Source organism: Ranitomeya variabilis, chromosome 6 (assembly GCF_051348905.1).
Source record: "Ranitomeya variabilis isolate aRanVar5 chromosome 6, aRanVar5.hap1, whole genome shotgun sequence".
Classification (NCBI taxonomy): Eukaryota; Metazoa; Chordata; class Amphibia; order Anura; family Dendrobatidae; genus Ranitomeya; species Ranitomeya variabilis.
Window position 1 is genome coordinate 77,905,722 of NC_135237.1, and position 72,089 is coordinate 77,977,810.

The window sequence follows — 72,089 nt, forward strand, 5'->3', positions numbered from 1 at the left end:
GTTTGTGAATTTGGGAGATTTAGATGCAAACTTTGACACCGTGCTCAGTGTAGAGTATAGTACAGATGAGTTGTCCGGCCATCTTTACCTGATCGGTGTGGTATGGCACCCAGCACCCACACGGATCAGCAGTTATTACCTCTGGTGGTGGCCAGATGTAAACAATAATCTATTCAATGTGAGGTGGCCACTGCCAGGTACTCCAGATCAGATTCTGTTTAAGAGAATAGGAACTGATCTGCAGCACTCAGCAGCATCTGCTACATATTTAATAGAACTGTGCATTGTAGCTGTTCCTCTGTCCACCCAGGGGCAGACGTATCATTGGTGCACCCTGTGGGGTCCAATGCATAAGGGGGGCCATTTCCACCTCCAAAGCAGGAGTAATTATACATTATGATGAGTTATTGGGCTGTAAAGGGCCCATATATTGTTCTGGCACAGGAGCCCTCTTCTGTCTGTGTCGGCCAATGCATCCACCACCAAAGCTAATATTAGTAGACCATGGAAGCGCCAACTGGCTGATCACCTACCGATCTGATATTATTATTATAATTATTTATTTATATAGCCCCATTAATTCCATGGTGCTGTACATGTGAAAAGGGGTTACATACAAGGTTATAGATATAGTTAACAGTAAACAAATTTACAATGACAGACTGGTACAGAGGGGAGAGGACCCTGTCCTTGCGGACTTACATTCTTCGGGATAATGGGGAAGAGACAGGAGGTCGGTGTGCTGCAGCACTGGTGGTGGAGAGGCGGCAGCTCGGGTGGTTGGTGAGGCAGCAACTCAGGTGGATGATTGTACTGCAGCTCTGGCAGTGGCGACGTGGCAGCTTGGGTGGTTGGTGGTGACGCGGCAGCTCGGGTGGCTGGTGACGTGGCAGCAGCTTGGGTGGCTGGTGACATGGCGGCAGCTCAGGTGGTTGGTGACGTGGCGGCAGCTCGGGTGGTTGGTGATGTGGTGGCAGCTCGGGTGGTTGGTGGCGTGGCAGCAGCTTGGGTGGCTGGTGACATGGCGGCAGCTCGGGTCGTTGGTGACGTGGCGGCAGCTCGGGTGGTTGGTGATGTGGTGGCAGCTCGGGTGGTTGGTGTTGAAGCGGCAGCTCGGGTGGTTGGTGAGACAGCAGCTCGGGTGGTTGGTGAGGCGGCAGCTCGGGTGGTTGGTGAGGCAGCAGAATGGTTATTGCATGACCTATATTGATGACCTATCCTCAGGACAGTTCATTTAATAAGCAAAGATTGTGGAATCTTCTAAATTAACTATGTCATGTGTTGCAGAATTTCCACTATTTTTTGTCAGTCTCACATATATAAATGACTTCCAGTGTGAAAGATACTGACACGGCAAATGTTCTCTAAAGCTTGTGAGAAATGTGCTTCCACAACATAGAACAAAAAAGAGCACATTTACTTCCATGCACTCTACTGATCAGACTGGTAGAGATCAATGCAATAGGACGCTACTGTCACATAATGTTCATTCTATATGGTCATTCTTTTTTCAGTTAGACATCCACAGTTAGGTCCAGAAATATTGGGGCAAGGGCACAAGTTTTGGCATTTTAGCGCTTTACCAAAACATATTTAAGGTTCAGCTATATAATCAATATAGGCCTAACGTGCAGATTCACAGCTTTAAATTGAGGGTATTCACAATCTAATTAGAGTAAGAGTTTAAGAATTACAGCTCTTTAATATGTAGCTGACTGTTTTTCAAGGGACCAAAAGCAATTGGTCAATTATCTCAAAAGCTCTTTAATGGGCTGCATGGGCTATTCCCTCATTAACCCATCATCAGTTAAGCAGATAAAAAGTCTGGAGCTTATTCCAGGAGTGGCATTTGCATTTGCAAGCTGTTGGTGTGAACCCACAACATGCGGCTAAAGGAGTTCACAATAGAAGAGAAACATACTCTTATTAGGCTGAAAAAAAAGAAGTAATCAGAGATATCATAAGTGTTAGGAGTGGCCACATCAACAGTTTGGTATATTCTGCCAAAACAAAAGAGCGCATTGGTGAGCTTGGGAACTCAAAAAGGTCTGGAGGTCCACAAAAAAAAAACAACAGTAGTAGATGATCACAGAACCCTTTCTGCCCAAGTGAAGAACACTCTCCAGGAAGTAGGTGTTTCAATATCTAAGTCTACCATAAAGAGAAGACTTCACGAGAGCAAACACAGAGGGTTCACCACAAAAGGTGCAAACCATTAATCAGCCTAAAAAATAGGGCAGAATAGACTGTGCCAAAAAAACATCACAAGAAGCCATCACAGTTCTGGAAAACCATCCCTTGCACAGAAGAAACTAAGATCAGCCTGTACCAAAATCATGGGAAGAAGAAAGTCTGGAGAAGGCTTGGAACTGCTCATGATCCAAAGCACACCACACGCTCTGTAAAACATGGTGGAGGCAGTGTGATAACACGGGTATGCATGGCTTCCAACAGCACTGGGTCACTAGTGTTTATTGATGATGTGACTGAAGATAGAAGCAGCGGATGAATTCTGAAGTGTACAGGACAAAACTTCCTGCTAGGATTCAACCAAATGCAACAAGGATTATTGGATAGCGCCTCACAGTTCAGATTGACAATGACCAAAAACATACTGCAAAAGCAACCCAGAAGTTTTTTAAGGCAAAGAAGTGGAATATTATGCAATGACCGAGTCAGTCACCAGATCTCAACCCCATCGAGCAGCGTTTCACATGCGTAAGACAAAAAATAAGTCAGAAAAACCTACAAACAAGCAACAACTGAAGTCAGCTGCAATAAAGGCCAGCAAAGCATCACAAAGGAGGAAACCCAGCGTTTGGGTCCATGGCTTCCTGTCTTCAGGCCGTCATTGCCTTCAAAGAATTGTCTTCAAAGTATTAAAAATTAGCATTTTATTTATGGTAAACTTAAAGGGAACCTGTCACACCCCCCCTTCCCCAGTCGTTTCAAACTAAAAGAGCCACCTGCGCAGGCGCAGTCAGCTGGGCTGCATATGAGGAAAGACGGCCTAGGCAGGGGAAAAGAGCGCAGGCGCCGGCTACTTTTGAAAACAGCGGTGAGGAGGAGGCGGCGCCCGGCGCCAAGAAGATTTGAGTGACAGCTGTGTGCTGTCTGAAGCAGGGGGGAAACGCCGGCCCACTTGACTGAAGAGCAGGTATTTCAGACAAATTATAAAACTGATTATTTCTCAAGTTACAGCACCCAGAACTAAAAGAGCCACCTTGTCAGAATGCAGCATTACTGCTGCACAAGTTGGCTCTTTTAGTTTGAAACGACTGGGGGGGGGGGGGGGTGACAGGTTCCCTTTAACTTGTCCAATTACTTTTGAGCCCCAGAAATGAGGAGGCTTTGTAGAAAAATGGTTGCAATTCCTAAATGTTTCATGGGATATTTTTGTTCAACCCTTTTAATTAAACCTGAAAGTCTCCACTTCAATTGCATCTCAGGTGTTTCATTTTAAATAAAAAATAATGGCCTGCAGAGCTGAAATCATGAAGATTCAGCCACTGTCCAAATATCTCTGGACCTGACTTTATGTGGCTCTATTCTCTGACCTTTATTCTTAAAGTTAGCAGAGTTAACCCCTACTAATTCGCTATAACACATCCTAACACTCGTAATACCAGTCAGTGCCATGTGACAGGGACATGGAGGGATGCCAGTGCTACAGGCTTTTCTGTAGAAATACTCAGGAATTGAAGATGCTGAATAAGGATGTATGTCTACTGCAGTCCTCATATAATAATCATTTTACATCAGCAGAACACATGGGAGAGACCTGTCAATCAACTTGACCAGGGAATGGAGAATCCGGCCAGGACCTGCATCGGACTAGTCATGTCTCTTATTGCTTTACACACCATGTTTCCTCTGAAATGCAGCAACATTTCAGAGAAATTGTGCAGCCAGGCCGCAAGACTCATGGTTCGGGCAGCATGAACATAATGACAGATGGCCTTTAACAACAATAGGAAGCCCAGGACTAGCAGGAATCATATTTGACTGCTGATACAAGATCATTCTTATTCACTTTACTCCCAGCCTTGGTGTGAGAAAATGAACTTTGTTCTCTGCCGTCTTGCATACAATCAGAGCAGTCAAAGAGGTGGTGATTTATTATCTTTGGTCGCCATTTATACACACCATTCGCAAACAAGGGGAAAAAATGCCACAGGCCAATAGGCTGATCTCAGTCAAGATTGAGACTGTCGGCATCAGCAATCCGTCTCTTGAAAGGCTTGTTCATTAACATGCAATAGTGGATCATTCCTGTGTTTAGAGGGGATCTGGACCCGCCTGTTTAACATGTGGTGTATTTTTTGAGACACAACACTTGGCGCATCCTCAAATGTTATATCATCTCAGGTCATCAAATTATTTTCCTGTCTTGGGTACATAGTAATATATTCAAGGCATCTGAGTGCATAGCGCAAACAGAATTAATGCTCTCCCCTGTATATGATGCATTACATTGCCATATATCTTGTGATTGATGTTTGCTGTGAATACTTTGCGGCTAATGTACATGCCAATAATTGTTTAACATTAACGATGATGAATTGAAGGCAGTCATATACGCAAAGATGTGGTTATCATTAGGCGAAACCTCCAATATTAGAATCCTAAGGTTGTCTCCTAGCTAACAATATACAGAAATGGGTTTTATCTACTTGTGCACTGCCCATAGTGTGGCGCCCCAGGGTCCTGGTCGTCACAGTGGCATTGCTTTCCTCACAGGGAGAGTGATGTTATGCTTGAAAGCAAGAAGGGATAACTGTAACCAGGTACGACAAACATGCAACAAATTCACACTCCAGGCCACCAGGGGGAGCTTTTAATCCTATTTACTTGGTGACTCACCCACAAATATATGGTAGTCTGTAGGGAAAGTGAGTGAGTTCTTGCCAGGAAACAGACTGGAGCAGTCTGAGGCAGCAGAGGGTTTACGGAACTGTGTAGCTGCAGTGCAGCAGTTCCTGGAAAGAGACATTCAGAAAGCCAAATACATTGCAGTGAACATGCAGGAGAGCAAAGCACAGGAGAGGATACCAGAGGGAGACCAGCCCCGAGAAGCTGCCTCCTTCTGAGGTGCAGAGACCGGTAGCCGGAAAACCGAGAAGAGCTGAATTCCACGTTCCCTGTCCTGTTCTGAAATGACAACACATGGTAAGCTGCGTGCACAAGATTGTGCAGCTGCAGGAATGGAGAGCTATCTGTCAGACACAGCCAGGCTCCACAAAGAGAAGGCTGAAAGGTTTATTACCATCTCTGCCTTCCTGATTGCTATATACACTGCGCTGAACAGTGGCAGTGCTTTATGCCCCATGCCCAGCGATCACATGCTGAGTATAGAGAAGGAACAGGAGCTTTTGTTTTCTAGGAGACCCAGCGATCTTTGCCATGTAGCCTGGAGGATGAATTTTTCCCTTTAACTAGGCCTGAAATATCAGCCTCAGAAGGAAAATCAGCATAAAAAATGTATTAATATTTTAATGAACGATGACTGAAGCCATACTGGCCACACCTCTATGACTAGAGCTGCCGAGAAGAATACAGTTCATTTCCTCCTGGTAGCCAGGCTTTCAGTGAGGCAGCAGCATGGCGTCAGAACTCTATTAACCTACAGATTTACACCGTACATGCTGTTTAATAGCATTCATTCACATAAAAGGATCCATTTAGATGTAAAACCTGGGCAGTGCATGTCTCGAAGACCACCAAAAAGACAATCTCCTTCATGCACTTAGTAGTGCATCAGTTTGCCCTATTGACATATAGTCATACCATTCCATCCCTTTATACATACATTTTAAATTCTTTTTAGCTGTTCCAAAAATGAATGTGTAACTTTTTTTATCCAAAAAAGACTATAACTTATTGTTAAAGGGAATCTGTCAGCAGGTCTTTGCTTTGTAATCTGACCGTAGCATGATGTAGGGACAGAGACCCTGATTCCAGCAATGTATCACTTCATTAAGTGGTTTCCTCACTTATGATAGAGTCACAGTTTTCTCCGCTGTAAAGCTCAGAATGTTGAGCTATGTATAACACGGAATACACTGCTGATTCACAGCTTTCTGTGCACAATGTATATTGACAACAAACTGATATACAGTGGTGGGGGTGTGGTTAGACCAGCAGGCAAAAGGCAGCTTGTCCTGTAATGATAATCTCCTGCTGATAAAACAATGATTGAATTAAAACAGCAAAACACAGCCTAGTAAGGAACACATAGCTGGAATCAAGGTCTCTGCCCATACTTCATGCTACAATTAGATTACATAGCAAACAACTGCTGACAGATTCACTTTAACCACTTTACCCCCCAAGCCTGCTTTCACCTTCATGACCAGGCCAAATTGTGCAATTCTGACCACTGTCATTTTATGGGGTTATAATGATCACTGATGTGCATCAGTGATCAGAGGTCAATGGCTGTAGGACACATGCACCGATGTCGTGCTAAAAGGGGATACAAAAATAGACAGGGACAAAGAAAAGTCCTTGCCAAGAGCGAGCACAGACGCTGATCAGTGTTGTGTGTCTGATCAGCGGTTGTAGGACACGCACATGGAATGGTGCAACGGGGGAGTACAAAATAGGGACAAAAAAATGTTATGGAAAACAGCGAACTTGAGTAATGTGGATCAGTGATTTGTGCCACTGATCAGCACCAGGCGGCTGCAGGACACACAAAAAAGAAAAAAGCTTAAAAAAAGAGTGATTAAGTACTGATCAGCGCTCAGTGTCAGAAAGGGGGCTGGAGGTTAGAGGGGAGAAGAGGTGTAAAGGAGGGAGAGTTGAATTGGGGTGGATTAGGAAAGGTCAGGGATCAGGAACGGATCAGTAGAGTCTTCATCTTCTTCTGCAGTATCATCAGCACCAGTAGAAGTGATGGCACAGGCTTCAAATGTCTGTGGCACCTCAAGGCCCAGCACAGCACGACAGAATGACACAGTAACCTCCCGGTACATGTCCACAGCTAGAAAGAGGACGTACAGGGTGGTCCCTATGGGGTCAGATCATGTCTTTGCACTCTGACTAGAAAAAGATGTAGGAAGAAACCTCCAGCGATGAAATCAAGAAGGAAAATTATCTTTTTTGTAAAAAAAATAAAATAAAAGAACTTTTATGTAAGGAGGTTGCTTTCCCTGCTCCTTGCCTGGAACCACTTAGCCAGACAGCTGGGTTGTTGGGGGGAAGACTTTCTGCCCTTGACAGAGGGGACAGGTTGACTGCTGGGAAAAGAGAGGGGAGTGGTCAGAAAAGTGCGGGAGAGACAGCGTGCCAGAGAGAAAGCAGGCTGCAGCGCCGCGCTCCCCATGACAGAGTGCTCCCCGTGAGGGCACTGAGGCTGAGATACCCACCAGAGTGACGGCTGGATGTGAGGGTGTAGATTTGGAAGCCTCCAGAATCAGAGACAGTGACTGCGCAGCCCTGGTGACCGCAGTGACAAGCAAAGAATCCCTGGTGACCACAGTGACAAGCAAAGAATCCCTGAGTGTGATAAGTAACTACCCAGAGTGTGTGTGACAGTGTTAATACAGGGAGACTGTCAGCCTGGTGCATAGAGGCTCTTGCAGAAGCGACGAGACTGTGCTATTTCCTGGTTTCACTTTCACTTTGCGAAGAACAGATTGCAGAGAGACTTAACCCCGGACCTTCCAGGGGACACAGAAGAGACTTCAGGATCCCAAGCCCTGCTGGTGACTGTATCCACATTGGGAAAAGGACCCTCCAGTCAGGACCTCCCTGGGCTGATAAGTTACAAGAACACTCGTTAACCCTTTGATTCCGCTTAACTGTTTACTGTTTTACTTGACTATTAACCCCGTTTACTCCCTGCGAGGAGAATTTTACCCCTGTTAATAAATCCCCTTCAACAGTTGGTCTGTCTGTTCCGTGGTGACATACGCAACCCTGCACTCTATTACACTTGGCGTAGTCGGCAGGATGTCACACAGTAGCACGGAAGGGGCAGACCAAGCAGTTGAGGGAGGCCCCAGGTCTAGCATCTCCCTGGGAGCCATGTTAGCTAACCTACCAAAATTTTCAGGGAGTAATGTCATGTTGTGGGGTTGGACGGAGCGCATCCGAGGGATGATGCGGATACATCCTATGACACCGGCACTGCAGGCGGAAATAGCTGTGATGGCCCTAGAGGGGGATGCACGGGACTCTGTTATGCTAAGACCCCCCCAGGCGAGAGATACCCTGGACAAAGTATTACGTATACTTGAGGAGACGCATGGGGACCCCACTGACGTAGGGGAGCTGCGCATGCGACTGTTCCGCCGGGTACAAAGAGAGGGGGAGACCGTGACGCAATATATGAACGCACTGCAGGAGCTTCATACTGCCATTATACGGAAGGACGGCATAGGTGTGGGGTCAATTGACGTTGTACTGCGAGACCAACTGGTGACAGGCTTGCGAGATGTATTGATGAAACAGGCCCTGCGAGAGCGCATGCGTGTAAAGCTAGATATGACTTTCTCTGAGGTCGGGAGTGAGGCACGCACACGCGAGCAAGAGCAAGGGGTGGTAGTGCCAGTGGGAAAGGTATGGAGCAGGGAGGTAACAGCCCCTCAATGGGTAGAAGACTTGAAGAAGGAGCTTAAGCGAGTCCGTGAGGAGGTGGCTGAATATAAGAAGATCCCTGCTGCAGAAACCGCCCTCCAAAGTGAGATTAGTGCCGTTCGGCGAAGAAGACTGCCTAGATGCTACAACTGCGGAGCATCCAGTCAAAATGAAGAGGAGGCAATGTGGACCTGGGATTCCCAGCTGAAGATAAGAAGAATCTGGGAGGAGATTGAGAGTCTGGGGAAAGCCCTTACTGCTGTTTTGGGGACCAGCGGCATATCCCGAGGTAACGTGCGGAAGCCGCCAGAAAGAGATATAGGAGAGGTGCGCCACATAAAGAAGGCTTCAGTGGCGGCCCCAGAGTGTAACTCCGTATCCTGGGATGAAGAGCAACCGCAGATGAGAGATGTCCCCTGCCGAGGTCGACGATCCAAACTGAAGCGCCCTCCAGACAGACGCAGACGTGAGTGCTGGACGTGCAGAAAGGTGGGACACATGTCCAGAAATTGCCCTACCCGAGAAGAGCGGTGGCAGAGATCCGCTCACCCCTCTGAGGGTCCTGCTAACTGGAGGGAATGTCGCCCCTGGAGGGAATGGTACGGCAGGAAGAGAAGAGTTCCACTTAGGACAAGACAGTACCACAATGTCGGACGCCAAGGAGAGGTGGAGAAGGTGTCAAGCATCTCTGGTGAGACTCAGACCGGCAGGAAGAAAGTGACGTTCTCTCGAGAAGACCACCAAAGTGCTTTACTACCCTGTCCAGCACGAGTTCCTGAAGAAGGAGAGAAAGTGCCAAGTGTTCCTGCGACACTCGTTTTCAATGTCCGAGCCGATGAGGAGGAGGAACCACTGATGTCGTCCCCTGAGGTGAAGAATGTGCTGGCTGTCAGCTCACCAGTTCCTGATGGGACAAGGGAAATGGAGCAGCTGTGTGAGACAGGGCGTGTGGCTGAGAATACCTGGGAAGTGATGCCCGCAGAGCCCGGCGCAGATGACAAAGAGTCCGGCCTGCATGGTCTTAATTCATCTGACTCAAGGTTTGACAAGAATGCTCCTGTCAAAGAGAGGGGGAGCTATGAAGAAGAATTGCGTGTACTAAGCCCCCAAACTGAGGAGTCTGAACAAGAAGTCCCTAAAGTTTCCGATAACGACAAGGAGGAGGATGAATCATCTACGCAGACATCTGCTAGCGGCAAAGCTAAGAAGAAGAAGAAGAAAAAGAAGAAGACAGCAGTTGTTGATGACGCAGAGAAAGCATATCTCAACCTGACTGATGAGCAGCTCCTAAACCATTTAGTCTTGGAGTATCTACAAGAAGAAAGGCAGAAGGAGATGCGAGAATCGCAGGTATCTGACTCCCCTCCGAAGAACAAAGAGAAGCACGAAGAGTCCTCGCCCGTGGAATGGCGAGCTTTAAGAGAGGGGGAATGTAAGGAGGTTGATTTCCCTGCTCCTTGCCTGGAACCACTTAGCCAGACAGCTGGGTTGTTGGGGGGAAGACTTTCTGCCCTTGACAGAGGGGACAGGTTGACTGCTGGGAAAAGAGAGGGGAGTGGTCAGAAAAGTGCGGGAGAGAGAGCACGCCAGAGAGGAGACAGCGTGCCAGAGAGAAAGCAGGCTGCAGCGCCGCGCTCCCCATGACAGAGTGCTCCCCGTGAGGGCACTGAGGCTGAGATACCCACCAGAGTGACGGCTGGATGTGAGGGTGTAGATTTGGAAGCCTCCAGAATCAGAGACAGTGACTGCGCAGCCCTGGTGACCGCAGTGACAAGCAAAGAATCCCTGGTGACCGCAGTGACAAGCAAAGAATCCATGAGTGTGATAAGTAACTACCCAGAGTGTGTGTGACAGCGTTAATACAGGGAGACTGTCAGCCTGGTGCATAGAGGCTCTTGCAGAAGCGACGAGACTGTGCTATTTCCTGGTTTCACTTTCACTTTGCGAAGAACAGATTGCAGAGAGACTTAACCCCGGACCTTCCAGGAGACACAGAAGAGACTTCAGGATCCCAAGCCCTGCTGATGACTGTATCCACATTGGGAAAAGGACCCTCCAGTCAGGACCTCCCTGGGCTGATAAGTTACAAGAACACTCGTTAACCCTTTGATTCCGCTTAACTGTTTACTGTTTTACTTGACTATTAACCCCGTTTACTCCCTGCGAGGAGAATTTTACCCCTGTTAATAAATCCCCTTCAACAGTTGGTCTGTCTGTTCCGTGGTGACATACGCAACCCTGCACTCTATTACATTTATTCGTTACAGTTGTACATTGAAAAAGACAAGGTTCCTGGTCACCACAACCTGGGATGAGCAACAAACATATTTCAGCTAAGAGCCTTAATCACGGTATGTAACACCCTGGACTGAACCGGTTTCTAATATAGATCACAAGTTAGTGCTGCACAGGTGTGAGCTAATGGAGGTAACAAAACACCTGAAAAATTAACTCAATAAAGAGCCACAAAAATGTAAGACAAAGAGTTGGAAGAAAATAAACACATGCAGTATATCATACATAAATATACAAAGACGGTATGAAAAGAAAGAAAAAAATATATATTTTTTCGTTACTAAAATAATATGTTTAGTATACCAAGACAAATAGAAATATTCATTAGACCTAATTGTATTGTAAAATAAGATCTTGTTTCAGATTCATACCGTCGAGGACTCTGGTCTGTAACTTAAAAATCCAAAAAGATTCTCGGTTCAACAATTTTTGCCTTAAATCACCTCCTCTCCTAAGTCTGTACACTTTTTCTATACCATAGAATTTTAGGGAGCTGATATTACTCTGATTGGTGTGATCAACGTCTTCGTCCAATTGCACCAATCAGAGCTGACACCATGGTTGCTAGGCTACAGCCTGTGATGACATCAGTGTTTCAGGAAATTTCATTGCCTGAAACGCTGAAAACGCTGTGATTGGCTGTTCGTAGTTGTTGGGTGGCGTCACCACCCCCGCGGAACATCGACTTCAGGTGCCCTGCTGTGAGAATCTGTAGGCATCTTAATGCGATCACCAACTACCTACTGACCTGGACGTATGGCTAAGTCCAAGGTCGTAAAGGGGTTAATAATGAATATACATTGTTGTTAACGCGCTGAGCAAGTTTCAGTAGATCCAAGGTCCAACCGTTTTTCCTATGTGGGTCACTTTCGCAAATTGGAAACCATTCAGGAAATGAAATAGTAACTCTGGTTTGAAGGTAATAAAATGGTTGAGAATTGCAGATATTGTTCAATATACACAATTGCGCAGAGTATTAACAACCAGAAGCCATCCAGAGTGTGAGCAAGGAAGGATTTTGGTTGTTGTATACTGTAAGGCTGCAGTAGCATCGTACGCAGTGAAGAAGCAGTGACCCACAAATTCAAACACAAAAGTCTCTTTTAATGTGTTCCTTCACAACATTAAAGTCCAATTCACATAAATGCATATAACTTCAGTGGATATTATCAGTCACCAGTTTACACTAGTTCAAAGCAATACATATCACATGGCTTTAGATTTGTGGTCCCTAAACAGGCCAGACTTCCCTTGTCCAGTTTCCCTGGGTGACCGCACACCATCTCACAGTCTCTTTACGTCTCCATACACACAGCCTCATATGTTGCAGACACTACACACACCAGCCCCCCTCTGACTAGTTCTCGTGGGTGTCCTGCATCGCTGTATCACAGTCTCTTTACAGACTCTTTACTCACACAGTCGTACACAGTTCAGGATATCCTCCGGATAGCAGCCGGGCACCATATCCACCTGTTTGCAATCGTTGCACATGCTAGTCCTCTTTCGGGCACAGGACATCCACCTCCAGGCACAGGACTGTCCACATCCGACTCCTTTGGGCACAGGACATCCACCTCCGGGCACAGGACTGTCCACATCCGAGACCAGTACCATAGACGACTTGCATCTCTGTGTACGCTGCGGGTACCAGGCTATTCAGCTGCCCTGGGTGCTGGCTCTGCTGCACTCTGCAGACCAGCACACACCAGACTGACACTGACGTGCACCTCGCACACCTGACACGACCCTTGACACAGCCATACCCCTTACTGCAGGGTTTTTAAACACACACAAACCTGTGGCCTTCAGCCACCTGGAAAACCCGGACCGGAAATCCGTGACTCTCATGCACACCTATGGACTTCATCCGTCTGTATGCACATTCTGGGGAGAACAAACAGCGCCCCCTAGCTGGATCAGAGGCCACAGCCTCACAATACATATGGGATGCAGGCTATAAGTCTTTAAGCCTCAGTATATGCTATATATAGACTATATATATAGCCTGAGACATAGGATCTAGTGACCAGTGTACAGTTATGGGTAATTTCTAATTTGTAATGGCATTTGATGAGGGTCGGAGGAATCAAAAGCGAGATTAATGGGGCCTATTCTCCTAGGATAATGGTGGTTATGGTGCCGCACAAAACCAGAGGGTGCAACCAAAAACAAAGCAAAAAGTTCTTGTTAGTCCCTTTTTGAAACACTCCTAACACATGTGTCTAAATGCTCCCATTGGAACTTGGGCAAATTATTATAATTTGACATTAATAAAATATGGAATTGTTGATTTATGCAATTTTTAAGATAACTTACAAGTTAATGTTCCATCTATAGTATATTATATCCTTTAACTAGTTAATTTCTTGATATTCATCATATATGTAATTCATCAGCAGTTAATCCAATGTAACTGCTTACGCAATTGCTAAAAGGATGAAAAAATGGCCTTGAAGCATTTGTGTCAAGAAGAATGAAACAGAAAATGGACAAATCCGTAGTGAAGTCTAAACGAATATGACGGAGATAAGACTACGTGACTCGACTTTGCCTGTTCCTGATAGAAGAGGACATTTTAGTAAACTGGCAATTAGGAAATTCCTTGGAATACAGAGATAATATTAAACTCCATATTTACCAGACAATACAAAGACTTACGTGTCTCGCCATGTGCTTGAGAGTGGAACTAAGCCGTAAAATGAAAACATAACCTGAGATTCTCTTTTGATGTGGATTGCGGAAGAAGTTGCCATCTTCATATCCCACGAGCTGTCACATTTATTGTTTGACAGGCACCATCTTTGACAATTAAATGACAGGAGTTAATAGAAAACATTTTAAACCCCCTGATGCATGACAGAGCTGTTTATAGTCGCGTCATGCTTGACTCTACCGTGAAAATGTAAAGATTTATTTCGGATATTTAATATGTAAATTATCATACACAGAAATATCACACACAGCTTTAATGGCCTGGAATTCCTGATCTAATGCTCCATCATATTTATGTAACTGCTTTGCGGTTTCATAAATATAGACTGGAATGTTTCCAAATATCCCAGTGATTCTGAGTTTGTTTTTTTCATGACACATTGCACTTTATGTTAGTGGTAAATTTAGGTCAATAGATTTTTCTTTTATTTATAAAAGTATCAGAAATGTGACAAAAATTTCCTAAAATAAGCAATTTTCAAACTTTAAATAATTACCCCTTTAATCCAGATAGTCACATCACACTTAGGCCGGCGTCACACTCAGCGTAGGTAAATACAGTGCGTATTTTACGGCCGTAATACGCAGAAACATTTCCGAAATGGTGATCTGTATGTAATCCGTAGGCAAGGTGTGGTCGCGTATTTTGAGCATGTAATGTTGCGTATGTAATCCGTATGACATCCGTAATGCGTTTTTTTCAGGCAACCTGCCAAAATGGACATTTAACGGTTTTGGAGGCTGTAATTAATTTAAATAAGCCTCATCAACCCTATTTAAGGCCTCTACAACAGGTGGCACCCTCCCATATGGCCATTTTGTGGTTCTGCATCTGTTGGTGTGTTGTGCTAACGTTTGCACCATGTCTGACCTACTGCACTTCACCCCAACTCAGCGGGTTTTGTTTAACTGGGTCTTGTCGCGTCGGTTTGGCCAGCCATACCCTGTGATTGTAGAATTGTAGATCCGCGAAGAAGGAGAAGAAGAATGTGGGTGCATCCTCTATTGACCCAACACCTCACTAAAGGCCATTTTCAGAGGCTCTATACAGCTCTGCGTGCATATCCTGATAAGTTTTACCTATACTGTCGAATGACAATACCAATATTTGATATCTTGTTGGAGACAGTACGTCCAGGACTCACGTATCAGGACACCAGGATGCGAAAAAGCATATCCGCAGAGGAGTGTCTTCTCCTTACCTTACGGTATGTAGTCAACATCCTCACATACTGTATGTTGATGATGTTTTCTTTTTCATGGTTGTTTGCTATCAGCTATTTTTAAATATATGTTTTCTTTAGGAGAAAACCACTAGAAAAATCTCTATTTTTAATGTTCTACTTATGTACACTAGGTGCAGATCGATTATTTTCATTGATATTTGTGCTTTTTTATGAACCAACATACTTGTGCTTTATCATGTGTTCTCTAAACTATTGTTACCTCACTAATATGTTTTTTTGTGTCCTTACAGCTTCCTGTCAACTGGCTTATCTTATGCGGGACTACACCTGGAGTTTCTCATTGGTCGCTCCACCATTTCTGGCATTGTGCGTTCCACATCTATTGAAATATGGGACAAACTCCATGAACTTGTTATGCCTGAGCCAAAAATGGCAGATTGGCTAAAAATAGCCAGTGGCTTCCAGGCCACTTGTGACTTCCCACACTGCATTGGAGCCCTGGATGGGAAACATATCAGGGTGCGTAAGCCGCCGAACTCTGGGTCCCAATTCTACAATTATAAGCAGTTTTTCTCTGTAGTTCTGTTAGCTGTAGTTGACAGTAACTACAGGTTTATAATTGTAGACATTGGGGCCTATGGGCGAACAGGAGACTCAAGGGTCTTTAATTCATCCATTATAGGTCGGCGGCTACGTGAAAACCAGTTAGACCTCCCACCACCACAACAACTCCCAGGCTCCAATGCTCAAGCAGTGCCATATGTCCTTGTGAGAGATGAGACCTTCCAATTGACAAGGAATGTCATGAGGCCTTAACCCAGGCGAAACCTGGATCACCGGCGGCGTGCTTTTAATTTGAGGCTTTCCAGGGCACGTAGACTGGTGGAGTGTGCCTTTGGGATTCTGTGTGCCAAATGGCGTCTCCTCCAGTCTGCCATTCAGCTGAGTGAGGCTACTATTAATGAAGTGATTAAGGCTTGTGTTGTTTTGCACAATTTTACTAGACTTCATGATTGCCCGTCAGCTGTTCTTGGTGAAGAAATGTTGCCCAATGTGAGTAGCCCTACACCACATGTTCCTCCTCCGCGCCGTCCCCTTTCTTGAATCAAAGTGAGAGATAGTTTCACAAATTATTTTGTTTCTCCTCAGGGTGTGACTCCCTGGCAAGATTATGCTGTTTCTCAGTTGTGATTTTCTTATTTTCAAAATATATTATCAACATAAAATATTTTTGTCTACAGAAACAGTACTCTGTGTGTTGTATTTCCGTAATTAGTTACCAGATGATTATGAACAGAGCATAAAAAATAAAAATAAAGATTATGTAAGAATGATTGGTTCACAAACATCAATTGGCTTTTGACAACATTTTTTACTAAGAGCAAAAGCCTTTTGTTGTAAATTTTTAACCATATTTTTTCATATGGTTATATTTTATTTTTTTTGGTTTGTATTTTTTAAGCCAAAAAAACAAGAACAAAGTTCACATACACCACACAATAACCAAAAACATGGTTATGCGTAACAAAGAAAAAACATAAAACTTTTTCTTACAGATTCCTGTAAGTTGGCGGTGATGATGGCGGCAGCTCAGGTGTTATGATCTGGTGGCCTAGGAGCAGCATGAGACGTGCTCTGGAGAAGGTGGTACCTATACTGACCGCAGACCCTGAACTTAACACCGCAACTAGAAGTATCCGTGGGATGTTCCTGTCACTCCCTAGACACCTCGTCACAGCCTGAGGACTAATTACCCCTAAAGAAAGAAACGGGAAAACTATCTTGCCTCAGAGAAAATCCCCAAAGGATAGACAGCCCCCCACAAATATTGACTGTGAGAGGAGAGGGAAATTACATACGCAGACTGAAAACAGAATTTAGCAAAGGAGGCCACGCTAGCTAAAAAGAAAGGACAGGACAGAGTACTGTGCGGTCAGTATTAAAATACTACAAAATATCCACCACAGAGAATACAAAATCTCCACACCTAACTAAAGGCATGGAGGGTAACTCTGCATCTCCAGAGCTTCCAGCTTGGCTGAATAAATCCTTACACAGACAAAGCTGGACAAGAAAAAACATAGAAATGCACTGAGCTATAAGGTCCACAGCATGTGGACTGCAAAAACAAAGCCAGGACTTATCTTTGATGATTTGGACAGTATAGCAGGAGAAACCAAGCAGAGATGCGAATCCTCCAAAAACTATGGACAACTGGCACTGACTAAAGGATCTAGCCAGATTAAATAGCCCAGTCAGAATTGGTAGTAAGTGAAAGCACCTGATGACTGCTGAGATCCAAAGGAGCAGCAGTACCACCTACAACCACCGGAGGGAGCCCAAGAACAGAATTCACAACACTCAGGGTCCTGTTCAAGGGGTCTTTAAATACAGGCCTTGTTCAAATTGGGCAGTTGGGTATTGCCCATAAGGTATTTGTCTCTGGCCCTCATGCTGACCGACATATTGGTTGGACTCATACCCACCCTCAAAATGGCCATGTTGTCCAAACCCAGGTTGGGACAAGCCTACAGCACTGAGTCTGGAAAAGTGGCCATATTGGGAAGGTGGGTTGTAGGCTGCCATTTGGTACGGTGCTGGCCTTTGTTGATTTTGGGTTGGGAGGGGTTGAGGTGTAGGCATACGTGGAGGAGGTGCTTCAAATCCTGATTGACCATGCACCTGTTGAGTTATTTGAAGGCGCAAGAGGTTAGTTTGTGAAAGCTGCCTTCTCTCAAGAAATTCAAAAACCTCATAGGGGTTATTTGGAGGGGTGCTTAAATCAATCAGGATTTGAATACACCCTCTCACACGTAGCCTCACCTCACAGGGAAGGGGACGAAGGTACTGGGCCAGGCTTCGAGCAAAAGCCTCCTCTCCATCATCCGTGGTTGCCCTGGCCAAATAATTGAGGACCCCAGCATCCACATCCCTCCTAGTGGCTTGCAGCTCTCTCCTTCTGCGGCCTCTGCGTAAAGCCCCAGATGCCTGTGGGGAGGACACCAGTGGGAGAGTAGGGCTGCTGTGGCCATGCTCTTCCTGGCTTACAGGATCAGGTGGTGCTGCTGATGTTGATGGTGCTGCATCTTGTAAACTTGGTGCAGTCTCTTGTGATGCAGAAGCCGATGCTCCAGGAAGGATGGATGATGTGGAATCCAAAGATGGGCCTGCCACCTCTTCGTCAACAGCAACTGGATCTATCACAACCTCCGAGTCAGACCCGGTCTCCCTCTCAGTGAGGTTGGATTGAGTTCTGTTATGATAAAAATTAAAATAAGACACCAAAGAAATATTTGAGCCATTTTCTAACAAGTTTATTATACATGTGTGACCTCGTCTCTCGGTAATTCACTATACGCAACCTCAGATCCTCACAAGATCTCCTTCTGTACTCCCCTCTTATCTCCTCTTCCCACAATCGTATACAAGATTTATCTCGTGTATCACCCCTACTGTGGAAACCACTACCACAACACATCAGACTATCACCTACGATTGCAAGCTTCAAAAAGAGCCTGAAGACCCACCTCTGCCGACAAGCATATAACCTGCAGTAATCGCCGATCGACCAAACCACTGCATGACCACCTCTACCTGTACCCTCGCCTACTGTATTTTCACCCATCCCTTGTTGTAGCTTGTGAGGGTTTGCGGGCAGGGTCCTCTCTCCTCCTGTACCAGTTTTTATTTATTTATTTATTTATTTATTTTTTATTTAATATGTATACCCCTCCTTACATGTAAAGCGCCATGGAATAAATGAAGAAAAAAAAAATAATATTAATGCTAATATTAAAAAAAAAATGTGTTGTGTTGTTTTTACTTACTGTCTTAGATCCATACTGGCATCCAGAAAGGAAAGTCGATCGTAATATACGTATGTACTTCCTTTTTTTGGGTGGTGCTGCTGACCCACTTCTTGCCCGCTGCTGCCTTTCCCGCCGGTACTGGTCCCTGATGCTGCGCCATCGTGTCATAACATCATCCACTGCAATGACATGGTAACAAATAATGTTTAAGCTCATTCTGCACATTGAGAAAAACAGTTGGCATTGATAGATCATATTTGAATGATGAGAATAAAATGCCTTCTTAAATGATTTGCATAAAGTTACAATTGCTTAAAAAAAAAAGTATACACAAGAAAAAGAAACAACACAAGGACAGGTTCCACTCCCCTCTGTACCAGTTTGGCCTAAACAAAAATAGTACCCAACACAACATCTATATTAGCTATGTACGTTAACCCTTTCTCATGTTAATCATCTTTGATTTTTGCACAAAATGGAAAAATATACCATACTAAGGCCAAAAATATTCTTCCTGCAATCATGTAGGTAAACCATTTTTCAAGCTTAATTTATGTCACAACATGAGTGTACTTACAAAGTTGTGTCTGCTCCGCACGTGGCCGTTGGGCATAATATGGGAATAGGTTCCCACAGATGGTCCTCCAAGCTGCCTCTTTCCTGGCCCGGTTGGCATAGTTTGTATCACGCTGGTCGCAGATCTCAGGGCGTTCTTGGACCAGGATGATGAGCATATCCACGTTGATTATGCTGGCCATGCTGCTTGGAACTCCGTGGAGATGAGCGCCAGACTTCCGGGATGTCTGTGTGGCTTTTTCAGCTAATTATCATGTCTGAGCTTACTGATTGAGGGCTTTGCACAATTCCTGGCACCTGGAGATGTCTGGTGATGTCTGGCATATTTCTCGCAAGTCACACGCATGGTCCGTGTGTAATCCGTCTTTTTCTCGCCCCCATAGACTTTCATTGGCGGTTTTTTTGCGCAATACGCTGACAAACGCAGCATGCTGCGATTTTCTTCAGCCGTACAAGACCGTATAATACGGATCAGTAAAATACGGCAGATAGGAGCTGGACCATAGAGAATCATTGTACCGTATGCAATCCGTATTTTCTGCACCTCTCATACATCCGTAAAACTCGCTAGTGTGACGCCGGCCTTATAGTTAATAAAAACATTTAATTTATGTCTGCGTCACCTCAGCACCATTTGTAAATTGTTCTTTTATCTTGTTAGGATGTTACAAACTTATCATTGTAGCAGTCATTTTTCATTTTTTCAAGGAAATTTACAAATAAAATTTTTATAGGGAACTTTTCAGATTTGATGTGACTTTGGAGGACAAATATAGTGGAAAATCTCCAAAAGTGAGACCATTTTAAAAACAGAACCCCTCAACATATCCAAAACTGCTGTCAGGTAGTTTATTAACTCTTCGGGTGCTTTTCATGAATTGATGCAAAATGGCATGACAGTTAGTGATGAGCGAGTGTGCTCGTTACTCGAGTTTTCCGAGCACGCTCTGGTGATCTCCGAGTATTTCAGCGTACTCGGAGATTTAGTTTGTGTCGCCGCAGTTGCATGATTTGTGGCTACTAGACAGCCTGAACACATGTAGGGATTCCCTAACAAACAGGAAATCCCCACATGTATTCAGGCTGTCTAGCAGCCACAAATCATGCAGCTGCGGTGACGTAAACTAAATCTCCGAGCACGCCGAAATACTCGGAGATCACCCGAGCATGCTCGGAAAAATCGAGTAACGAGTATACTCACTCATCACTAATGACAGTATGTTGGGACATGCCTCATTGGCAAAAGGAATAGTGATTTATTTGCAGGAAGAATAACTGAGGTATTGAACAACATAAATTTGGCAAAAGATGTTGCAAATTATTATTGAATGGGGATTATGGACATGCAGATAGGATCTCGTAATGGATGTCTGTTACCCACAAACATAAATTAAACTACTAATATAGTTATGTAGGGGAATTAGCCCCTATAAAAAGAATCATACCTGCAGTTTAAAGGGAACCTGTCACCCCCAAAATCGAGGTGAGGTAAACTCACCGGCATCAGGGGCTTATCTACAGCATTCTGTAATGCTGTAGATAAGTTGCCGATGTTACCTGAAAGAGGAGAAAAAGACGTTAGATTATACTCACCCAGGGGATGTCCCGCTGCGGTCCGGTCGGATGGGTGTCTCCGGTCCGCTCCGGCGCCTCCCATCTTCGTTCCATGACGTCCTCTTCGGGTCTTTAAGCCGCGGCTCCGGCGCAGGCGTACTTTGTCTGCCCTGTTGAGGGCTGAGCAAAGTACTGCAGTGAGAGACCCATATAGGATCTGATCTACTTGGTTAGAAACTGTTAATACCTTTGTGCTTGACAGAAATGCAGCCTTATACAGATATTTGGTCCACATGCCAAGACCTGAGGCAAAGGTGGAAGAGAATGGGTAGAGCTGGGTTCACATGAGAGTGACTGCCCTGAACTTACATCTCTTAGACTCATAAGGCTGCCGTCACACTAGCAGTATTTGGTCAGTATTTTACCTCAGTATCTGTAAGCCAAAACCAGGAGTGGAACAATTAGAGGAAAAGTATAATAGGAACATATGCACCACTTCTGTATTTATCACCCACTCCTGGTTTTGGCTTACAAATACTGATGTAAAATACTGACCAAATACTGCTAGTGTGACGGAAGCCTAAGGCTGTAAGTTGGGGTCAGGAGACCTGAGGTCAGTCCAGGTATTGTAGTCGATACATGGACCGTGAAATACGCTCGTGTGTACCCAGCCTAAAAGTCACTTATTGACTGCCTTGCGTAAAAATGTGTGATCTTTTATTGCCCAAAGACCCTTCAAAATGACAATTTAATCTAACAAGTCACTTTTTGGGGACACAGACTTCTGTTCTCCATAACCCAATGTCCATATTGTGTCTCATTTGTAATTTATATCTCTAGAGCGATCTATGTACATATTACCAACAATACTCGCTGCAGATTAAATTGCTTATGAAATCGTTGCGTGTCCTCTCTACGATGTGAATGAGACCTTTTATTTGGTGGCGTAAGATCTTTACGAAGGTAATCCATTGTCATTTATCAATTGTTGTTTCTCAGAAAAATCGTGCAAAAACTGCTGCTATATAAAGCTGCCAATTCTTCACTGTAATATCTGCCAACACTTGACTCGTTACAATCTCAGCACAAACAAGCCCAAGCAAGTGAAATCCACATCCCAGCTAAGACTTCCGTCTAATATGAGCAAGTTAGCTGTGAATTCATAGGACAGTGGGAACTAGAGCCTCATTCACACGTCAGTCTTTCTCGTATTTGTTAAATGCATTTTTTCAAAGCTTAAGACAAGTATTCATTATAGTCTATATAGCTATTCACACGCTCATGTTTTTTTTACAGTACCAAGCGGTCTGCGAAAAAAAAACCGAAACATGTCTGGTTTCGAACAGGCACAGATCAAAATCGCTCATATAAGTCTGTAGATCAGGACAGCATGGACGCCATCCAGATGCGGTCAGTTTTTAAAAGTGCAAAAGGTTAAAAAAAATATTTTTGCCAAACACTTCAGAGCACCTACCTACCTACTTCCACCTGTCTCTGCCCCCCTTTAGCTGCTGTAAAGCCAAAGCTGTCAATCATGGAAAAGAGGGTATGGAGATAGTTGCAATACAAGTAACAGGAATTGCCAAGGATGCCAGTCAGCAAGAGCTTTCCCTGTAGCATGAGTGCCCATTTGACTCTTTATAGGTTCTTACATACAGATTTAAAAAAAAGTATTTTTATTGTCATTTTAGGGTGCTGAAATTACTTATTAGGTTCCCTTAATACACGTTAATCAGAATACTCAGATGAACCAGGAAAGAACGAAGTGACCCAGTCTCTGCATGGTGGACAGCATACTAGTTCCTATAATAGATTGATGCTGCAGAGCTGAACCTCCCATTCAGCTATATCGACACTGGACCTTGATACTTTAATTTTTTTTTTCATTTGAAAACTAAATTTGCGGAATGGAAAAAGTAATTACAGAACTATTTACTGATGGCATAACCTAAATATTTACATTCTTAAATCTTACACACAGGAAAGAATAATGTAAAGTAGATAAAGTGTGTATTTATATAATCCTGGAAACGTTTCTGCATTCTTCTAACAGCCGTCATCTCTGTTCTGTGCAGCCCAATAGGCTATGACTTGACGCGTGGAGGTCTTTCTGCTGTAGACATAGCTCCTAATATATGACATAAATGTAATCTCTCGTTCCTCCTAATACATATCTGCTTAATGCAACCTTCATGTGCACCGTCCTAAGAGGGAATAAGCAGCAATGAAGTATCCAAGTGGAAGATTGTTTGGTTATTAAAGACAAATAAAAGCTCCGGATGAGGCTGGATTAATCCCCAGTTGAGCTAAATAGTTTCTTCCAAAAAAAAACAAAAAAACACATGAATCAGTTCCTGCCAAATTATCCAAACATGCCAATGTACTAGCTATCTTTGGATTGCTGCCACAATTCTGAAGCTATGAAAGTTTCCCAGATGGATGTTAGCATTTCCTGGAGGTTTATGGCTTTTACTAAAAAGATATAGGAGTAAAACAAACTGGGATTTTATTCCATAGTAAGTTTCACATTATATTCATTCTGGATTTTAAGGAAAGACAGGATACAAGAAAAAAACTTGAGAACTTCCCAAGAATATGATTATGAAAGGGGTTCTATGTTTTTCCCAAGGATGGCTGACATAATAGAGCATTCAGTGTGCCGTACATTTGTAATATACAAACTGTTGAAATTCGGTTCATGGCTGCAATCTTATAGGAAAGGCTGTGTTTATTTACAGTCATGTTCTTCAGCTTTTTATAGTCGGAGAGAAACATATTCCTAAATCTGGATGACGTTCTGCGGTCGGTACATCTACACAGCTTAAAGGGGACCTGTCATGTTGAAAATGGTGTTTGATCTGCATGTTATAGAGTAGGCGACGCTGACTAGATTGATACACAATTTTGTGTTTAAGCTTTATCAAAACTTTTATTTCATTCATTAAAATTTCTGATGTTTGTGTGCATATGAGTCTGGTGGGCGGTCCTATTCAGTGATTGATGGTCTTCCCTGTATGACTGCATGCAGAGATCCAACATCACAACTAGGACTGCCCACTGGACACCAGGGATGTCAGTGAATAAAATACAAGTTGTACTGAACCTCTTTGAACAAAACTGTATATCATTCTGCCCAGCTCCTAACTGTCTATACTATGCTGATCAGACTGTATGTACAATGTAACAGGTTCCCTTTAAATCCCAAGTCTGTAAAATGCTGAGGAATATTTTGGAACTATATAGGCAAGCATAATTTTAAAAAAAGTATTTGTTGGAGATAATACTTTAAGCAGCTCTAGGACCAGAAGAAACCTAAGACCCTTGACGTTCAATATGTGTTCCTTTGTCATATAATAGTTCTTTAGATGTCTAAACACATTCAATGTAAGTCAATCAAACCCAAAAATCTCAACCAACAGGACCAGATAAATATCTAATGTGTACAAGGTTGTTGTAGGCCTTCTCTGGCAGCAGATGTCCAGGTGAAGAAGGAATCCAAAATGATCATACGTTCATAACAGAGATGAAATATGGCTGACTTTAAGCTGTTCTTTTCTGTGTGATTCTTTTTCTACAAATGCAAGAGTTGACTGAGGCAACAAAATATAAAAAATGTCCCATGTGCTTATTAGTCATGTAGGGTATAAAGTACACATACAGCCATCTTATATACTGTATAATATACACATATATACTTTCAGCTCGTATGTACCGTAACTACCCTCTGAGTACTAGAACACTTAGGATATGGTTCCCAAATTCTATATTGAAATCAGCCATTGATTGGCTATGTGGATGTTTGTGTTCTTTTGGCACACCCACCCCATAACTCCAAATCGTGTCAGTTTACTAATGATTCCACTTAGTAATTGTAAGGAGATGGAAATGCTTCCCATATTCCCCCTTGAAAAATAAATGTATTGTTGACGTCTAACGTGTACTGTGAAATGTGTTATGGTGTTGATATTGTATTCTGCCCAGCAACAGGAAGTTGACAGGGACATTTAAAGTTAATGGTTGGGACTAGCCAGCGTAGGAGGGGATAAGCTCAAGGGACAAAATACATTTCCTGTTTAGAAAGGGCCCAGCGTGCGTAGAGAAAAGACCTAAGGTCTAATCAGTGCCGCATAATGTGTGTGATCATAATGAGAGAGGAGACACAGACAGAGGATAGCGAGATCCTGAGCAGAAAAGTAGAAGAGAAATGACTAAAAGAACAGAGTGATCGATCAGGGGACGTAAGAGAAAGAGATAAGTAACAGCTATAGTGGCAAAGTAGCTCCCATAGCGGAAAAGCACATGGAACATAATGTTGAGCATAGGACTCTTACAAACTGGAATGTAGTACTGAGCTGGGCTGTGGCAAAGTAAAGAGGAAAGATGAAGATAGAGCACAATGGAGAGAAGAGGAAGGAATCTGTGTGCATAAGAGATGAGTACCTCGCCCACGGTTACTGCCCCGCGTCACATTACATAGTCACCAAATAAATAGCATGTTGTAGTGCAGAGCTGTCTACATCTTGAAATAATGAGGCAGTGACCAAAGAAAGTTCAAAGCAAACGTGTTTAATGGCCAAAAAACTTACACAAAACAAAAAGCACACGGTGTCCTCCAGATCGCAGCCAGGGCGTCAAAAACGTCTGTATCCGAGCCCGGTTTCCATGGGTGACTGCACCGCCATGACACACTGAGGGGTTCCAGGCGTTCACTGCTCTTGGCTCTGTGTTACCTCACACAAGCCAGATGTTGCAGAGCCACATGCTCTGCCACTTGCAAACAAACACTGACACACCCAACTCTCTGCTGCAGGGTTTTGAAATGGAATCTGTGGCCATGGGCCACTTGTAAGAGGTTCCCTGTTGAAAAAGCTCAACGCGAAACGCGCGTCCAGGGTCTGCAGGTGGCGTGTGGCGGGGTACCCCTCTTTTACATGGGTAAGTGTGCACCTTCTTTGGCTTAGTTATCGTTGCAGGGCTACTGATAGGGGAACAGTCCGATATATTGGGTGAATGCTTTCTGAGCTACTAATTGTTGCCCCTCCAAGCCTGGTAATTGGCTTTATATTATAATGCACACTGTAGGGATGCTTTCCCTGCCATACTGCTTCACCTGTTGTACCGTCATGTCCTTCATTTTGCACATTCCTGCTTAAAATATATGCTGCATACAGCAGACATATATGTATTTGTAGCTATATATGTTTGTATGATTTTATGGCTGTTGTTTAATAAATATTATTTCTTATTACTATGTTGTTTGGGACTCTTTTGCTCCATTTTTTCGTGCTATATCACTTTGGGAGTTGTCCCGGAGAATTGATGCCCGTGAGGCATCTAGGGAAGGATTTTTTCTCTCAAACCTACTCTATAGGGGTGTTATTGGATTATGTTTATTTTATTTTATTCACTTGTAAGAGCCGGCCTGTAGGGACCGAACTGCACCCCTACCATCCTGTAATTTGCTCCAAAAATAAAAGCCCATGCCGGGTTTTCATAAATTTGCCTTGGGCAAATAGCTTGCCCAAGACCAAACTTACTTTTATTTTGCACTGCAATCACAGCTACTGTATATCTGTGTGTGACTGTAATGCACTCCAGCGGTCTTAATATGCTTCTATGTGCATCCTGGGGGACACATAGCGGCCCTCGCATATAACATCTGTCACTGCCTCACAATGTCTATATGGTACTTTGTAAGATGATTTTAGGCAGAATCACAGATTTACCAAAAAGTTGTTAAAAAATTTAGCTCTCTGATTTCATAGTTTTCCTTTTGTTTTGCACAAATAATTTCTTGCTCAAATTCATGCTCAAAGTGAGGCAGCCAAACACAGTGGTTAAAGTCTTCCCTGTGAAAGTGCAATCTTTTGGGTAGCACTACAATATGGAACAGTTCATGGCTATTACACAATAAAGGCTTGTTCACACAACCAAATTTTCAGTCCAAATGATGTCCATAAAAACAACAGACCACACGTGGTCCAATGTTACTCAATGGGGCAGAGCAGATGAACGATATTTTTTCAGGTTCACACTGAGCACATGTGATAGACGTGACAGAGTCTGGAGATGCCGTGGAGAGCGATCTGCTACCTGCAACATCCTTCAGCATGACCGGTTTGGCAGTGGGTCAGAAATGGTGTGGGGTGGCATTTCTTTGGAGGGCTGCACAGGCCTCCATGTGCTTGCCAGAGGTAGCCTGACTGCCATTAGGTACCGAGATGAGATCCTCAGACCCCTTGTGAGACCATATGCTGGTGTGGTTGGCCCTGGGTTCCTCCTAATGCAGGACAATGCCAGACCTCATGTGGCTGGAGTATGTCAGCAGTTCCTGCAAGATGAAGGCATTGAAGCTATGGACTGGCCTGTTCGTTCCCCAGACCTGAATCCTATTGAACACATCTGGAACATCATGTCTCGCACCATCCACCAACGTCACGTTGCACCACAGAATGTCCAGGAGTTGGCGGATGCTTTAGTCCAGGTCTGGGAGGAGATCCCTCAGGAGACCATTCGCCGCCTGATCAGGAGCATGCCCAGGCGTTGCAGGGAGGTCATACATGCACATGGAGGCCACACACACTACTGAGCATCATTTCCTTGTCTTGAGGCATTTCCACTGAAGTTCGATCAGCCTGTAACTTCATTTTCCACTTTGATTTTATAATTATTATTATTTTTTATTTATATAACACCATTAATTTCATGGTGCAGTACATGAGAAAGGGGTTACATACAGGGTTATAGATATCATTTACAGTACACAAATTTATGATGACAGACTGGTACAGAGGGGAGAGGACCCTGTCCTTGCAGACTTACATTCTACGTGATACTGGGGAAGAGACAGAAGGTTGGGGATGCGGCAGCTCTGGTGGTGGTGAGACGGCAGCTCGGGTGGTTGGTGAGGCGGCAGCTCGGGTGGTTGGTGAGGCGGCAACTCGGGCGGTTGGTGAGGCGGCAGCTCGGGTGGTTGGTGAGGCAGCAACTCGGGCGGTTGGTGAGGCGGCAGCTCGGGTGGTTGGTGAGGCGGCAGCTCGGGCGGTTGGTGAGGTGGCAGCTCGGGCAGTTGGTGAGGCGGCAGCTCGGGCGGTTGATGAGGCGGCAGCTCGGGCGGTTGGTGAGGTGGCAGCTCGGGTGGTTGGTGAGGCGGCAACTCGGGTGGTTGGTGAGGCTGCAGCTCAGGTGGTTGGTGAGGCGGCAGCTTGGGTGGGTGGTGAGGCGGCAGCTTGGGCGGTTGGTGAGGCGGCAGCTCGGGCGGTTGGTGAGGTGGTAGAATGGTTATTGCAGGCTGTAGGCTTTCCTATTTTAAGCTTCATTCCAACTCCAGACCTCCGTGGGATATTAGTTGTTATTTACGTTGATAATTTTTAAGTTTTATTGTTCTCAACATATTCCACTATGTAATGAATAAAGATTTACAACTGGAATGTTTAATTCAGTGATATCTAGGATGAGGGATTTTAGTGTTCCCTTTATTTTTTTGAGCAGTATATATATATATATATATATATATATATATATATATATATATATATACAGTGCCTTGCGAAAGTATTCAGCCCCCTGGTACTTTTAAACCTTTTCCCACATATCATGCTTCAAACATAAAGATACCAAATGTAAATTTTTGGTGAAGAATCAACAAGTGGAACACAATTGTGAAGTTCATCAAAATATGTTGGTTATTTTAAATTTTTGTGGAAATTCAAAAACTGAAAATATCAACAATCTCAAGCTTCTAGTCTGCTAAGGAGACTTTTGAAGTCAGTAAAAAGTAGAAAAAAAAGTTCATAAAATATTCAAACAATTAATAAAATATAAAAGTTCAAATAAGCCCCATTTTGCCCCATTCAAAATAAAACAATAATAAAAAATATACATATTTGGTATCGCTGTGTTCAGAAATGTCCAATCTATCAAGATATAAAAATAATTAATCTGATCGGTAAATGGCATAACGAGAAAAAAAATCAAAACGTCAAAATTATGGGGGTTTTTTCACGGCGGCATTGCAATAAAATACAATAACAGGCGATCAAAACATTGCATCAACCCCAAAATGGTATAAATTAAAATGTCAGCTCATAAGTAGGGTTGAGCGAAACGGGTCGGCAATTTTCAGAAGTCGCCGACTTTTGGCAAAGTCGGGTTTCATGAAACCCGACCCGACCCCTGTGTGGGGTCGGCCATGAAGTCGGCGATCTTCTGAATCTGGAATCGGAATTCCGATACCGATTCCCGATATGTTTAAGATATCGGGAATTGGTATCAGAATTCAGATTTAAGTGTAAAATAAAGAATTAAAATAAAAAATATCGCTATACTTACCCTCTGACGGGCCCTGGTACTAACCGGGAACCTTCCTTCCTTAGAATCAGCCTTCCAGGACCTTGCGGTGATGTCGCGGTGACGTCGTGGCTTGTGATTGGTCGCGCGGCCGCCCATGTGACCGCTCGCGCGACCAATCACAAGCCGCGACGTCACCGTGACGTCACCGAAGGTCCTGGAAGGGCTGATTCTTAGGAAGGAAGGCTGCCGGAACGAAGCCGAGGGTGAGTATATTCCTATTAGGTATATACTCACCCTCGGACACGCCCTGCTTCTTTCCGGCAGCCTTCCTTCCTAAGAATCAGCCCTTCCAGGACCTTCGGTGACGTCACGGTGACATCGCGGCTTGTGATTGGTCATGCGAGCGGTCACATGGGCGGCCGCGCGACCAATCACAAGCCGCGACGTCACCGCGACGTCACCGCAAGGTCCTGGAAGGCTGATTCTAAGGAAGGAAGGTTCCCGGTTAGTACCAGGGCCCGTCAGAGGGTAAGTATAGCGATATTTTTTATTTTAATTCTTTAATTTACACTTAAATATGGATCCCAGGGCCTGAAGGAGAGTTTCCGCTCCTTCAGACCCTGGGAACCATTGGAAACCCAATGCACTGCATTGGGTTTCGAGTTTCGGCCGACCCCGACCCCGACTTTTTTATAGCATCGGCCGATTTCACTCTTTGAAAAAGTCGGGTTTCGTGAAACCCGACCCGATCCTATAAAAGTAAAGGTCGCTCAACCCTACTCATAAGATCTCTACCAGCCCCAGATCACGAAAAAGGGAGACGCAACGAGTCTCAGAAAATGGTGCCTTTTGTTTTTTTTACAAAACTTTGAAATTGTTTTCACCTTTTCATTTATGTGGTGAAAAAAATTCCAAAGTTTGTATCTCTTCAGGTACTGTGTTTTTTTCTTAAGGAAAATGAATGCAATTGATGTTTCATGTTTGCTACTTTACATCCGCAGATACAAAACATAGGTATGAAACTGGGAGAGTTCTTCTTTTATTTGGAGCAGATTTCACATTTCTATCGTTTTTTGTTGCTTTCCAGTGACTGGTCAAAAGTGCACCATGACTTTACAGACACACTGTGTATGTTTTGTATCTGCGAACTCATAATGGAGAATCATAATGGCCAGTTAGTTTTAGCATTTAGCGAACATGGCAGAAAAAAAAAAAACACTTGTGGAATTGCACTTTTTTTGCAATTTCTCACACTTGGAATTTTGTTCCCGTTTTCCTGTATTCTATATGGTAAAATTAATGGTGTCGTTGAAAAGTTCAACTTGTTCCACAAAAAAACAAGACCTCACATAGCCATATTGATGAAAATAAAAAAATTGAAAATAAAAAAAGTTATGGTTCTGGGAAGAAGGGGAGCAAAAACAGAAACGCAGAAACTGAAAATCCTAAGCTCATATAGGGGTTAACAAATTTTAATATGACCCTAGACATCACTACAGACCCAAACACAGGGCTTAATTTACAGAATACATGTCCATGGATGTAAAGTGGCAGCATGAAACATCCATTGCATTCATTTTCCTCAATTTGACAACAGTGATCCTCTATTGACTGACTCATGTATTTATATTACATTACATCCCATATGTGAATAATATAAAGCCCAAAATACAATTTTTTTTTGGCTAAGGACCTCCAAAGACTTTTATCTAACTCTGAACATCGCATCGCTGTAGCCCCCCAAAGGGCTCATGCTGCAGAATACATGGCCCTGGACATAGTCACTCCCAGCAAACACAAGACCACGCCTCCAACCTTCTCATTTTTTACAAGCTTTTCATGAAAGAGGTTGTCCACCTCTGGGGACGATTATTTTTTCTTACTTAAATGTATGTATTTGGAACTAAAAATCATTTTTGCAATGTGGTTACTTAAAATGTTTCACTGATTTGTTTTTACAGGTTCTTTATTTCCCTGCACACTCATCGTTAATGTGAATCTGTGGTCAGAAATCAGCTGAGTGAAGCTCAAAAAAGACAAATTACAGAGAACAAAGGCACACATTGCATTGTCAGAATGAGCTCCCTGAAGGATTATCATTTAACTCATTCTGCAGTGGGCAATAACCAGTGAAACACAGAGGTTATAGGAGGCAAGCATTGTCACATGTTTAATGAAACCCGATTCCAAAAATTATTTCTAGCCATAAATATATGTATACATTTAAACAGGTTGTCCAGGATTTTTTTTTTTTGCTATGGGCCTAAAAGCTAACAGGCAGGTCATTGCAAACAGAGCAGTCACTGACAGTGCCTGATGGGATTTCAGCTACTGAATGTCCACAGAGCAGTTCTTCCTCTTCCAGACTGCTCTGTTGATGGGGCGTGACTTGCTGATTGACCGCCGGCTCCCCGCAATTAGGCAGCGGGGAGCCAAATGTCAGTCAGCATGATGTCGACAGTCATGCCCTACCAACAGAGAAGAGTGGAAGAGAAGAAGCAGCTCTGTTGACGTGACGTGACGTAAGCGGAAGCTGCGGAATCACTGAGAGGAGCGGTCTGTAACTACGTTATGCCAGCAGGGGACGCCATTGGGCACAGCAGGCAGGTTGTTAGCAAGGACCTGCCTGTTAGTTATTAGGCTCATAGTTTAACAAAAAGCCCTGGATAAACCCTTTAAGCAAGAAAATAATGTGTCCCCAAGAGGTGGACAAAAATGGATTTGAACTTATGCTAATTAGCTCATCGTAGGCAGGGCTTAAGAGTATCTTGTTAATGAGGATGCAAATGTTGGGATGTGCTTTATATAGAATCATTTGCTCATGTTTGCAGAAGTCATAAATCAGGAAAACATTCTATGAATCTTACAAAAAAATATTATTTTTAATATTTTTAATATAAAATTATCAGTTTTTTATGTTGTGAAGAAAAAACTTTGCGTATAGCATTAGGCGTACATGTACAGTACTAGATGACCGAACGTAGGAAGCCAGTCTAGACAGTGAATTGTTAAAGTGTCAGAACAGCGGTAAAACTTTTTCTAGTAATGTTTCCCGGAAAGTAATCTCCATCCTTTTGTACAACACGAATGTACAGTGTGTTTCATGTAGACTTTATTCCCTTGGCTTTCTGCCCGATGATTTGCCTAGTACAGATCTCCTAGCAACCAGTCCCTAGTCATTAGAATTTTTCTATATCACTATGTCTCAGGTGATGTCATCGTTTCCATGACAACTATCAGCTGCAATAACTTTGACATATTTTTGCCAGTAAGCAAAATAAATAAAAAAATAAAATAAAGGACTAAACATCCTTGCGGGGAGACTGAAGCATTAAATATTCTCCTCACACTTCACAATGGACGGCCCTGTTTTTTTGCTGATGCAGTATTTCCATGTCAGCCTCGCTGCACAGTAACCCTTTCTCTATTCCCCGTATCTCATTCCAAGCAGGTTTTTTTCTGTACTAAATATATTAATTCTCACTAAATAATTTATCATTTCCTTTACTGCCAAAAATGACAAATTTTTCCACGTTTTAAAATAAATAAATTTCAAGTATCTTATTAAAAGTTGTACATTTTCATTTTTAATTATTGTTCCACATTTACATTAGGATTGGAGAGGGGTCTTGTTAATATGCCACAATTTGGTCCGTATTGTACCCTAGTGACTGGAATGTGTCTGTAGTTGTCTGTGCTGATGCATATTCGGAAGTGGTTTTTTGAGCAGATGCGCTCCAAAATCCTTCTAAAAAATCTTTTCAAAAATCCACTTTGCTGTTCAGATGAGTTTTTTTTAGGGTATTTTTTTCCCTTGAAGATGTTTTGAAACTGCCTGGTGAAAAATAAATGTAAATGTCACTTCTTTGAAGTGGGCCATGAATGAGTACCTCAAAATTATGACCAATCAAAAGACTACAAAAAAGAAAAAAGTTTCAGAAAAAAAAAAAAACGCTGCAGGAAATGCTTTAAAAAAACTCCTCCAAAAACTCCTCGAAGACGGAGCGTTTCTTGAAACAATGGACGCTTTAGGTTAGGTTCCCTCATTAAGTTTTTGGTGAGTTTTGCGAAAAAAACCCACAGCCTTGTATAGTTCCAGCAAAGTGAATGGGATTTACAGAAATCTCATGCCCACTGTGCTTTTTTTTTTATCTAGCGTAAACTGATCTGCGGTGCATGTTTCAAATCTATGATGTGGCAATTTCTCTTGTGGATACGCTGAGTTTTATGTGTGAACTTTCCCCCATAGAAGTGTGTTAGATACAGAAAATCTACAAGTAAAAATATGTATGTAAACCACACAACTCAATAAAGTTTTATCAAAGTCAAATACCAGGAAGTATCAAATACAAAGCAGCTTTATTTAAAACATGACATACCAACAAGAGACAAAACCCGCAGGGTAAAAAACGCAATAGATACACAGGGACATAAATGCAAGTAACCTAATAGGTCCAGAAATGCTGCAATGTCAAAAACTCACCAAAGTAGTTTTAGCACCTGCTGAGTTTTTGAAGCCAAAGACACGTTAGGAAAGCACAAGCTATCTTGTTTGGGGTCTTTTTGGTAGTTTTTTGTGGCAAGTTTGCCGATGGTGTAATTTTTTAATTGACTGTATATATTATTATTATTATTTATTTATATAGCACCATTAATTTCATGGTGCTGTACATGAGAAGGGGTTACATCAAAATACAAATATCACTTACAGTAAACAAACTAACAATGACAGACTGGTACAGAAGGGAGAGGACCCTGCCCTTGTAGGCTTACATTGTACAGGATTATGGGGAAGGAGACAGTAGGTCAGGGGTTGCAGTAGCTCCGATGGTGTTGAGGAGGCCGTGTGGTCATTACAGGTTATAAGCTTTTTTGAAGAGATGGGTTTTCAGGTTCCGTTTGAAGGATCCAAATGTGGTGGATAACCAGACGTGTTGGGGCACAGAATTCCAGAGGATGGGGGATATTCGGGAGAAGTCTTGGAGGCGATTGGGTGAGGAGCGTATAAGCGTGGAGGAGAAAAGGAGGTCTTGGGAGGACTGGAGATTACGTGAGGGAAGATATTGAGAGATTAGTTGGAAATATACAGAGGAGAAAGGTTATGGATGGCTTTGCAGGTCAGTGTTAGTAGTTAAAACTGGATACACTGAGAAATTGGGAGCCAGTGAAGGGATTTGCAAAGAGGGGAAGCATGAGTGTAGCGAGAAGATAGATTAATTAGTCGGGCAGCAGAGTTAAGGACAAACTGGAGGAGTGCGAGAGTGTTAGAAGGTAGGCCACAGAGGAGGATGTTGCAGCAATCGAGGCGGGAGATGATTAGGGCATGCAAAAGCATTTTGGTAGAGTGAGGGTTGAGGAAAGGATGGATTCTGGAAATATTTTTGAGCTGGAGGCGACAGGACGTGGCGAGAGCTTGGATATGTGGTTTGAAGGACCGGGCAGAGTCGATGGTTACTCCGGGACAGGGGAAAGTGTGATTTCATTTATTTTGATAGATAGATCAGGTAGGGAAGATATGAAAGATGGAGGAAAGATAATTAGTTCAGATTTGTCCACATTGAGCTTGAGGAAGATAGTGTAGAAGAAGGAAGATATGGCTGATAGACACTCTGGGATTCTCGGCCAGAGAGGTAGATCTGAGTGTCATCAGCATATAGATGGTACTGGAAGCCATGGGACTCTGAGTTGTCCCAGGCCAAGGGTATAGATTGAGAAGAGAAGGGGTCCTAGGACAGAGCCTTGAGGGACACCAACAGAGAGGGGGCGAGATGAAGAGGTAGTAGGGGAGTAGGAAACGCTAAATGTGCAGTTGGTAAGGTATGAGGAGATCCAAGATAGGACAAGGTCTTTGACACCAAAGGAAGAGAGGATCTGTAGTAGGAGGCAGTGGTCAACTGTGTCAAAGGCAGAGGGCAAGTCTAGAAGGAGGAGTATAGAGAATTGTCTGTTAGCTTTGGCTGTAAGTCGTTAGTAATTTTTGTCAGGGCAGTCTCAGTGGAATGATGGGGACGGAAGCCAGATTGTACGCTGTCGCAGAGATAGTTAGATGCAAAGTGAAAGGAAAGTTCAGCATGGTTGTGCTGCTCAAGGAGTTTGGAAGCAAATGGGAGCAAAGATATGGGGCGATAGCTGGGCATAGCGCTCAGGTCAAAGGATGGCTTTTTGAAGATAGCTGTGATTGAGGCATGTTTGAAAGCAGAGGGAAAGGTACCAGAAGTTAGTGATAGGTTGAAGAGGTGGGTTAGGGATGGGATTAGTGTGGTGGTGAGGTTGGGGAGGAGGTGAGATGGGATGTGGAGCATTGGTAGTGCAGTGGTTAGCACTGCAGCCTTGCAGCGCTGGAGTCCTGAGTTCAAATCCCAAGGATAACATCTGCTAAGAGTATTTATGTTCTCTCCGTGTTTGCGTGGGTTTCCTCTGGGTACTCCGGTTTCCTTCCACATTCCAAAGGCATAATGATAGGGAATTGAGCCCCAACGGGGACAGCAATGATAATGTGTGCAAAACTGTAAAGCGCTGCGGAATATGTTAGTGCTATATAAAATAAAGATTATGATTATGGGGTCAAGCACACAAGTGGTGAGGTGTGATTTGGAGAGAAGATGAGCAAACTCTCCTTCAGTGATTTTGGAGAGGGAAGATATGGGGTTAGGGCATTGGTCTGGTATACAAAGGGGTTGTGGTGGTCGGACAACAAAGACTTGCCTTGTTTGGTCTATCTTATTTCTGAAGTGCATGGCAAAGTTCTCGGCAGAGATTAGCGAACTCGGAGGGGGCAGTGTGGGAGGAGGAGGGAGTTAAAAGTGTTGAACAACTGTTTGGGGTTGTGGGATAAGGAAGATACAAGGGATGTAAAGTAGGCATGTTTAGTAGAGGTGAGAGCTGATTTGAATGCAAGTGTTGCTTGTTTGAGTGCAGTGAAGTATATATAAGCAAGTGAGTGGTTTTGAAACTAAAGTTGTCTGAAGAATTGACTGGTCACTTCTAGCCGTTTCATCGCTTTCCAAATGTGAAAATAAAAAACTAAAAAGACTAAACATGTGCACAGCAAGTCGATTTGACATTGCAGTGCAAATGTAAACTCTTTTTAGCATCTTTTAAGCACTTTTTCAGATGGATTTCAGGTGGAACATTACATACCCTTAGGAAAAAGATGGGGATCACAATGCAAATGCTCAAACTGTCCGGCAGCTCTACTTACCCGAGTGTAACAGCTGCGTAGAAATACATGGTGTCATGCTCGGGTCAGGAGAGCTGTCGGCCAGTCCAAGCATTGCATTGTGATCCTCATCTAAGATATACGGCCGTCTGACTCTTCCCTTACAGGAGGTCACGTAAAAAAAAGTGTGCTCGATATTAGGCCGGGGTCACACTTGCGTGTGCAATGCGAGAAACTCGTGCATCAATAACCGGCACTGCCTCCGGCTCTCGGGAACGGAGCATTCAGCTGCATAGAAGTACATGCAGCCGCACACTCCGTTCATGAGTGCCCGCTGCAGTGCCCGGTATTGATGCGAGTTTCTTGCATTGCACACGCAAGTGTGACCCCGGCCTTAACCCCTTCACCCCCAAGGGTGGTTTGCACGTTAATGACCGGGCCAATTTTTACAATTCTGACCACTGTCCCTTTATGAGGTTATAACTCTGGAACGCTTCAACGGATCTTAGTGATTCTGACACTGTTTTCTCGTGACATATTGTACTTCATGATAGTGGTAAAATTTATTCGATATAACTTGCGTTTATTTGTGAAAAAAATGGAAATTTGGCGAAAATTTTGAAAATTTCACAATTTTCCAACTTTGAATTTTTATGCCCTTAAATTATAGAGATATGTCACAAAAAATACTTAATAGGTAACATTTCCCACATGTCTACTTTACATCAGCACAATTTAGGAACCAAAATTTTTTTTGTTAGGGAGTTATAAGGGTTAAAAGTTGACCAGCAATTTCTCATTTTTACAACACCATTTTTTTTTAGGGACCACATCTCATTTGAAGTCATTTTAGGGGGTCTATATGACAGAAAATACCCAAGTGTGACACCATTCTAAAAACTGCACCCCTCAAGGTGCTCAAAACCACATTCAAGAAATTTATTAACCCTTCAGGTGTTTCACAGGAATTTTTGGAATGTTTAAATAAAAATTAACATTTAAATTTTTTTTACACAAAATGTATTTCAGCTCCAAAATGTTTTATTTTACCAAGGGTAACAGGAGAAAATGGACACCAAAAGTTGTTGTACAATTTGTGCTGAGTACGCTGATACCTCATATGTGGGGGTAAACCACTGTTTGGGCGCACCGCAGAGCTCGGAAGGGAAGGAGCGCCATTTGACTTTTCAATGCAAAATTGACTGGAATTGAGATGGAACGCCATGTTGCGTTTGGAGAGTCCCTGATGTGCCTAAACATTGAAACCCCCCACAAGTGACACCATTTTGGAAAGTAGACCTCCTAAGGAACTCATCTAGATGTGTGGTGAGCACTTTGACCCACCAAGTGCTTCACAGAAGTTTATAATGCAGAGCCGTAAAAATAAAAAATCATATTTTTTCACCAAAATTATATTTTCGCCCCTAATTTTTTATTTTCCCAAGGGTAAGAGAAGAAATTGCACCCCAAAAGTTGTTGTGCAATTTGTCCTGAGTACGACGATACCCCATATGTGGGGGTAAACGACTGTTTGGGCGCATGGCAGAGCTCGGAAGGGAAGGAGCGCCATTTGACTTTTCAATGCAAAATTGACTGGAATTAAGATGGGACGCCATGTCGCGTTTGGAGAGCCCCTGATGTGCCTAAACATTAAACCCCCCACAAGTGACACCATTTTGGAAAGTAGACCCCCTCAGGAACTTATCTAGATGTGTTTTGAGAGCTTTGATCCCCCAAGTGTTTCACTACAGTTTATAACGCAGAGCCGTGAAAATAAAAATTCTTTTTTTTTTCGCAAAAATTCTTTTTTAGCCCCCAGTTTTGTATTTTCACAGGGGTAACAGGATAAATTGGACCCCAAAAGTTGTTGTCCAATTTGTCCCGAGTACGCTGATGCCCCATATGTTGGGGTAAACCCCTGTTTGGGCGCACGGAAAAGCTCGGAAGGGAAGGAGCACTGTTTTACTTTTTCAATGCAGAATTGGCTGGAATTGAGATCGGACGCCATGTCGCGTTTGGAGCGCCCCTGATGTGCCTAAACAGTGGAAACACCCCAATTCTAACTGAAACCCTAATCCAAACACACCCTTAACCCTAATCCCAACGGTAACCCTAACCACACCCCTAACCCTGACACACCCCTAACTCTAATCCCAACCTTAATCCCAACCGTAAATGTAATCCAAACCCTAACTTTAGCCCCAACCCTGTTGTGAATTCCGTTCTCGAACTCCCTCCTGTGGTCATGAATGGTACTTCGGTGAGTTCTGTCCATGGACTCCCTCTGGTGGCTGTGAGTGGAGCTGCTGGTTCTGAGATTCCTTCTCCAGCTGCCCTCGTTTAGGGGCTAGGCTGGATTCTCTATTTAACTCCACTCAGATCGTTACTCCATGCCAGCTGTCAATGTTCTAGTACTGGTTCAGATCTCTCCTGGATCTTTCTGAGGACCTGTCTACTCCAGCACAAGCTAAGTTCCTGCTTGTTCATTTGTTACATATGGTTTTTCTTGCTAAGTTCTAGTCCAGCTTGCTTTCATGAAACTGCCTGGCTAGCTGGAAGCTCTGGGGGTGCAGAGTGGCACCACCGCACCGTGAGTCGGTGCGGGGGTATTTTTTGTACACTCTGCGTGGTTTTTGTAGTATTTTGTGTTGACCGCAAAGATCCCTTTTCTATCCTCAATCTGTTTAGTTAGACTGGCCTCCCTTTGCTAAAACCTATTTCATCCTGTGTTTGTGATTTCCTCTTAACTCACAGTCAATACTTGTGGGGGGCTGCTTTTACCTTTGGGGAAATTTCTCTGAGGCAAGTGAGGCTTTGTTTCCTTTCTTTAGGGGTAGTTAGCTCTTAGGCTGTGAAGAGGCGTCTAGGCAGAGTCAGGCACGCTCCACGGCTATTTCTAGTTGTGTTGATAGGAGTAGGGTTTGCGGTCAGCAGAGTTCCCATTTCCCCAGAGGTCGTCCCGATTCCGTGTTTAACTCTCAGGTCATTTCTGGTGCACCTAACCACCAGGGCCATAACACAAACCTAACCCTATCTTTAGCCCCAACCCTAACCCTAGCCCTAACCCTAGCCCTAACCCTAACCCTAGCCCTAACCCTAGCCCTAACCCTAGCCCTAACCCTAACCCTAGCCCTAACCCTATCCCTAACCCTAGCCCTAGCCCTAACCCTAGCCCCAACCCTAACCCCAGCCCTAACCCTAGCCTTAACCCTAGCCATAACCCTAACCCTAGCCCTAGCCCTAACCCTAACCCTAGTCCTAACCCTAACGGGAAAATGGAAATAAATACATTTTTTTTTATTTTATTATTTTTCCCTAACTAAGGTGGTGATGAAGGGGGGTTTGATTTACATTTATAGCATTTTTGATAGCAGATTTTTATGATTGGCAGCCGTCACAAACTAAAAGACGCTTTTTATAGCAAAAAAGTTTTTGCGTCTCCACATTTTGAGACCTATAATTTTTCCATATTTTGGTCCACAGAGTCATGTGAGGTCTTGATATTTGCAGGACAAGTTGACGTTTTTAATGGTAACATTTTCAGACACGTGACAGTTTTTGATCGCTTTTTATTCCGATTTTTGTGAGGCAGAATGACAAAAAAACAGCTATTCATGAATTTCTTTTGGGGGAGGCGTTTATACCGTTCCACGTTTGGTAAAATTGATAAAGCAGTTTTATTCTCGGTAAGCCACCTCCCTCCCTGCAGGACCCGGATGCCGCGGCCATCTTGGATCCGGGACCTGCAGCGAGGAAGGAGGTAGGAGACCCTCGCAGCAACGCAATCACATCGCGTTGCTCCGGGGGTCTCAGGGAAGCACGCAGGGAGCCCCCTCCCTGCGCGATGCTTCCCTATACCGCCGACACACCGCGATCATGTTTGATCGCAGTGTGCCGGGGGTTAATGTGCCGGGGGCGGTCCGTGACCGCTCCTGGCACATAGTGCCGGATGTCAGCTGCGATAGTCAGCAGACACCCGGCCGCGATCGGCCGTGCTCCCCCCGTGAGCGCCGCCGATCGTGCTGGACGTACTATCCCGTCTGTGGTCATACGGGCCCACCTCGACGGGATAGTACGTCCAATGTCAGAAAGGGGTTAAAATCATTTCTCTCTCTTCTGTCAGGTCATGTCAGGGGAGAGAGAAATTATGTCTCCAAGCCCCCCGATACCTCTGCCGGCCATCTGTCTCCTCCGAGATCACCAGCACCCAGCAACAGCAGGTACTTTACCTATTGGTTCCTTTTGATCATTGTGTTAGACCCTGGTATGTCATCCCCCCATGTCATCTTCTTAGATTATTTTTTTTTAGTTTTATCATTTTTATTTCTTTCATTCTTTGCTGCTAGGTTATACTTAGGGCTTTTTCAAAGGTTAATAAAAAAGGATGATGACACGATGACTAGTGTTGAGCGCAAGTGCTCGCTACTCAAGTTTGCCTCTGGGTGCTAAGGTATGCACTGAGTATCGCAGGTGCTAGAGTGACATATTTGAGTTCCCACCCCTCATGTTTCGCAGCTGTTAGACAGCCCAAAAACATATGGGGAATGCCTGCCATACACGCCTTCAAAAAATGCATTTAAAAAAAGTCAAATGGCGCTCTTTTTCTTCTAAGCTCTGAAGAGTGCCCCAACTGTAGTTTTCCCCCACATATGGGGTATCGACGTACTCAGAAGAAATTGAAAACAACAAATTGTATGGTCCATTTTCTCCTGTTACCCTTGTTACCCTTGTGAAAATGCAAAATTTGAGGCTAAAAGAACATTTTTGTGGGAAAAAATAGATTTTTTTAAATTCAAGGCTTAATTTTATAAACTTCTGTGAAGCCCCTTGGGTTTTCAAGGTGCTCACTACACATCTAGATAGATTCCTTAAGGGGTCTAGTTTTCAAAATGGGGTCTCAACTCTTGTGGGGGTTTCCACTGTTTAGGCACATCAGGGGCTCTCCTTATGCGACATGACGTCCGCTCTCAATTCCAGCTACTTTTCGGCGTTGATGTATTCAAACTCTGAGACAGTTTTCAATCTAATTACAAACCTTATTTTCTAAGCCTATGCAGTAGACCCTAGCTTTTAAAACAGTTCTTATATGATGTTGACAAACTGTAACAAAGTTGCAAGAAATGTTAACAGGACAAAGTTTTTTGTGCTCGACATGTCAGGCTTGACATGTCACTCTCAGTAAGGAGAAGCGTTACCTCTTTGATTCCGGTCAGACACCTCTCACAAAGCCAAACCAGATCTCACACTTTGCACTGATGAGGGGCAGTACCCCGAAACACGGTGTCTGCAAATTGAGATTCTGGTTTTGGCTTTTATCCTAAGGGTACCGTCACACAGTGCAATTTTGATCGCTACGACGGTACGATTCGTGACGTTCTAGCGATATCGTTACGATATCGCAGTGTCTGACACACAGCAGCGATCAGGGATCCTGCTGAGAATCGTACGTCGTAGCAGATCGTTTGGAACTTTCTTTCGTCGCTTGATCACCCGCTGACATCGCTGGATCGTTGTGTGTGACAGCGATCCAGAGATGCGTTCGCTGGTAACCAGGGTAAACATCGGGTAACTAAGCGCAGGGCCGCGCTTAGTAACCCGATGTTTACCGTGGTTACCAGCGTAAAAGTAAAAAAAAAAAAAACGTACATGCTCACCATCTGATGTCCGTCCGGTCCCTTGCCGTCCGCTTCCCGCTCTGACTGTCTGCCGGCCGGAAAGTGAGAGCAGATCACAGCGGTGACGTCACCGCTGCACTCTGCTCTCACTGTACGGCCGGATCTGTCAGAGCAGGAAGCGGACGGCAAGGGACCGGACGGACATCAGATGGTGAGCATGTACGGTTTGTTTTTTTTTACTTTTACGCTGGTAACCATGGTAAACATCGGGTTACTAAGCGCGGCCCTGCGCTTAGTTACCCGATGTTTACCCTGGTTACCCGGGGACTTCGGCATCGCTCCAGCGCCGTGATTGCAACGTGTGACCGCAGTCTACGACGCTGGAGCGATAATCATACGATCGCTGCGACGTCACGGATCGTGCCGTCGTAGCGATCAAAATTGCACTGTGTGACGGTACCCTAAGCCATGTGACAAGGCTCATTGGAAAGTCAATATTGACTCTTAGGATTGCTACTTCCCATAGGTGGTGCTAGAGTCCTAGTCCTCTTCCTCTCTGAAGAGACAATTTGCATTATGCCTACAAAGCAGCAGCAGCATGTGAATCGGGCAGACATACCATTGGTGCAGCCTGTGTAGCCACACAGGGGTCCACAAGGTAAGGGGGCCCATTTCCACTTACAAAGACACAGGAATTCTGCATTATGACGAGCCAGGAGACTAATATGGGCCCTTTTACTGTTCTTACACAGGGGCCCTCTCCTGTCTGTATTCGCCCCTGATGTGAATATATGTTATTACTAAAGATGAGCGAATATCTTCGGCTTCCTCCTTATTCGGCAACCTATACCGCTTTCCGAAGAAGGTGCAGCAAGAACCTGGCTATCTGGAGTGCTCCCGATAATCAGGTGTCCAGCGCCGCAGCTGCATGTGTCAGCCTGTGTGACAGCCACAACACACAGGCTCTCCATACACGTGTTGTGACTGTCACACAGCCGCGACACCTGCAGCTGTGGCACCGGACACCTGATTATCGGCACGCTCCAGGCATCCGGGTCCCTGCTGCAGCTTCTTCGGTAAGAGTGCTACAGCTTGCCGAATAAGGAGGGAGTCGAAGATATTCGCTCATCTCTAGTTATTACTCCCTTTGCAAATTTGAAGACAATTTTATGAATTAATTGCAGACACATCTATTAGGCAGCAATTCACATATTTTATCAGATGAACACTATTCAATATCCTCTCTTATAGGGCTTTTTTTGTGCCGTAAGATTAGTATTTTCCACATGTCTCCAGGTTTTGCTTGAATACAGTTCATTATTTCACTGATGTTAAGAGCTGCAGGTGTTCTCAGGTGGGTGGAATCCCTGCCAAAACCATCGCTTCCCTTCTCTCCCTCCGGACGTGGGATTTTTTTATTATTTTGTTTGGGAGCCGAAAGCTATTTTCAATTCCTTTTGGCAACCTTCACCTTAGCGGCAGAGGTAAGAAATATATAAATCTACCTGGCCTATTATCACTAGAATAATATTGCAGGCAGCATCTGGAGCAGATCCACAAAGTGATTGATAGTTGTGTCAGCTTCACATATCTAAACTTTGTCAGGTACAATTTTCTGGCTGTACATGAGTTCACAGAACAGCCTCGGGCCTTTGGAGGTGAATACCTCAGTGGACAGTGAATTGTGTCCCAGTCACTCCACAGAGAATATAAAAAAAAATCTTAGAAATTCAGTAGTTAATCTTTTGTTGAAATGTGAGTAGTTTTATGAGATGTGTTCTGTATTCTTTAGAAGACGGACACATTGGTGTGTGCAGACGATCCACGTTTTGTCACTTGACATGGGGCTTCCGTGCTCTACATTACATTAATACTTTCAAGACCTGGTGATTTTTTTATTTTTGCTCTTTTTTTTTCCCTCCCCTACATTCAAGTGCCATAACTTTTTAGATTTTCCCATTGACATATGTGTATGGGAGCTGGTTTTATGCGTGATTCATTTTTGGCATAACATGAAGTGGAAAATGAGAAAAATAAATTCCAAGTGGAGAAAAATGGTGAAAAACACACAATTCCAGCATTGTTTTTCTAGTTTCGTTTTTTTGGTGTTCATTGTGTGGAAAAAAATGACCTGGCAGTATGATTCTCCAGGTTACTATAATTCAAATATATTTATATTTATTTAGGGTAATGATATTCTCCTAATTTATTGGATTAAAGTATACCATAATTACGATGATATCAAACTTATAACTTATCGAAGGCACCAAATTTTTCAAGTAGAAGACAATTTTGGAACCTTTTTTCTTGGAACCTTGTTTTTTTTCTGGTCATTTCCTGAGGGTTTTCCCAACGGTTTTGATCTCTGGCAGTTTTTTGGAGGGTTTTCCTATAGTTTTTATGATGTATTTTTTACTGTCGTTTTCAGTTCTTTATTTACTTGATTGAATAATAAAGAAACTGCTAGCATTTTTTAAGCAAAAATTATGGGAAACTGTTAGAATATCATAAATAAAATCCAGAAAATCACATTGTATAAATTATATAAATTTATTTGCAGTTTGCAGTGAGAAAGAAGTATTTGATCCCCTACCAACCATTAAGAGTTCTGGCTCCTACAGACCAGTTCGATGCTCCTAATCAACTTGCTACCTGTATTAAAGACAGCTGTCTTACATAGTCACCTTTATAAAAGACTACTGTCCACAGACTCAATTAGTCAGTCAGACTCTAACCTCTACAACATGGGCAAGAGCAAAGAGCTTTATAAGGAAGTCAGGGACAAGATCATAGACCTACACAAAGCAGGAATGGTCTACAAAACCATAAGTAAGACGCTGGGAGAGAAGGAGACAACTGTTGGTGCAATGGTAAGAAAATGGAAGAAATACAAAATGACTGTCAATCAACATCGATCTGGGGCACCATGCAAAATATCACCTCGTGGGGTCTCCTTGATCATGAGGAAGGTGAGAGATCAGCCTAAAACTACATGGGGGAACTTATTAATGATCTCAAGGTAGCTGGGACCACAGTCACCAAGAAAACCATTCCTAACACATTATATTGTAAAAGTTTAAAATCCTGCAGTGCCTGCAAGGTCCCCCGCTCAAGAAGGCACATGTGCAGGCCCGTCTGAAGTTTGCCAATGAACACCTGGATGATTCTGTGAGTGATTGGGAGATGGTGTTGTGGTCAGATGAGACAAAAATTGAGGTCTTTGCCATTAACTCAACTGTTTAGGGGAAAATAAATGCTGCCTATGACCCAAAAACACCATCCCACTGTCAAGCATGGAGGTGGAAACATTATGTTTGGGGGTGTTTCTCTGCTAAGGATGCAGGACTACTTCACCGCATCAATGGGAGAATGGATGGAGCCATGTACCGTAAAATTCTGAGCGACAACCTCCTTTCCCTCCGCCAGGACATTAAAAAGGGGTCGTGGCTGGGTCTTCCAGCAAGACAATGACCCAAAACATACAGCCAAGCGACAGTCTCAAAATCTTAATGATTTAGAGATGATCTGCAAAGAGGAGTGGACCAAAATTCCTTTTGACTTGTGAGTAAACATCATCATCAACTACAAAAAACGTCTGACTGCTGAGCATGCCAACAAGGGTTTTGCCACCAAATGTTAAGTCTTGTTTGCCAGAGGGATCAAATACTTATTTCTTACTGAAAATGCAAATACATTTATATAATTTATAAAATGTAATTTTCTGGATTGTATTTTTGATATTCTATCTCTCAATGTTAAAATTAAGCTACACTTAAAATTAGAGACCGTTCATGTCTTTGTCAGTGGGCAAACTTACAAAATCAGCAAAGGATCAAATAATTATTTCCCCCACTGTATATCAGTTGTGTAATGCAGCCAGTATCTGTAACTTGTGACCAAAATGTGAATGTCACAAGTCAGTAAAGGGAAGCTAACACTAGGTTTTCCCAATATAAACTAAATCGACCATCTTTAACTCCCCTTCTACCACAGTACAGCAATGTGTATACAAGCCCTACACCATCTGCCTAAATATCCCAAAAATTCCTTTTATAATTCTTTCTTTCTGTACACTAATTATCAGTTTCTTTGTCCAATGGCCATTGCAGATCTTTGCACGGCACCTCCTCTATACCCACAAACATATCTTCCTTATTTGATTGATGTAGATGACGCATCCTATGTCATGCACACAGCGTCAGCGTCTTTTAAATCCGAACCAAGGAAGAATATAAAAAAAACAAATGCTGTAGTTCCATCACTTGCAATGTTTTTTTTTTTAACTTGCAGTAAAGATAATGCTAAATGTATTCTATCTATATGCCAAAAATGAGATATGTATACTGTATATTTTTTTATTATTTTCGCACAATAAAAACCATTTTTCAATATTTTATGGAATAAAGTCAATTTTAATCATTGCCTATCGAGATTCATACAATTTTTATATTTTTTCATTGACATAGCTATATGTGAGTTGCGATCTGAATTGGACTCATTTTGGGGTACAAATAACATATTAACTTTTAATTTTTAGGTGTGAGAAATAGAAAAATGCTGCAAAACCTGTAAAGTATTTATGATTAGTTACTTAAAAAAAGTAATATGCTTTTAAAAGATAGCTGCATTGAGGGGTATAAATAATTTAGCAAAAATGTTATACTAGATCGAGAGAGGTTCTACTTTTTGAACCCACCAATATCAACGGGTTCAGCCGACATTCTAATGTGTGTGCAGGGGTCAACCGACTAATGATCAGAAGAGGTGTCGATCGCATTGTCTGATTTCAGACTACAGATCGCATTGTTCTCCCAGACATAATCTGCTGGACCAACCTATCAGCCATTCGCTTTCTTATAGAGAACACAGCAGTGGAGTGGTTGGCTCAGCAAGGTTTCCTGTGTATGGGACAGTCGACTGAGATGGCTGTCGGCAGAAGCATCGTTCATGCCATGCCAGCTTAACTTCCTCTAACCAAATCTAACTACAGTATGCGCTAATTCTCTTTGCTACTTTTGTGTAAATGTATGATTTTTTACGCACAAGTAATAGGCATTATGTATATTTTTGGTGCCGTCAGATGGAATAAATAGTTTACCGAATTAATAAAAAATCAAGAAACACTGCATAATAATCCAAAGGTGTGTAATGTGTCAGCTTGTGCTTATGAAGATGTAAAACCAGTAAAGTGGCCTGCTTGTCTAATGTCCAACGGCTGACAACTTTTGTGCTTGCTCTAACCTAGTCCTAGTCTTATACCAGCAATGGCGGCTCTGTGTGTGGCTACTGTGAGCTGGATGTGGCTCGCAACTCTCTTGGACCTAAATGTGGCTCGTGTCGCGACCCTCTCTCATAGCTGAATGTGGCTCTCAAGGTCAGAAAGGTGGGGGACCACTGATATAGGCGGTGCAGAGGGAGCAGTTACCAACAGGAATGGGTTCATGGGTGGCCCAAAGGCTCTTCTGATGGATATGAAGACACCTGTATTATTCAGTAAATTTGCATAACAGTTGCGACCTTCTTCCCTTTATTGTCCAGGTTTATAGGTTTGGGAAGGCTTTAAATTGAGAATTGTGTGAGATCCGTGATAATGTAATGCTGTGGCAATGTCATACCAGTGGTAGAGAAGCTTTTTTGTCACATTTTTCTCCTTGGCTTGTCCTAGATTGAACTGAACACTTTTCTGCTGTTCCACACGGCTTGTATACGTCCTTCGCTGATCTATGCTTTTTATATAATTATCCTGCCCGTTTGGAGAAGGTGATAATGGGCCTCCAGCTGACTCATTGTTTTGCTGTGAATTCTCTATTTTATTTTAGTACATTACCATATTAAGAAGAGACTAATTTAAAAAAAAGAGGGAAAGATAACAAACCCAAACTTCATTTAATTGCAGCAGGACACCAGCGCCTACATCATGTCGCTGCTGTATGCTGCCATCCTATTAATGTAATTAGCTTCATTACTGAGAGAACATGATCATAATTAATACTTAAACTCCACAAAACTAACTTTTCCTAACTTGTGGATAGATTTTTTTTTAATAAAGCTAAAATGCATGGTACCCCATTTTATTTATTTTATCATGTGAAGATCGTTAGCATTTTCTATGAATGTTTGATTTTTGTATCTAAAAGTTACACATGGATGCAATCAATCTTTTAACATTTACCAAAGGGAAATGTTTTTTCTAACATTTTTTTCGGATGGTCAAATATTCAGATAAGGGTAAGAAGGGCAGAATTGAAGCCTCATTCCCCTGAAGACACCAGTAATGGTGAAACATGTTGGAGAGGCAGCTGGTTAACTATTTTAAAAGCAACTGTCTGTAGTTGGTCCATAATAAGTAAAAAGTGATGGTCCGCTGCCATATTATGCAATGAGACACTATACAATGAGTTACTAATAGTCCGGAGTGTTGTGAATTTGGATTCTGGGCTCCCCCGGTGGCTACTGGTGGAATTGAACTGGTGTCTTCATCTTCTCTGTTCACCTGTTCCCATCAAGATGTGGGAGTCGCTATATAACCTTGCTGCTCTGTTAGTTGCTTGCCGGTCAACAATGTTATCAGAAGCCTCTCTGTGCTTGTTCCTGCTCCTAGACAACTACTAGATAAGTTGGACTCTTGTCCATGTTTGTTTTTGCATTTTGTTCCAGTTCACAGCTGTAGTTTCGTTACTGTGTCTGGAAAGCTCTTGTGAACGGGAATTGCCACTCTGGTGTTATGAGTTAATGCCAGAGTTTTAAAGTAATTTCTGGATGGTGTTTTTTGATAGGGTTTTCAGCTGACCATGAAAGTGTCCTTTCTGTCTTCTGCTATGTAGTAAGTGGACCTCAAATTTGCTAAACCTATTTTCATACTACGTTTGTTATTTCATCTCAACTCACCGCCAATACATGTGGGGGGCCTCTGTCTCCTTTCGGGGTATTTCTCTAGAGGTGAGCTAGGACTAAGATTTTCCTCTGCTAGCTTTATTTAGTCCTCCGGCTGGGCTGGGCATCTAGAATCAACGTAGGCATGCTACCCGGCCACTGCTAGTTGTGCGTTAGGTTTAGTTCATGGTCAGCTCAGTTCCCATCTTCCAAGAGCTAGTTCCTATATATGCTTATGCTATGTTCTCTTGCCATTGAGATCATGACAGTTTGACCGGCACGCAAAGTGTTAATTGTTTGGGCTGAAGCAGGAGAAAAAGAAGTGTTGAAGGGAAATTTTTTTTTTTTTCCCCTCAGAGTTTTGCTGCCTAGCCCTTAATTGCTGTCTAGCTGCTTCTTACCTCCTCTTAACCCTTGAATGGCTCTGTGTCCACCTGTTTGTAATGGATCTTCAGAGTGTAACTGCAGGTTTGAATATTCTCGCCACGAAGGTACAAAATTTGCAAGATTTTGTTTGTCATGCACCTGTATCTGAGCCGAGAATTCCTTTGCCGGAATTTTTCTCGGGGAATAGATCCGGGTTTCAGAATTTTCGAAATAATTGCAAATTATTTTTGTCTCTGAAATCTCGCTCTGCCGGAGACCCTGCACAGCAGGTCAGGATTGTGATTTCCTTGCTCCGGGGCGACCCTCAAGACTGGGCTTTTTCATTGACACCAGGAGATCCTGCGTTGCTCAATGTGGATGCGTTTTTTCTGGCCTTGGGGTTGCTTTATGACGAACCTCATTTGGAGCTTCAGGCAGAAAAAACTTTGATGTCCCTATCTCAGGGGCAAGATGAAGCGGAAATTTACTGCCAAAGATTCCGTAAATGGTCTGTGCTTACTCAGTGGAATGAGTGCGCCCTGGCGGCGACTTTCAGAGAGGGTCTCTCTGATGCCATTAAGGATGTTATGGTGGGGTTCCCTGTGCCTGCGGGTCTGAATGAGTCCATGACAATGGCTATTCAGATCGATAGGCGTTTGCGGGAGCGCAAACCAGTGCACCATCTGGCGGTGTCCACTGAGAAGTCGCCAGAGAGTATGCAGTGTGATAGAATTCTGTCCCGAAGCGAGCGGCAGACTTTTAGACGGAAAAATGGGTTGTGTTTCTATTGTGGTGATTCTACTCATGTTATATCAGCATGCTCTAAGCGCACTAAAAAGCTTGGTAAATCTGTTTCCATTTGCACCTTACCGTCTAAATTTATTCTATCTGTGACCCTGATTTGCTCTTTGTCATCTATTACCACGGACGCCTATGTCGACTCTGGCGCCGCTTTGAGTCTTATGGATTGGTCCTTTGCCAAACGCTGTGGGTATGATTTAGAGCCTTTGGAGACTCCTATTCCTCTGAAGGGGATTGACTCCACCCCATTGGCTAATAATAAACCACAATACTGGACACAAGTAACTATGCGTATTAATCCGGATCACCAGGAGATTATTCGCTTTCTGGTGCTGTATAATCTACATGATGATTTGGTGCTAGGATTGCCTTGGCTGCAATCTCACAACCCAGTCCTCGACTGGAGAGCTATGTCTGTGTTGAGCTGGGGATGTAAGGGGGCTCATGGGGATGTACCTGTGGTTTCCATTTCATCATCCATTCCCTCTGAAATTCCTGAGTTCCTGTCTGACTATCGTGACGTCTTTGAAGAATCCAAGCTTGGTTCGTTACCTCCGCACCGAGAGTGCGATTGTGCCATAGATTTAATCCCGGGTAGTAAATACCCAAAGGGTCGTTTATTTAATCTGTCTGTGCCTGAACATGCTGCTATGCGAGAATATATAAAGGAGTCCTTGGAAAAGGGACATATTCGTCCATCGTCATCTCCCTTAGGAGCCGGTTTTTTCTTTGTGTCAAAAAAAGACGGCTCTTTGAGACCATGTATTGATTATCGGCTTTTGAATAAAATCACTGTTAAATATCAATACCCATTGCCGTTGCTGACTGATTTGTTTGCTCGCATAAAGGGGGCCAAGTGGTTCTCTAAGATTGACCTTCGTGGGGCGTATAATTTGGTGCGAATCAGGCAGGGGGATGAGTGGAAAACCGCATTTAATACGCCCGAGGGCCACTTTGAGTATTTAGTGATGCCTTTTGGTCTTTCTAATGCTCCGTCAGTTTTCCAGTCCTTTATGCATGATATTTTTCGCGATTATTTGGATAAATTTATGATTGTGTATCTGGATGATATTCTGATTTTTTCGGATGACTGGGACTCTCATGTCCAGCAAGTCAGGAGGGTTTTTCAGGTTTTGCGGTCTAATTCTTTGTGTGTGAAGGGTTCTAAGTGTGTTTTTGGGGTACAGAGGATTTCCTTTTTGGGATATATTTTTTCCCCCTCTTCCATTGAAATGGATCCTGTCAAGGTTCAAGCTATTTGTGATTGGACGCAGCCCTCTTCTCTTAAGAGTCTTCAGAAATTTTTGGGCTTTGCTAACTTTTATCGTCGATTTATTGCTGGTTTTTCGGATATTGCTAAGCCATTGACCGATTTGACTAAGAAGGGTGCTGATGTTGCTGATTGGTCCCCTGATGCTGTGGAGGCCTTTCGGGAGCTTAAGCGCCGTTTTTCCTCTGCCCCTGTGTTGCGTCAGCCTGATGTTGCTCTACCTTTTCAGGTTGAGGTCGACGCTTCTGAGATCGGAGCTGGGGCAGTGTTGTCGCAGAAAAGTTCTGACTGCTCCGTGATGAGGCCTTGTGCCTTCTTTTCCCGTAAATTTTCGCCCGCTGAGCGGAATTATGATGTTGGGAATCGGGAGCTTTTGGCCATGAAGTGGGCTTTTGAGGAGTGGCGCCATTGGCTTGAGGGGGCCAGACATCAGGTGGTGGTATTGACTGACCACAAAAATTTGATTTATCTTGAGACCGCCAGGCGCCTGAATCCTAGACAGGCGCGCTGGTCATTATTTTTCTCTCGGTTTAATTTTGTGGTGTCATACCTACCGGGTTCTAAGAATGTTAAGGCAGATGCCCTTTCTAGGAGTTTTGAGCCTGACTCGCCTGGTAACTCTGAGCCCACAGGTATCCTTAAGGATGGAGTGGTATTGTCAGCCGTTTCTCCAGACCTGCGGCGGGCCTTGCAGGAGTTTCAGGCGGAGAGACCTGATCGTTGCCCACCTGATAAACTGTTTGTTCCTGATGATTGGACCAGTAGAGTCATCTCTGAGGTTCATTCTTCTGCGTTGGCAGGTCATCCTGGCATTTTTGGTACCAGGGATTTGGTGGCAAGGTCCTTCTGGTGGCCTTCCCTGTCACGAGATGTGCGAGGCTTTGTGCAGTCTTGTGACGTTTGTGCTCGGGCCAAGCCTTGTTGTTCTCGGGCTAGTGGATTATTGTTGCCCTTGCCTATTCCTAAGAGGCCTTGGACGCACATCTCGATGGATTTTATTTCAGATCTGCCTGTTTCTCAGAAGATGTCTGTCATCTGGGTGGTGTGTGACCGTTTTTCTAAGATGGTCCATTTGGTTCCTCTGCCCAAGTTACCTTCTTCTTCCGAGTTGGTTCCTCTGTTTTTTCAAAATGTTGTTCGTTTGCATGGTATTCCTGAGAATATCGTTTCTGACAGAGGGACCCAATTCGTGTCTAGATTTTGGCGGGCATTCTGTGCTAGGATGGGCATAGATTTATCTTTTTCGTCCGCTTTCCATCCTCAGACGAATGGCCAGACCGAGCGGATTAATCAGACCCTGGAGACATATCTGAGGTGTTTTGTGTCTGCTGACCAGGATGATTGGGTTGCTTTTTTGCCATTGGCGGAGTTCGCTCTCAATAATCGGGCCAGCTCTGCCACTTTGGTGTCCCCGTTTTTCTGTAATTCGGGGTTTCATCCTCGATTTTCCTCTGGTCAGGTGGAATCTTCGGATTGTCCTGGAGTGGATGCTGTGGTGGAGAGATTGCATCAGATCTGGGGGCAGGTGGTGGACAATTTGAGGTTGTCCCAGGAGAAGACTCAGCTTTTTGCCAACCGCCACCGTCGTGTTGGTCCTCGGCTTTCTGTTGGGGATTTGGTGTGGTTGTCTTCTCGTTTTGTCCCTATGAGGGTCTCTTCTCCTAAGTTTAAGCCTCGGTTTATCGGCCCGTATAAGATATTGGAGATTCTTAACCCTGTTTCCTTCCGTTTGGACCTCCCTGCATCCTTTTCTATTCATAACGTTTTTCATCGGTCATTATTGCGCAGGTATGAGGTACCGGTTGTGCCTTCCGTTGAGCCTCCTGCTCCGGTGTTGGTTGAGGGTGAGTTGGAGTACGTTGTGGAGAAAATCTTGGACTCTCGTGTTTCCAGACGGAGACTCCAGTATCTGGTCAAGTGGAAGGGATACGGCCAGGAGGATAATTCTTGGGTGAATGCATCTGATGTTCATGCCTCCGATCTGGTTCGTGCCTTTCATAGGGCCCATCCTGATCGCCCTGGTGGTTCTGGTGAGGGTTCGGTGCCCCCTCCTTGAGGGGGGGGTACTGTTGTGAATTTGGATTCTGGGCTCCCCCGGTGGCTACTGGTGGAATTGAACTGGTGTCTTCATCTTCTCTGTTCACCTGTTCCCATCAAGATGTGGGAGTCGCTATATAACCTTGCTGCTCTGTTAGTTGCTTGCCGGTCAACAATGTTATCAGAAGCCTCTCTGTGCTTGTTCCTGCTCCTAGACAACTACTAGATAAGTTGGACTCTTGTCCATGTTTGTTTTTGCATTTTGTTCCAGTTCACAGCTGTAGTTTCGTTACTGTGTCTGGAAAGCTCTTGTGAACGGGAATTGCCACTCTGGTGTTATGAGTTAATGCCAGAGTTTTAAAGTAATTTCTGGATGGTGTTTTTTGATAGGGTTTTCAGCTGACCATGAAAGTGTCCTTTCTGTCTTCTGCTATGTAGTAAGTGGACCTCAAATTTGCTAAACCTATTTTCATACTACGTTTGTTATTTCATCTCAACTCACCGCCAATACATGTGGGGGGCCTCTGTCTCCTTTCGGGGTATTTCTCTAGAGGTGAGCTAGGACTAAGATTTTCCTCTGCTAGCTTTATTTAGTCCTCCGGCTGGGCTGGGCATCTAGAATCAACGTAGGCATGCTACCCGGCCACTGCTAGTTGTGCGTTAGGTTTAGTTCATGGTCAGCTCAGTTCCCATCTTCCAAGAGCTAGTTCCTATATATGCTTATGCTATGTTCTCTTGCCATTGAGATCATGACACCGGAGTATTGTTCTTAGGATAGTCGTTTCAGCAAGTAGATACAATAAACAGTGGAGGTAATTAGATTTGTTAGTCCCACCTCGCATAGTGGTAGCCATTAGATTGGTCCGTCTCCATCTGATCATTGATACATTAGTATAAAAAAATCTACATAATAGAATACTTGAATTAGTGTCAGCTAGGAGGAGATACCCTTCGTCAGACAAACTGATCATTGTGAGGAAGTAATACTATCCAACAATATGGAAAAATAATGAACTGCTAAATAATAATTTCATTACCCATAAGGCCCCTTTCACATTTCCGTCGGTACAGGGCGTCGCTAATGCAATTCTATGAAGAAAAAACGCATCCTGCAGGCAACTTTGCAGGATGCGTTTTTTCTCCAAAACGACGCATTGCGACGGAGGCCAAGCAACGGAAGTGTGAAAGAGGCCTAAAAGAGGTTAACCAATCCTTCTAGATAAAGTCAGCTAGTATACCAATAAATGGATCTTGTATTTGAAAATAATTCTAGTATTTGTAGCTCAGGATAAAGTAGAGAGTTCTAATAGTGACCAATACAAACATTGTGGTTTTAATATTGAACATAATCTATATTAAGTTGATGAATGAAAGTCACATTTTATTATAGAATCTTTAGTTAGGGTTTATTTGCCTTATGGCAATTTATAAAAAATAATTTGGTGAGTTTTAGACGCCATGTATTTTTGCTGTGCAAAACACACAGTGTCTTCCAGTTGCAGCAAAGTGGATGTGATTTATAAAACTGTGCTTTTATTTTACTCTTCGTAAACTGACCTGTGGTGCATGTTTCAATTCCGAAACCTGCAGATTTTCCCCATTGACTTGCAGTAGATGCAAAAAATCCATGGGTAAAGACAGAGCGCATATGCATTTAAAGTGCAGCTGGAAATGCACTAAAAACTCATGGAATCCACACATGACTGTATTAATAAAGTTTAGTCAAAGCCAAATACCAGGAAGTCAAAAACAAATTAGCTTTATTTAAACCACGACACACCAAAAAGAGACACAAATACAATAAAAACACAGGTAAAAAAAACCACACTAAAAAATTGCAATGAAAATAATGCAAGTAACCCAATTTACATAATAGGTGCAGAAATGGTGAAGGAAATCTGCAACATCAAAAACTCACCAAAAGCTCATTGTGTAAACGTAGCTTAAAACTCTTTCTTAGGCCATGTTCGCATTCAGTATTTGGTCAGCATGTTACATCTGTAATTTTAAGCCAAAACTAGGAGTGGGTGATAAATGCAGAAGTGGTGACGTGTTTCTATTATGCTTTTCCTTTGATTGTTCCACTCCTGATTTTGGCTTACAAATACTGATGTAAAATACTGACCAAATACTGAACGTGTGAACGAGGCCTAATTAGAGATGATGAAAGCTATTTTTAATGCTTTGAAACGCATGAGTTCAGCAAAATGGTAGCCAGAAGGCACTTTTCTGAATTCTTTTGAGGGCCAGTAAGGTGTTAGAAAAAAACACACACATTATAGTCCCTTGTCCTAGGCCTGACTCCTTACAAGCCTCAGCCACTCCCAGCTTCCCTGGTCCTCCTAGAAGGTTTTACATTTTTTCAGTGCCACTGCTGAGGTGTCACGGATGTGTCAGAGGCTGCAGACCATTGCACTGAATCTGTCTACAGATGGTCTAAGTTTGCTTTGCAGATGAGTGGCCACCTCCCCTGGTGCTAATGGCCACATCTGGACTTGAGTGTTGATATACTTCCTGCTTGCTGCTGGCAAACACAGGTGATATTTACATTTGCATTTCCCTGTTGAGGCTTGGAGCTGTAGCAGTCGGATATCGTCCTTTTTGGAGTTTGGAGGGCGTTGGTGTTTCTCTCGGAGTCTTCTCAAGCTAAGTGTTCCCTTGTTTCGTTTGTCTATCCCAGTTGTCTTTAGCGGTAGTGAGGATTGACTAGCACTCATCCTGTCCTTTCCGGTGCAGGGCCTATCACCAGGGTCATGCAGGGATTAGGTATTCTGCTCTGCAATATGTGTGAGACCTACAGTATGTAGGGACAATAGGACAGACAGGGTGACATTAGATCTGTCTAGGGGTCTCCACTCCCCCCTTCCCTAGTGTTTGATTCCTTTTTCTCTCATCTCTTTGTGTTGCCCTTAGTCTGTCCTACAGTGTGCATAACATTAGGCCATCATAGTCACATAGGGGGCAATGTATGTCATTTATGAGCTTCAACCATCCACATTACCATGTAGCCCTCACCTCTGGAAAAAGACGGTATAATAGGTAAGTATAATTTTTGTTTATTTTTTTAAACCCTTCTCTTCCTTCAGCTTATTAAGCTTTGATGCCTAGAGAGTACTCACAGCATAATAAACATGGTAATTTCAATTCAGACTCAATTTCATATGCATGGAATTGAATCTGCCGGCTGAAACGACTGAATACGCCTGAAATTAACTTTGGGAGTTTTCCTCATCTCTGCTTTTTATGAAAAAGACCATATTGTGTATCTGTGGAGACATGGGTGGTTGGCAGGCACCCCGGTTCAATAGCCAAAAAAAAGCATGGACCAGGGATCGTCCCGCCGAACATCCATTCTGCTTTTAACGTGGGCATTATGCTTCTCACACAACACAGGATGAGAGTAGAACAGAGTGGCAATGCTTTATTGGACCATAAAACAGGCAGATAACACGTAGAACAGTCCCAACAAAACACCCCAACATGGTGCACATTACAGAATCTCACCCTTCCGCTGACTCGCCGGGATAATGGCAGTTGTTACTTCAGAGCTCCCAAGATCAACTACCCCACCTGTGGCACGCACAGAGAGGAGGTAACAACAAGCTTGGGAAGATGAGAGTCCATTCAGGTACAATGGCAATTGACCCGAGGGTCACAACCTGGCTTCTCCAAACATATCCATGGTTCAGCGATGTTCAATGAAGCAGATCTGTATTCTTCCAACTGGGGCCGAGGTCCCCTAGGTTGTTTCCTGTAAAATGGTAGATCTGTGTCCCTCATGATGGAGCCATGATGCATTGACTGCTGTCCTAATCATCACTAAAAGAAAAAGGGGGGACCCCACATGCTCATTTTGAGGGGTCCCCCTTTTTACTAACAAGTAAAGGCTATGCTGACACCTGTGAGCTGTTATTAAGAGGCTGGGAACCTTTATGGCTATTGTCCCCTTCCCAGAATAATAACAGCAGCCCCCAGCTGTCTGCTGTCCCTAAACTGCTTAGGAAAAATAAGGAAAAGCCCACTCTGGGTTTTTTTTTTATATTTATTTAATACGCACGATAAACAATTGGCGGTTGCTGACTACAATTGTCTTCAGAGTCACCTGATCTCACTGATCGCAGGGAGAACAGGTAACGATGAAGAGACTTGTACTAAGTGCTGTATCTAGGTGGCATGTGCTGACTTGCTGACTGCAACTCTCTTCAGCGTTGCCTGGTCTCGCTGATTGCAGGGAAACCAGGCGTCAATGATGAGAGTTGGATTTAGCACCCGGCACCTGGGAACAGCATTAACTGTAAAGCTTTTCCCAGAGGCCGGTACATGTCACGTGTGCAGGACATATTGTGAACCGTACTGTCTGCAAAAAAATGATATGTCAACGTGTTTTGCACACTGACACACGGTCCTTGAAAACACACTTACCTGTGTGCAGACCATAGATTTGAATGGGTCTATGGGTGTGTCTCCAGTATGTGCAAAAACTCACCACTTGAAGGAGGCCTGATCGATAGTACTGAGCAGTAGGGTTGAGCGACTTTTGCTTTTTTAGGGTCGAGTTGGGTTTTGTGAAACCCGACCTTCTCGAAAGTCAGATCGCGTGAAATCGGCCGATTCAACTGTAAAGTCGGGTTCCGGACCGGAACACGAAACCCAATGCAAGTCAATGTGGATTCATTCTCTCTCTCTCTCTCTCTCTCTCTCTCTCTCCTCCGTGCAAAGCATGTGTTGTGTTTGACTGCGGAAATCACTGCAGCCCAAACGGTAATATGGCTCTATGACGCCGCAGAAACCAGACCGGAACCTATGTCATCACGCTGCCCACACTCCTTAATTGGCTGAAAAAATGGCGGGGAAGGCGTCATACAAAACGCGACTTTGGCGCCAAGATCGCCGACCACGTGGCCGATCCCACGCTGGAGTCGGGTCGGGTTTCACGAAACCCGACTTTGCTAAAAGTCGGCGACTTTTGAAAATGAACGATCCGTTTCGCTCAACCCTACTGAGCAGGAACTCTCCTCTAAAATTTCCTTATCCCTTATTAGGTTATGTAGACAATGTTCACTCAGAAGAAGCATAATCATAAATCTTCAGCCATGTGCCTCATACTTTCATTCACACTTTCTTTGGGGATTCATGTGAAACCCAGCTAATTGCCCAGTATGTCCAATCCCCCAATATAGGTTTGTTGACTATCTTGATCACAAAAGGATCAAGCCAGTGGACTTTTTTTACCTATAATCCTAATGATAATTTTTTTAGCAGAAAATCTGTAGTCTCTTTCACCAATTGTCAACTTCCAAAAGTGAAATTACAACAAAAGTACATTTGAAAATTTTATTTTTAATTTAATATATTCTATAGAATATTGTCAGACTCGCTATCTAAAATGCATTATAAAAATTTGAGGAAGATTTTGTAAAGATTTAGATAAAATGGGGGAAATAAGTATTTGATCCCTTGCTGATTTTGTAAGTTTGCCCACTGACAAAGACATGAACAGTCTATAATTTTAAGGGTAGTTTAATTTTAACATTGAGAGATAGAATATGAAAAAATAAAATCTAGAAAATCACATTGTATAAATTATATAAATTTATTTGCATTTTGCAGTGAGAAATAAGTATTTGATCCCTCTGGCAAACAAGACTTAACATTTGGTGGCAAAACCCTTGTTGGCAAGCACAGCAGTCAGATGTTTATTGTAGTTGATGATGAGGTTTGCGCACATGTCAGGAGGAATTTTGGTCCACTCATCTTTGCAGATCATCTCTAAATCATTAAGATTTTGAGGCTGTCGATTGGCAACTCGGAGCTTCAGTTTGCTATAAGATTAAGGTCTGGAGACTGGCTAGGCCACTCCATGAACTTAATGTGCTTCTTTTTGAGCCACTCTTTTGTTGCCTTGGCTGCATGTTTTGGGTCATTGTCTTGCTGGAAGACCCAGCCACAACCCATTTTTAATATCCTGGCAGAGAGAAGGAGGCTGTCACTCAGGATTTTACGGTACATGGCTCCATCCATTTTCCCATTGATGCAGTGAAGTAGTCCTGTACCCTTAGCAGAGAAACACCCCCAAAACATGTTTCCACCTCTATACTTGACAGTGGGGATGGTGTTTTTGGGTCATAGGCAGCATTTCTCTTCTTCCAAACATGGAGAGTTGAGTTAATGCCAAAGACCTCAATTTTTGACTCATCTGACCACAGCACCTTCTCTCAATCACTCACAGAATCATCCAGATGTTCATAGGCAGACTTCAGACAGGCCTGCATATGTGCCTTCTTGAGCAGGGGGACCTTGTGGGCACTGCAGGTGTAATGTGTTACCAATGGTTTTCTTGGTAACTGTGGTCCCAGCTGCCTTGATATTATTAACAAGTTCCCACCGTGTAGTTTTAGGCTGATCTCTCACCTTCCTGATGATCAAGAATACCCCACGAGGTGAGATTTTGCATGGTGCCCAAGATCGATATCCATTGACAGTCATTTTGTATTTCTTCCATTTTCTTACTATTGCACCAACAGTTGTCTCCTTCTCACCCAGCATCTTACTTATGGTTTTGTAGCCCATTCCTGCTTTGTGCAAGTCTATGATCTTGTCCCTGACCTCCTTATAAAGCTCTTTGGTCTTGCTCATGTTGTAGAGGTTAGAGTCTGACTGATTAATTCAGTTTGTGGACAGGAGTCTGTTATAAAGGTGTCTTTAATGCAGGTAACGAGTTGATTAGGAGCGTCTAACTGGTCTGAAGGAGCCAGAACTCTTAATGATAGGTAGGGGATCAAATACTTATTTCTCACTTCAAAATGCAAATAAATTTACATAATTTATACAATGCGATTTTCTGGATTTCATTTTTGATATTCTATCAATGTTAAAATTAACCTACCCTTAAAATTACAGACTGTTCATGTCTTTGTCAGTGGGCAAACTTCCAAAATCAGCAAGGGATCAAATACTTATTTCCCCCACTGTACATGGCTACCACAGCATCTTGCAGCGGCATGCTATTCCATCCGGTTTGTGTTTAGTTGGACCATCATTTATTTTTCAACAGGACAATGACCCCAAAAACACCTCCAGGTTGTGTAAGGGCTATTTGACCAAGAAGGAGAGTGATGGGGTCCTACGCCAGATGACCTGGCCTCCACAGTCACCAGACCTGAACCCAATCGAGATGGTTTGGGGTGAGCTGGACCGCAGAGTGAAGGCAAAAGGGCCAACAAGTGCTAAGCATCTCTGGGAACTTTTTCAAGATTGTTGGAAGACCATTCCCAGTGACTACCTCTTGAAGCTCATCAAGAGAATGCCAAGAGTGTGCAAAGCAGTCATCAAAGCAAAAGGTGGCTACTTTGAAGGACCTAGAATATAAGACATATTTTCAGTTGTTTCACACTTTTTTGTTAAGTATATAATTCCACATATGTTAATTCATAGTTTTGATGCCTTCAGTGTGAATGTACAATTTTCATAGTCATGAAAATACAGAAAAATCTTTAAATGAGAAGGTGTGTCCAAACTTTTGGTCTGTACTGTAGTTAGAATAAGATACAGAAACAGAGTATCTTTATCAGCAATTTTTATCTTCTGATATTATAATTTTTAAAAATACAATTTCTGTACATGGTAATGGAGGCAGTTACATTGACTCAGCATTTAGAAATTTAGACTATGTTCCATCAGAGTGTTTTCACCAGAAAACTGGCATAAAACACTTTGAAAAGTCTAAAACATTTTGTGAAAAGCACAAATTTCGCAACTTTTGGTATTTTCCACCAGTTTCAGCGAACTACGCCAAAATGAATGGAGCTGGGGAGGAGCCAGGCCATGGCTTCATCCATCAGTCAAATGTATTTATTAGTGTAGTGGTGGCTGGCGTTTCTTATGCCAGAAATGTTATTCTAGTCTCTGACTGGAGTAACATTTCTGGCAAGGCACACAAAGCTGCACACCACTAATAAAATGCACCAAATTCATTAAGTGTCATGTGCCTTTTAATGAAATCAGGGCATCTCGGTATCTGCCATGCAAGAGTTTCATAAATGCAAACTATTTCCATTATAACTGAGACAAGTGTGAATACAGTCTAATCGGTCTTGTAAATTTACTAGGCTAAGTGCAATCCTGATGACAGGTTAGCTTTTCAGTTATTCCCCAAAGAATTGATTGACTGGGATCCCCTCTGGATGTACTGGCCATTATGGTTGCATAACTAAAAGCTGGGGGCTTGCAATGCAAAATCTCCAACAGGACCCCAAACTGGCCAACTATCATGGGGCTTTAATAGTACTGGTGTTCTCATATGGATTAAAGGGACCGTTTGGGCACTTGTGCTCCAGTGTTGTGAATTTGGATTCTGGGCTCCCCCGGTGGCTACTGGTGGAATTGAACTTGTGACATCATCTTCCCTGTTCACCTGTTCTGATTAGATCTGGGTGTCGCTATATAACCTGGCTTCTCTGTTAGATGCTTGCCGGTCAACAATGTTATCAGAAGCCTCTCTGTGCTTGTTCCTGCTCCCAGACATCTACTAGATAAGTTGGACATTCGTCCATGTTTTGTTTTTGTATTTTGGTTCCAGTTCACAGCTGCAGTTTCGTTACTGTGTCTGGAAAGCTCTTGTTGATCAGGAATTGCCACTCTGGTATTATGAGTTAATGCCAGAGTCCTAAAGTAATTTCTGGATGTGTTTTGTTAGGGTTTTCTACTGACCATGAAAGTATGCTTTCTGTCTTCTGCTATCTAGAAAGCGGACCTCAAATTTGCTAAAACTATTTTCCTGCTGCGTTTGTTGTTTCATCTCATATCACCGCCAATATATGTGGGGGGCTTCTGTCTCCTTTTTGGGCATTTCTCTAGAGGTGAGTCAGGTCTTATATTTCCCTCTGCTAGCATTATTTAGTTCTCCGGCCGGCGCTGGGCATATAGGGATAAAAAGTAGGACATGCTACCTGGCTACTTCTAGATGATGCGGTAGGTTTAGTTCATGGTCAGTACAGTTACATCTTCCAAGAGCTTGTTCCTATTGAGGCTTATGCTAGTTCTCTGGCCATGGAGATCATGACAGTTTGACCGGCCCACTAAAGGGTTAAAATCCTTGGCTGAGAAAGGAGAGAAATAAGAAGTCTGCTGAAAATTTTTTTTTTTTTTTTTTCTCTAGTAGTTAGTGTGCTCTTAATTGGATCACTTGCCAGTCTGTCTATGCTGCAGTCTTTCTTTTTTTTCTCTCTCCTTCTAATCTTTGAATGGCTCTATGTTCACCTGTCTATAATGGATCTACAGAGTGTAACTGCAGGTTTGAATAATCTCGCCACGAAAGTACAAAGTTTGCAAGATTTTGTTGTTCATGCTCCGGTATCAGAGCCGAGAATTCCTTTGCCGGAATTCTTCTCAGGGAATAGATCTAGCTTTCAGAATTTTAGAAATAATTGTAAGTTATTTTTGTCCCTGAAATCTCGTTCTGCTGGAGACCCTGCACAGCAGGTTGGGATTGTGATTTCCTTGCTCCGCGGCGACCCTCAAGATTGGGCTTTTGCATTGGCACCAGGGGATCCTGCGTTGCGCAATGTGGATGCGTTTTTTCTGGCCTTGGGCTTGCTGTATGAGGAACCTCATTTGGAACTTCAGGCAGAAAAAACTTTGATGTCCCTATCGCAGGGGCAAGATGAAGCTGAAATTTACTGCCAAAAATTCCGTAAATGGTCTGTGCTTACTCAGTGGAATGAGTGTGCCTTGGCGGCTACTTTCAGAGAGGGTCTTTCTGATGCCATTAAGGATGTTATGGTGGGGTTCCCTGTGCCTGCAAGTCTGAATGAGTCCATGACAATGGCCATTCAGATCGATAGGCGTCTGCGGGAGCGCAAACCAGTGCACCATCTGGCGGTGTCCACTGAGAAGACGCCAGAAAACATGCAGTGTGATAGAATTCTGTCCAGAAGCGAGCGGCAGAATTTTAGACGGAAAAATGGGTTGTGTTTCTATTGTGGGGATTCTACTCATGTTATATCAGCATGCTTTAAGCGTACTAAAAAGCTTGATAAATCCGTTCCCATTGGCACTTTACAGTCTAAATTTATTTTGTCTGTGACCCTGATTTGCTCTTTGTCATCTATTACTACGGACGCCTATATCGACTCTGGCGCCGCTTTGAGTCTTATGGATTGGTCCTTTGCCAATCGTTGTGGGTATGATTTAGAGCCTTTGGAGACTCTTATTCCTCTGAAGGGGATTGACTCCACCCCATTGGCTAATAATAAACCACAATACTGGACACAAGTGACTATGTGTATTAATCCGGATCACCAGGAGACTATTCGTTTTCTGGTGCTGTATAATCTACATGATGATTTGGTGCTGGGATTGCCATGGCTGCAGTCTCACAACCCAGTCCTTGACTGGAGAGCTATGTCTGTGTTGAGCTGGGGATGTAAGGGGACTCATGGGGACGTACCTTTGGTGTCCATTTCATCATCTGTTCCCTCTGAAATCCCTGAGTTCCTGTCTGATTATCGTGACGTCTTTGAAGAACCCAAGCTGGGTTCACTACCTCCGCACCGTGAGTGCGATTGTGCTATAGATTTAATTCCGGGTAGTAAATACCCAAAGGGTCGTTTATTTAATCTGTCTGTGCCTGAACATACTGCTATGCGAGAATATATAAAGGAGTCCTTGGAAAAGGGACATATTCGTCCATCGTCATCTCCCTTAGGAGCCGGTTTTTTCTTTGTGTCAAAAAAAGACGGCTCTTTGAGACCATGTATTGATTATCGGCTTTTGAATAAAATCACGGTTAAATATCAATACCCATTGCCGTTGCTGACTGATTTGTTTGCTCGCATAAAGGGGGCCAAGTGGTTCTCTAAGATTGATCTCCGTGGGGCGTATAATTTGGTGCGGATCAGGCAGGGGGATGAGTGGAAAACCGCATTTAATACGCCCGAGGGCCACTTTGAGTATTTGGTGATGCCTTTTGGTCTTTCTAATGCCCCTTCAGTCTTCCAGTCCTTTATGCATGATATTTTCCGCGATTTTTTGGATAAATTTATGATAGTGTATCTGGATGATATTCTGATTTTTTCGGATGATTGGGACTCTCATGTCCGGCAAGTTAAGAGGGTTTTTCAGGTTTTGCGGTCTAATTCTCTGTGTGTCAAGGGTTCTAAGTGCGTTTTTGGGGTTCAGAGAATTTCCTTTTTGGGATATATTTTTTCTCCCTCTTCCATTGAGATGGATCCTGTCAAGGTTCAAGCTATTTGTGATTGGACGCAGCCCTCTTCTCTTAAAAGTCTTCAGAAATTTTTGGGCTTTGCCAACTTTTATCGTCGATTTATTTCTGGTTTTTCGGATGTCGTTAAGCCATTGACCGATTTGACTAGACAGGGTGCTGATGTTGCTAATTGGTCCCCTGATGCTGTGGAGGCCTTTCAGGAGCTTAAGCGCCGTTTTTCTTCTGCCCCTGTGTTGCGTCAGCCTGATGTGACTCTTCCTTTTCAGGTTGAGGTCGACGCTTCTGAGATCGGGGCTGGGGCAGTGTTGTCGCAGAAAAGTTCTGACTGCGCCGTGATGAGGCCTTGTGCCTTCTTTTCCCGTAAATTTTCGCCCGCTGAGCGGAATTATGATGTTGGGAATCGGGAGCTTTTGGCCATGAAGTGGGCGTTTGAGGAGTGGCGCCATTGGCTCGAGGGGGCCAGACATCAGGTGGTGGTATTGACTGACCACAAAAATTTGATCTATCTTGAGACCGCCAGGCGCCTGAATCCTAGACAGGCGCGCTGGTCATTATTTTTCTCTCGGTTTAATTTTGTGGTATCGTACCTACCGGGTTCTAAGAATGTTAAGGCGGATGCCCTTTCTAGGAGTTTTGAGCCTGATTCACCCGGCAACTCTGACCCCACAGGTATTCTTAAGGAGGGAGTTATCTTGTCAGCCGTTTCTCCAGACCTGCGGCGGGCCTTGCAGGAGTTTCAGGCGGATAGACCGGATCGTTGTCCGCCTGATAGGTTGTTTGTTCCTGATGATTGGACCAGTAGAGTCATCTCTGAGGTACATTCTTCTGCATTGGCAGGTCATCCTGGAATTTTTGGTACCAGGGATTTGGTGGCAAGATCCTTCTGGTGGCCTTCCCTGTCACGAGATGTGCGAGGCTTTGTGCAGTCTTGTGACGTTTGTGCTCGGGCCAAGCCTTGTTGTTCTCGGGCTAGTGGATTATTGTTGCCCTTGCCTATTCCTAAGAGGCCTTGGACACACATCTCGATGGATTTTATTTCAGATCTGCCTGTTTCTCAGAAGATGTCTGTCATCTGGGTGGTGTGTGACCGTTTTTCTAAGATGGTCCATTTGGTTCCCCTGCCCAAATTGCCTTCTTCTTCCGAGTTGGTGCCCCTGTTTTTTCAAAATGTTGTTCGTTTGCATGGTATTCCTGAGAATATCGTTTCTGACAGAGGAACCCAATTTGTGTCTAGATTTTGGCGGGCATTCTGTGCTAGGATGGGCATAGATTTGTCTTTTTCGTCTGCTTTTCACCCTCAGACTAATGGCCAGACCGAGCGGACTAATCAGACCCTGGAGACATATCTGAGGTGTTTTGTGTCTGCTGACCAGGATGATTGGGTTGCTTTTTTGCCATTGGCGGAGTTCGCCCTCAATAATCGGGCCAGCTCTGCCACTTTGGTGTCCCCGTTTTTCTGTAATTCGGGGTTCCACCCTCGATTTTCCTCCGGTCAGATGGAATCCTCGGATTGTCCTGGAGTGGATGCGGTGGTGGAGAGATTGCATCATATCTGGGGGCAGGTGATGGACAATTTAAAGTTGTCCCAGGAGAAGACTCAGCTTTTTGCCAACCGTCACCGTCGTGTTGGTCCTCGGCTTTGTGTTGGAGATTTGGTGTGGTTGTCTTCTCGTTTTGTCCCTATGAGGGTCTCATCTCCTAAGTTTAAGCCTCGGTTCATCGGTCCGTATAAAATATTGGAGATTCTTAACCCTGTTTCCTTCCGTTTGGACCTCCCTGCATCCTTTTCTATTCATAACGTTTTTCATCGGTCGTTATTGCGCAGGTATGAGGCACCGGTTGTGCCTTCCGTTGAGCCTCCTGCTCCGGTGTTGGTTGAGGGTGAGTTGGAGTACGTTGTGGAAAAAATCCTAGACTCCCGTGTTTCCAGACGGAGACTCCAGTATCTGGTCAAGTGGAAGGGATACGGCCAGGAGGATAATTCTTGGGTCACTGCATCTGATGTTCATGCCTCTGATCTGGTTCGTGCCTTTCATAGGGCCCATCCTGATCGCCCTGGTGGTTCTGGTGAGGGTTCGGTGCCCCCTCCTTGAGGGGGGGGTACTGTTGTGAATTTGGATTCTGGGCTCCCCCGGTGGCTACTGGTGGAATTGAACTTGTGACATCATCTTCCCTGTTCACCTGTTCTGATTAGATCTGGGTGTCGCTATATAACCTGGCTTCTCTGTTAGATGCTTGCCGGTCAACAATGTTATCAGAAGCCTCTCTGTGCTTGTTCCTGCTCCCAGACATCTACTAGATAAGTTGGACATTCGTCCATGTTTTGTTTTTGTATTTTGGTTCCAGTTCACAGCTGCAGTTTCGTTACTGTGTCTGGAAAGCTCTTGTTGATCAGGAATTGCCACTCTGGTATTATGAGTTAATGCCAGAGTCCTAAAGTAATTTCTGGATGTGTTTTGTTAGGGTTTTCTACTGACCATGAAAGTATGCTTTCTGTCTTCTGCTATCTAGAAAGCGGACCTCAAATTTGCTAAAACTATTTTCCTGCTGCGTTTGTTGTTTCATCTCATATCACCGCCAATATATGTGGGGGGCTTCTGTCTCCTTTTTGGGCATTTCTCTAGAGGTGAGTCAGGTCTTATATTTCCCTCTGCTAGCATTATTTAGTTCTCCGGCCGGCGCTGGGCATATAGGGATAAAAAGTAGGACATGCTACCTGGCTACTTCTAGATGATGCGGTAGGTTTAGTTCATGGTCAGTACAGTTACATCTTCCAAGAGCTTGTTCCTATTGAGGCTTATGCTAGTTCTCTGGCCATGGAGATCATGACACTCCAGGAGCGGCATGTAACTGCAACTTCTTCACTAACTATAATTATACCTCTGGTTATGAGGTACAGAACACCTAAATTTTGGTTTATTGACTGTACCCCAGGGCTCAGTTGGTTAATTCTTCATGGCATCTAGTTGAAAACCTTCACTTTAAAAACCAAGCATTGACCATTATTTTAGTACCATGCATAGGTGTTAACCGGCAGAGAATTTTTCAATTTCCGTGACCCTTTTAGCCTGGGGCTACATAAACGACTTTTCCATACGCAGCTCAATCTGGCAGCTTCGAATTGCTATGCTGTAGAGAGACTGGTTGGATGAAAAAGCGACATGCAGAAACTCATTCATCAGTCTGGTTCACGTTGCATATATTTGCACTCGTAAAAGATAATTGCTATGTTCCAATTCTTCACCAGTCGGATGTTATGCTATGTAAATAGCCTAAAAAGATCAAATATATCATTAGTAAGTGACATCGTCAAGAGCTAATGCAGAAAGCAACAATTCCAAATTATAATTGTCTCACATGAAAGAAATTGAAACTCACACATTTTTTGTAAATTTTCAAATCTCCAATTTGATCAATATTCTAAGGTATTTTTAATGCTTCGAAGAGCCGTACAGATATATCTGTGTTTCCAATCTCTCTCTTTACATAATTCATCTGTACCCTGCTGGCACCAATAAAAGCTCTTCAATCATCTCTTTCTTAAAATATAATATTTAATGATTTTTCTCTTAAAAAGTAATATTTCATGATTTTACCTAATAAGTCATTATTCATTCTGAAGCCCTAAAATGTGCTGTCTAAATCTGAAGCATGTATTGCTCTGCGGGAAAATGCAATCAGCTATATCATCTCAAACACATAATTAATTTCAGTATAGACACCTGAGCAGTCTTCGAGTACTTCATGTCCTGCAGCTAAATATCAAAAGACTAGGCTTGTTACCAAGGTTATTTTATAGCAGAATCTCAGAGGAACTCTTGAAATTCCATCACAAATGTAATAAAATAACTGAGTCTGGAAAAAAGTGATTTCTGTGATATTTATTAGTCTCTTATACATCAGCTATTACAGAACTGCTCGCTTATATCATTACGTAATCTCATTTTTTTTCTAAATCATATTGTTAGTCATTAGTGATGAGCGAACGTGCTCAGATAAGGCCACTTTAAAAACGTATATCTTATATAACATCATCTAACAATTGCCACAGTCCAGATGATCCGACTGACTCCTTCTGGTCTTGTGTGTAGACTGACTTCGCAACTTTTGTGAAATTTTTGATGAAACGGCAATAATACACAGAAATTCCAAGAAACTTCTGACTACTTGGATAGTAGTTTGGACCGGCCACTTCTGGACAACAGCAATTTTCTCAGGATCTGCAACCACACCTTCAGCACTCACTGCATGGCCTAGATACTGCACTCTAGGTTGCAATAGATGGCACTTGGAGGGATTGACTTTCAGGCCATAGGTGATGTTTTTTGTAAATTCTGGAGAACACAAACACATCAACCAGATAAATTAGTAATGTCTTGTAAGTTCTTGTGACTTAGGCAATATTCCATTAACCTTTAGAAATTCCCTGCCGCATTGCACAGCCCAAATTCATACATTTACTTTCAAACAGGCCCATCGGCGTCATGAAGGCTGTTTTCTCTCCATCTTCTGGGGCAACAGGCACTTGCCAAAACCCACTGGTCAAGTCCAGTGTTGAGAACAATGCAGCTGACTTTAAGGCTGTGAAGTATTCTTCAATACATGGCATTGGGAAGGCATCTTTGTGGGTGACACTATTCAACTTTCTATAGTCCACACAGAAGCGGATGTTCCCATCTTTCTTCCTCACAAGGACAAGTGGTTCTGCTAAGGACTGTGACTGTCTCTGATAACATCTGGGCTCTTCATGTCCTGGATTCATTTTTTCACAGGCTGGTACATTGATGAAGGAATTGGCCGGTGTCTGTGCCTGATAAGTGCAGTAGGGATAGCGTGCTGGATGATCTCCATTTTCCCAAAGTCGATGGAATTCTTACTGAAGGCCTGATGGTTCTTTCATGACCTTCTATAATCCACTCATCCATTCATCTAAGGTGTTCTGATCCCCAACATGAATCAAGTGTGGAATGATCAGAGGGAATGTACAATAGAAACACATGCACCACTTCTGAGTTTTTCCCCCACTTCTGCTTTTGGCTTACAAATACTGATGTATTAACATTGTACAAACATATAACATAGCTGCCAGTTCTGCATACAGCCACCACTCACAGTATAGTGTATAGTAAGCGATGACTGTAATTGCTCCATGCATGCCCTCGTATATGAAATATGTTAATTTCCTCCCAGTAGCAGCACTCTCTATAAGGCGGCCGCGCAGCGTTATTGCACTATTTATCTGTAGGTGAACCCCATATATGCAGGTGAATGGCATTTTCCAACATGACAGATTGCCTTTAAAGCCAATTATTTGCCAACAGAGTTTTATTTTCTGCTGAGAGTATGGAGGGGAACGTCAGTATGGAGGTAAGCAGGGAAAAGTGTAGCATTGCTGGAATCATACCTCAGCAGAGATGTCCTTCTGGAGGCTGTGTAAGATTGTAGTTCAAGAAGGACAAGATAAATACAGCACATAAACCACTGTTAATCTATGGGGCAGCTCACATTACCATTTTTTTACATCACCATTTTTTTACTCGAGCATACTCGGCGTGCGAGTGAAATAGCAGCATGCTGCGATTTTACGCCTATATCGTCCAAGACTCGCCAATGCAAGCCTATGGGTGCGAGAAAAACTCCGACACCACACGGACCATCCGTGTGACTTGCGAGAAATACACACAGATTTTCTTCATTTCAGCCCATTGAGCAATTAAATTCAATGGGGAAAAGCAGTGAGAAATGTAAAGCCAATTTTCCATACAGCAAGTGTCGCTGCACCAGTCTTAATGAATCAGTCCCTTTGTCATGGTTAGCCTAACTGCACAATTTTTTTCTGCCATCTTAATTAATAAGAGAACAGACCTGTCTCAGTAATGTTGCTCTTAGGTTGGAGTCACACTAGAGATTTTAAAATCGGTCTGCTGGAGGTCATTTTGCATTGCTCTGGCAGTGTTCCTCCTGTTCCTCCTTGCACAAAGGCTGAGGTAGCGGTCCTGCTGCTGGATTGTTGCCCTCCTACAGCCCCTCCACATCTCCTGGTGTACTGGCCTGTCTCCTAGTAGTGACAGACACAGCAAACCTTCTTGCCACAGCTCGCATTGATGTGCCATCCTGGATGAGCTGCACTACCTGAGCCACTTGTATGGGTTGTAGAGTCCGCCTCATGCTACCACAAGTGTGAAAGCATAACCAACATTCAAAAGTTAAAAAACATCAACCAGAAAGCATTAGTACTGAGATGTGGTCTGTGGTCCCCACCTGCAGAACCACTCCTTTATTGAGGGTGTCTTGATAATTACCAATAATTTCCATGTGTTGTCTATTCCATTTGCACAACAGCATGTGAAATTTATTGTCAAACAGTGTTGCTTCCGAAGTGGACAGTTTGATTTCACAGAAGTTTGATTTACTTGGAGTTATATTCTGTTGTTTAAGTGTTCCCTTTATTTTTTTGAGCAGTGTATACATATATATAATAAATAGAATAAAAGCTGGCAATTCAGCAGCCGCATAGTAAAATTACAGCAGGAGCCGACAGGATAGGAGAATTACATACAGTATATACACATAGAATAGGTAGAGATATAGATGTCAGTGACATATACAATTAGTACAGTGTGTGTGCAGCTTACTGTACATGTATTTAATTAATAAAAGATTATTTCTCTGAAAAAAAATGGCGTGGGTTCTCGCATAATTTTGTTAACCAGCAGAGGGAAAGCCGATGGCTGGGGCAGATGTTTATAGCCTGGGAAGGGGATAATACTTATGGAGCTGTATACTTAGCCTTTACCTGCTGTTAAAATGGGGGACCCCCCAAAAAAATTACATAGGGTCCCCCTTTAATTTATAACCAGCAAAGGCTATGCAGACAGCTGCGGGCTGAAATTAATAGCCTAGGAAGTAGCCATGGATATTGGCCCCCCAGGCCAAAAACATCAGCTCTCAGCCACCCCAGAAAAGGCACATCTCTAAGATGCACTAATCCTGGCACTTATCCTCGCTCTTCCCACTTTCCCTGTAGCGGTGGCAAGTGGGGTGATAGTTGGGGGGTTGATGTCACCTTTATATTGTCAGGTAAACTCTAGTTCCATCACCTTTAAATTTGTCAGGTGACATCAAGCCCCGAGGTTAGTAATGGTGGGGTGTCAATAAGACACCCCCATTACTAACCCCATAATCACATTTTTAATATGATCGCATTCATCAGATTTCATCTCAAGTGGAAATGAGCCTATACATAGTGCTGCTGACTGAGCCATTTCAACATAATGCTTCATCAAGCCTTAATTTTATGTACATTGCCCCGGTGGTGTCCTCATACAATCCCCACAGTTTTCTCTCTTCATGTCCTTACTTGTCCTCCCTGGTTTCCAATCATTGCTCTGAGCTCTTACTGACTCTTTGTCCTAGCAACAGACTGAATTCTTCATAGTTTATTCTGTTTCAAAAAGACAAAAGTACATCAAAAGCTGTTTAAGTATAAACAGGCAATCCCTGCATGTGTTGTGGCTGTGGAACAGCCCTGAGAAATGCAGGTGCGGGGACTAGAACATATTATTCAAGCACACCGAAGACACTTGGATAGCCCCTGAGCATGCTCGGATAACACCATATCAGAACACATTCGCTTATCACTAATTGGTAAGTTCTTGTAATGTAGGGGATAGTAGTTTTCCAGCAGAATATATATCCATACTCAGGAAGGATATGCAAGCTTTGTGGAGACT